At 42.9% G+C, this 72,089-nt stretch overlaps 2 protein-coding genes across 2 annotated transcripts in view; both read left to right on the top strand.

Annotated features, from left to right (window-relative positions):
- The first annotated feature begins 23,828 nt into the window (after window positions 1–23,828).
- On the top strand, window positions 23,829–50,968 carry CD96 (CD96 molecule). Its single transcript, XM_041410801.1, is given in 12 exon segments — window positions 23,829–23,886; window positions 26,807–26,883; window positions 26,886–26,958; window positions 26,961–27,236; window positions 37,436–37,474; window positions 39,356–39,433; window positions 39,794–39,970; window positions 41,145–41,198; window positions 43,010–43,054; window positions 43,931–44,005; window positions 49,722–49,845; window positions 50,857–50,968. Coding segments are annotated over 12 exon segments (1,188 nt in total).
- An 11,637-nt stretch (window positions 50,969–62,605) lies between these two features.
- The window catches only part of PLCXD2 (phosphatidylinositol specific phospholipase C X domain containing 2), a 13,922-nt gene continuing 4,438 nt past the window's right edge, over window positions 62,606–72,089 (top strand). The window contains exons 1-2 of the mRNA XM_041410951.1: window positions 62,606–62,762; window positions 72,070–72,089. The exon at window positions 72,070–72,089 is cut by the window's right edge and continues 441 nt beyond it. Of these exons, the coding sequence (XP_041266885.1) occupies window positions 62,681–62,762; window positions 72,070–72,089 (102 nt within the window). The 5' untranslated portion in view covers window positions 62,606–62,680. The remainder of the gene's footprint in view (window positions 62,763–72,069) is intronic.

Here is a 72,089-nt window from a genome sequence, read left to right as displayed (position 1 = left end):
ATCTTTTCCATTTTAATTTGTAAACAAATGGCCTACAAAAGTCAAATTCTTGTTTTGAGTAGAGTCTTATAAATCACAAGCAAACTTGAGAGAGACAAGCTTACCCATTGCATTTTAATAATTCTCATGTATAATTACTTACCTTTTCCTAGAGAAACATTTCTAGAAAGGGCATAAACTCTTCTATCATTAAACTTCACCAATCCCTCTCTGCAACTCGTCTTTTTTAAATTGAGAATTCTTTTTTATTTTGACACATTATTGAAAGCAGGATTTTAGTACATGCTAGAGTGTCTTGAGAACTGCATGCTAAACTACAGCAGTCTGCAAGGTACCTGAATTTTCGGAAGGGTTTCTCTGTTGTTCTCACTCAGTGTGAATGATTGGTTTTACTTTTTTGGATGTGGGGAGGAAGAACTCACCATTTCTCCCAGTTCTTTTATTTAGAATTTGGTAAGCTGTTTGAGGCTTGTTCCATGCTACAAGCAACAGAGTTTGGTAGTTAAGTAGGGGAAAGGAAGGTCAACACTAACAAATCCACATGCTGTAATTTTGAATGACAACTGTAAAAAATTATTTATATTCTCTAGTGGGGGGAAGGAAACCACATCCTAGAAAAAAAATTCCCAGTCCAAGGTATATCTTTTTAAACCCCAAACATTCAAATACATTCTTCAATTGATGTGCTAAAATTTTCTGTGCTCAGTTTCCCAGTGCCCTATATTGTGTGCTATTATTTTCCTTGCACCAAAAATCACAGATAGCTGCTCATGTACACATTGGTCAGTGAAGTTGGCAGGCACAAGATGTAAGGATTCAAATGAGAATATCAGACAAAGTATAGGAAAAGGAAGGAGATTTATGGCACTTGGGATGTAAAATAACATTTTTTTTTAAATGTCATTAAATGTTAGCAAAAGATTCATGAGGAGTTTCAAATAAATGTTTGAATGGACCAAGTAATTTAAAGATGACCAAAGTAATTGAGAAATCCAGCTTTTAGTTTAATCTGAGGAAGACAAATATTTGTACAACCGAATGTTACTTTTCAATATATTAAAAAAACCAAAAAACCATATACTAGTTCAAGCTCAAGCTTCTTTTAATATTTAAAACCATCCTAAATACAGAGTTTTCTTTACATGAAGGAAAATTAGTTCCTTTTTTACCACATATTTGTGGGTGAGATGGATGAACAGGGGAACCATTGTTTTCCAGACTTCACTAGCTAGCAAAAAAATGGTCTGACCCAGCCTCAGTTCTGATATCTCTTGGACCAAATCCAACTGAACACAACTCTAGTCATGGTGGAGCAAACCTATATGTGCTCACTGGTGCTCGTGTTCCTTTGTCACTGTGAAAGGAACCACCAGAACAGAGCTCTGCCCCTGAAAAACTGTTCTCTAGCATATTTTTGATTTCTTCATCTTGCCATCCCTGCAAGTTCCCTCTGTCATGAACACTGTAACCAAGGAGTGTGGGGTGACTCCTTGCTAGGGCTGCTTGTAAAAGCAGCTTATCCCTGATGGTCTCTTTTCTCTGGACTTTTCGTCTTGGCATCCAGCTCTCAAATGTCTGGGAACTTTCCCTGTCCTCAGAGCATCACTGCTGTCAGGGAGGGAGGCCGTGAGACCAGCTTTCTGAAGTCAAACACCACCATAGGAAACCCCATGTGAGAGCTCTGGTATCCAAAATCAGTGGTTTGGTACCCTGCTGTATCAACCAGACCCCCATGAACCTCCTAAATCTTTTGTTCAATGGCAAGAAATCAAAGATAAATAAGCAAATAGCACAGTCCATATACACTTTTGAGTGTAGCAGCTGAAACTGCCTAAATCTAATTGCCACCAACATTTAAAAGAGCAAAAGTAGTAACGACCATTTGAAATAACACTGCGTGCCAATACCAATGGCTCTGTGTGTGTCAGGAATGACATTTGAACACCATAAATCAATCCTCTAGATTGCTAGAAGGACAGGCAGTTTGGTCAGAAGATGTCAAGAGATACCAGGCTGTGTCTAGATTTAGGTTTTGGGTTTTGCTTGTTTGTTTCGGGGGCAATGCTCTATTGTGTTTTGTCTGCAAGGAGCAGTAAAGAGAGATGCTGCCTTAGTGCTGCAGCCTGCTGTAAAGGCAAATGTTGGTGTGCCCTGCTTCAGACAACGCTTTTGGATAGCAAGTTTAGTTGCCATGAAAAAGGAAGTCTCCTCTCCCTTTACTACCAGGTCCTTTTCCTGCAGGCAGTGTGGATAGACAGTAATCAACAACACTTTCTTTACCCTGCCCTGCAGCACATTTCAGCACTGGCTTTAGGCACCAAAGGTATCAGTTCCCATTAGTGTCATTTGTTAAGAAGCAGAGTACATTGAAAGGTGTGGACGCAGATTCCAATGTAAGGACACAGTGCAGGAGATTGCCAAGTCTAAATGCTGGCCTGAGACATCTCCAAAAGAGTTCCACTTGAAGCCAAGGAATAAAATGCAATAACGGTATTTTCTACCACAGAGTAAAACCTACTGAAACCTTCATGTGGTAAATCGAGGATCTGGTGCAGTAAAATGCCACATTTTCAAAAAACAGGACTTTGAAAGTACCCAGTATAATCCAGACCTAAAGTAAAGTGATGACCTTTCAGCGACTTAGATTTGGCTGTTATGAAATAAGTTTTTTTGGAGATGGGCACATCCCTCATAGAAAGGGACATGTTATTGAATTCTCATTGTACAGGAAATTCTATTGATCCTTTCAAGCACTCCCAGAGAGGTGTCATGAACTGGAGCAGGCCCTCGAGACTGTGTGTACTCTGAACAGTCTTCAGAAGCAGTTCATTCAGGGTTAGGATAAAGGCATGTTATTGCTTTTCTCCTGGTTTCTTGTAGGGTAAATGAAGGTTTCTTCACTTCAAATACTTCACACTTCAAAGCTGTCAGTCTAATGACCCCTGCCAGAATTAATAACTCTTTTATGGAAAATATTATTTTGTTTAATTGCACCATGAGGAAAAGGGGACAACAGAGGAAAGCAGAATGGTAAAATGATGCCTTCAGAGATATAAATATAGAGCATAGCGTTTCCAAAAGAAAATAGGTGGTGGGGGAAGCACGTGTAATTTTCCCTGACAGTAGGATTAAAACACCTGATTTCATTTGTGCAAGAGGCAGCTGAGGTTTCTCGAGTGACTTCGAATTTTTATTTAAACAAATGTTATTTTTAAAAAAAATTCTTACAGGAAATGTCTCAGAAAAATTATACTTTTGCCTTTTTTTTTTTTTTTTTTTAAGATTAATGGTGCTTTATAAGGACCTTTTGGCCTTTAAAGCAGAAGGTGGTGGGAATAAACAGGTTTTACATAGATCTACAAATTTCACACATGTAAATCATACATGGAACAAGAAAATGAAGATAGCATGTTTATTTTCCCCAAGAAATGCAAATAAAATGATTGTTTATCAACAAATACATAAAGCACTTTATGACTGCATTACAGACAGTGGGAGATGAATGAATTTCAATTATGCAGACCAAGGATATTGTGCCATTCATTATACAAATCAAACCTAGGCAGGGGCCTATAAGCTTTTGCTGCTTCACTGATTTTTATTGCCATACAAAATGATAACTGGAAACCATATAGAACAAGGCAAATTAAGAATCTGCTGGGGGGAAAATGCAATTGGAAATGAACATCTTCCTGGAAGCTACATTCACGAATCAAGTGCCTCATGAGATTTTATCTTCCATGCAAAATGTGATGATATTCCTAGGCATATATGGTTAAATTAATTTTCCATTATCAGCATTAAAATGTAGCTGGCTAAAATAGATTAGAACTGCATAATATGTTGGATCACATTTTATTTAGGTGGAGAAGAGGAAAATACTTAATTTCAGCCCGGAATAATATTGAGCAGAATGAATGATTGAGTTCAAACAAAGAGATCATGCTACTCAGGTGTTTTTTCTTTTGTTGCAGGAATGAAATGATCTGTAAATTCATTACAAGATTATGGTTTTCTCAGTTGCAGGACAGTGACAATAAAATTATTTCTGTGTGGTCAAACATAGAAACTTCTGAACCTGCTGCAATCCAGTCTCATCCTTTGGATGATTATTCAGTTAGTTCAGGAATTCTTATTCAGGAATTCAGGGTTTCAGCCAGTCAGCCTGTGCATTTTTTAGCTAAGGTGGGATAAGGTGATCTGTGTCCTGCAGGATTTTTCTGTAAATGAGCTCATCTTCTAAACAATTCACCTGTAACCAGTCTGGGCAAGTGTCATCAGGCCCACTGGCTCAGGGTGCCAGGTTTGTCCCTCTGCTAAACACATCTGGCAACCCCTGGGGGCCCGAGGCTGCCCTTGCACACAACCCCACATATTCCTGAAATGGAAGACTATGGTGTTGCACATTAGAAAAAAGAGTAGCAGGAGGGTGGTATTTTGGTGGGGTGGGGGGGGAGGGGGGGGTCCCTTTATTCTGCTGTTTTACTTCTCTTTGCCATCTAAGTGTTTGCTGAGGTTGGTCACGGGGGTTTTTGGGTGGGTTATTTTGTTGTTTTTTTTTTTTTCCCAGAGACAGTGCTGTGGAGAATTATTCAGCCTTCAACTATTTTTAATAGACTTTTGAAGAACACATCTAGTACAGGTCTTAGATTCCTGTTTCAATGACAAAAGCACCTTCAAACACAACAGGTAAATATCTGCCTGTATCTTCTGTTTTGATGGCTACTTCTTGTTTCAGCCATATAACTATTATTTAATCCAATATTCAAATGTTATTGAACTCGTAATTGTTTAACCCTAAGCTGAGATTTAATTGCTTTTTTAAAACTTTTTTAAATGTAATTTCTGGGTTTTGGTGTTAAGTATTTCACCTCACCACTTCAGTAGGCCAGATTTAATTTGTACCCATTTCTACTCAATTGCTGAGAAGACAATCCTCTGTCTGCTTTGGCCAATTTGCCCTTCTGTGGCCAGAACTGAGTTCTCTCATCCCAGCATCAGTCTGCATTAAGTCCCTCAGAGGCTGATGGCACAGCTCCCATGTGCCTGGCTTCCCCAGACCTGAATGAATATCTCAGCTGAGAGAACCTGGGAGCTAATTCCTGCTCACACCCCACCATGAGGACAGAAAATAGCCTCTTGAAAATGCACTTAATAAGACAGATTCAGCCTGAAAGTGCATTGAGTAATTCCTGTGTTACTGTTCATTGTGCAGGAGTTCAGGTAATGAGTACTTTGGGTGAGCCTCCTGAAGAAATGCACACCCTACTATAAACATGACAAAAAAGACAGGCATTTTCTCAAGATGATGCAATTCATCTCTGTGCAAGAGCAGCAAAGCAGTGGTAAGAAGGATTCTGAGCCATGAAAGGGCCAAGCCTCTTGATATGCAGGGAGATGGATGTTAAATGGCTTAAAAAAAGAAAAATGATTCCTTCAGATTGTGGGATTTTGCTGAAGCCATAGAGGGAATAGACACTGCTTTGTTAGACTAGACTGTGTTTATTAAACAACAGAGCAATTTGGCTGAATAAAATAAGCTAAGAATAATGAAACAGTGGTTTGTCCACTGTCATTTCATTCTTACATGTTTTGTATATCATAATTAAAACTGTTCATAGCTTTTTATACTCCATACCAGAAGTCTCAGTTGCTGAGCTGTGTGCCTTCTTCTTGTGGATTTTTTAATTATTTTGTCATCTGGTTTTGTGAAAGATCGTCCTTTTCCTGTCAGATCTCTTACATCTCTGGACCACTGTATTTCTAAGAAACAGTAGTGCCTCCCTAATTCAGATACATCCTATTTGGGCAACCAGATGCAACAAGACTCATGGGAAGAAACAGTAAACAATGGTAATTCACCTGATTTTACCAGTAGCATCAATGTCTTAGGGTAAGTTTAGTAAGTTAAATCTGGTCAAAATAATTTTTAATTTTTTTTTGTTTGAGTTCTTTGTGATACAAAGCAGATATTTAAACAGCCAACACTTATTTTAGCAGAATTCTAAATGTCAGTTTAAAATTCATTATTCCTATATTTGAGGGACAGGGAATAAAAAAACTCTTCAGGGCAGTAAGGATGTAGTATATAAAAGTAGAGTTAATTTAAAAATTAAATCATGGACAAAATCCCCACTGTTCTCCCTCCACCCCCCAGTGTATGCCCAAGTGGAAGTGGCAGCAATTGTGATAAAAGATTCCTTGGTCCATCTATGTTGGAGTAAATGAAAAACCATTAAATGGATAATAGAAAAACAGTGCAATGAGATGCTCTGAGAATCAATCAATAAAAGGATAGTAAGCAATTGCTAAAGACAGCCCTTTCTAAATGTAGCTTTATTGCCAGAGGATGGAAAATTGAGACAGAATGCGTGAACAATTGAATTTATGGTAATGGTAATCAGCGGATTGTGTCTCCAACGCAAAGCTCAGAGCAAACATAAGGACAATACACACCAATGTCTCATGGAAACCCTGTGTTTCACCCATTATCTCTTGGTACTGGAAACTGTAATATTCTGATATTAAAACCTAATTCATTGCAAAGTACTTTGGGAGGCAGTGAGGGTGATATTCTGCTCTGTGCCTGCTTTAAGGTGAATTGTTGGACTAAAAGCAATTGAAGACACGACCTACGAGCAGCTTGTTCCTGTGTACTCAAAATAGTTTTGTTCCTTTACCTTCAGTGATACTTGGACAGTCTGATGCTCTTACCTTGGCAGTTTATGGGTAAATTACCTTGAGACAATTTGAGTCAATTTGAATGTTAAGCTTGTTTGAAAATGTGCTGTCACTACTGAAGCAGCAGACGTGACTGCGAAATGCCAGGCAGGAAGAAAATAATTCACTGGTGGGCTCAGAGGGAGCCTCCCAATAGCCAGATAAATAGCAAAGGGGAAACCAACTTCTGCTGCAGGTCACAGATACTTTCTCTGGACAAAGCCCCAGACAAAGACTGAATGAGCTAACCTTGTGGCTGGAAAACCACAGGCACCAGCAAACTTTAGCTTTGAGACAGACTGCACTCAGCAGTCAGACCAGCCTTGAGGGAGAGACAGGGAAGGCTTTCCCGTAAGACTTATTTTGAAGAAATTGCTGGCACATTTCCAGAGGTAATTTATGTGTGAGTTATGTTTGGGTTTCTTTTGCTCCATGTCCCCACCTCGTGGTGCCAACAGACTGTTTCAGGAGCTATGTCTCCTCCGATGACCACGGGAGTTCCAGCTGTCCCTACTTCTGCTCTGCCCACGCTACTGCTCCCAGATAACCAGTTGTGCAAAATACTGCTCGCCGGACCAGGGAAATGCCCCAGCATTAAAGGAAGTCTGGGAATTTTTTTTTTTTAAATTTTTTTAGTGTGTAGAGAACAAGCACAATGTGTTTGCATGTACTCTGGATAGAGCAATGGATATGGATGGGGTTACCTGACAGAATTCCTAATCCTTGATGAGTTGGGATTCTAAAGATAATTCTCTACAAAGCACTGAGGGGATGCAGCATTTGCTAGATTTGTCTTCTGTAGATTTTGGGATGAGAATAGTGCTTGGATACAGAACAAACAGGAATAAAATATCCTAGGTCAGTACATGTCGTTCAGGAGCACCTGCTCTCCCTAAATGGGCACAAACACTGCTGAGCTCAAGTTCAGCTAAACTGTTTTTTGTATAAGTCCTCTGCAAAGACTGAACCTGCAGACAAGTTTTCCATACTAAAAAGTCCTATATTAGAAAAACAGAGCAAATCCATCTTTGTAAAATAATAAAAAATCTAATTTCTGTGGGTTACTCCCCAGAACTCAATAGCAAACATTAAGAATTGAAGATGGAGTTTTGAAAATGGTAGAAGGTTGCTATGAGGTAAGCAGCAGTGAGAAAGTTGAGGTTTCAAAGTAGTATGGGCCCAAGGAGAGCCCAAACAACTTAAATGGAGAAATTAAAGTAAGAAGCAGCAGCTGGTCTCAGCCCAGACTCATGGAGAGCTGAGCTTAGAGAATGGCACTAAGTATGAACAAAAATCCAAGAGTGTCCAGCTGATGGCCCTGCTGAGGTGGTGGGAGAAATTACCACCAGGCAAAATAGCTGTAAACCAAGTCTCTATTTTAAAGGTAAAGCCTTGAATGTTAGTGGCTTGGGCTGTGGCACTGCCTTGTGTCTCTTTCCAGGAAAACATTTACTAAACATGTCATTAGCACATATTACACTGTTGCTGCTATTAATGACTCTACTCTTCTTGAAGGAAAATACTTCTGATTCATTAATAAGTTAGGCTTTTGTTGTTGTTGTTTTACATGGTTTAGCCTGAATAGGCTAGGTTTTTGTTGTTGTTTTTGTTTTACATGGTTTTGCCTGAAGCATAACAATTATTTTATCTCTGAAAAGCCCATAAATGAGAGAGGCACAGCAATGTGAGTTCTCTTGAAAAATTTAAGCCTGTCATTCTAAGAACTGTAGTTGTCTTGGCAGCAAACAAGGATTTAAGTACCTTTGAGACATTTGCCTTTAATTGTAGAGGAACAGCATCGCCAGCTGCAAAAATGTTTAACCTTCAGAATTGCTTGTCTTACCCATTAGCATCTCGTTGAGGCACTGATTACAAATATGAGGGCTGGGAGAGAGACCTGTAGGATTGCTGGCTTGGCTGGGGCCAGGCAGAGCCATGCGGTTCAGCTGAGTCTGGCCTCAGGACATCTCAAAAAGAGTCTATTTCTTTGAGTAGCTAAAGGTCTGAGCATGGTTACAGGCATAATGTTACAGGCAGCATATACCTGTACCTTTAGCTGAGAGGGGGGAAAAGCCACAAGCATCATAAAGGCTGGGGAGCACCTGTGGGGATTTTGAGGTCTGGGATGGTGTCTGGTCACGTCCCTTTTTAGGGCACAATGACTGTATCAATGTTGTTTCCTCCACCTTCACCTTGGGCATGCAGGAGCTGGATGCATCTGGTGCCTCAGACAAGTACGTCAGAGCCCACGGGGAGTGGGCTGTCCCCACTTGGCTTCAGCCAGAGCAGCTCAAGACCTGTACCCTTTTTCTGTACCACCAGAGCTCTTATGATTAAAGGTATATTCCTGGAAATTATTATTTTAAATTCCATTTTCCTAGACAGTTTTCTAAACTAAGAAAAAAAAAGATTGGGTAGCCTGTTTACATTTTTTTTTAAATCACCAACAGAAATTAAAATGGATAAAAGCTTTATGACTGTGCAGCCTCTCTAATTATGAATGCTTCAAACCTTGCTTGTCGGGAAGCTGTGCTGGACTTAGCAAGTGCTGCTATGTAGCCTCGGCTGCTGCTTTCTCCCCAGGAGCTGCCTTCCCCCAGTCACTACCAGCACGGAGGTGATTTGATGAGCTGCCTGCGTGAAATCATAGGCTGGTCATAACGAGTGCTCAGCAGGCTGTCCTTGCCCCTTCTGCCCCTCCAGTTCCCCAGCCAGGATTCCTAATGTACTCAGCTGTCTTTTAGCACAGGTCTGATTCAGTATTGAATTTGTCATCCCCAGCTTTCTTGATTCACTGTCTGAAAAGCAGCAAACACAACACTGCACCTGGCGGGGTCCAACACTGGAGAAAGGCCTGTCTAAAGACTGGAGCTGGGCTTTCCTTCTTTGTAAACGGAGTAAGTTTACAGGGAATCTCTTCTTACAGGAATACACAGAGAATTCTGTTTCCTTGTCAATCGCTGACTTCTGCCAAATGCTGAACTTTCATTCCAGGTCTGTTCACCATCAGCCCTGTCTTCAATTTATTCTATATAAGTTGAGATGCTGTAATTGGACTTTTCCAAGTCTGCACAGCCTTGTCTTAAAGTACGCCAAATGTCTTATCCAGGCTTTGATTACTTCTCTGACGGACTACAGACATCCTGTTTGTTTGCATATTAGGCAGCTTCTTATCTCAGTTGCAGACTTAGGAAACTCCATCATTTCAGTTGCACAGCTCCAGCAATTAGGCTTCCTGCTTTTCTGGTCTGGCTGGCGCTACCTTACCCTGTGTAAAGACTAGAAAAAGGAGGTGTAAGAAAGCATCACCACTGGGAGCAGTCATCATTAGGTAAGAACCCTGCTCATACATATCCTACTCTGAATCCTATCAGCTGGGGTATTGAGCAGAACAAAAATGTGCTAACACAAGACCAGCAACCAGAATTATCAATAACGTTTTAATCACGTATTCCCATTGGTGAGCACACTTAGCAGCAGCAAATATTTATCCAGATGGAAGAATGCAAGAATCAGTTTTGGCTTCAAGCTGTCACTGCTCCTAGCCAGTCACACATGTCAGTGGTGGGTCTTGCTGACATGTCATCTGCCTTGCTGAGAGCATCTGGGTGTCTTCAGCTGCTTGCCAGCCCTTCCCTCCCCTCACTGGGCTGCTCCCAGTCACTCTTCAGGCTGTGCCAAGTACATCAGCCACTGGAGAAGGTCCATCTGCCAGCCTCTCACAGGGGAACTATTTGGGGCTCTATTACTGGAGGTCAGCAGTATTGCCAGGATCTGGTATGGTTTTCAGGAGGCTACAGGGCCCTGACCAAAAGGTTAAACCAGACACTTGCTGGGCACAGTTTTAATCACCCAACAGGACAGTCCAGAGTACTGCCTGCCAGTGCTGCTGCTCATGTAGCTGTCCTTAAATGTTGTTCAGGTAGTAAAGAGTTTTAATAAATTATTGCTGAGCAAGAAGCATGGATCTAGTGCTGTGTCATCAAACAGGACATTTTTTAACCAATTTCAGTCCTTCTGGGCCACAGTTCAGATTCTTCCCTTTGAACTCTTGAAGGGGAATCCAATCTACGCTCAGTGTTAAGTGCTTTGTTTTGGCGTCCTTCTGACAGAGTCATGAATGCTTTAATTTTTCATACCGAGAGCCTGACCCCACAAGGATCAAATGAAGAAGCTACCTCTTAGGCATGGCATGAATCAGCAGGGGAAACTGGCCTTTATGTGCAGGGTCTGAGACCCAAAAAGTGTGACTTCCATATATAGCTTCCATCCTCTTGACAAGGTTCTGTAGTAAGATTAACTGTAGGTGACATAATTTTAAGGTTAAATCCTGAAGAATTCTTGAACAAGGCAGGTGAAGTTCTATTGTTAAAAATGCAACGGGCTATTATAGAAGAGCATTTTGAGAATGACGATCCTAATGGCAGCAAAACTGCATCAGGACTACACAGCAATTTCAGGGCAAGTTTTGTTCTTGTTTTCCAGTAGAAAAAAAAATCCTATGTTCTGGCAAGCTCCTTCAGGCCCAGAAAACTGGGTGCTTAATATTCCCTGAGAGGTGTGTAGTTATGGATTAAACTACACAGGCACAACACGATTCCTTCAACTAATGCTCCATGCAGAGGGCAGGGATTGGGGAGCTCTCTCACGTGAGAGCTGTGGGAGGTGGTGAAGGGTGATGACAGAGGTGCCATAACCAGCCCTTCTCCCCAAACCACAGCAGGAACACAGCCTTGGCCTGCAAATCAGTGGCTTTAAAAAGCACCCCCAACACCAGCTGCATAACTCAGAGGTCTCTCTAATAATGACATCTCTTCAATGCACTCAGGAGAGATAGGTAGGGCACAGAGTCCAAAATGCCTGGAAACCAAGGAGACTGGGAAAAGCCCTGGCATTGCTGACCAGGGAAGGTGGCTGTTTACACACTGCAGGGGCCAAATGCACTCCACGAAGCTTGTTCCCATGGCCTGGCCGGCAGGGCAGTAGCCCTGCTTCTTAGCTTCTCTCTGGGTTTCTGCTTTGGGCCTGAAATTAATACAAGCTGTCATAAAAACTATGCATACTCGCCATCCATGTTAATCGTTAACTTAATGAGGATCTAACCACCTGTAGCCCATCCTAGAGAAGTTAATTGAGGTGATTGAGTTTATAATCTGCCTTGAGAGTCCTAATCTTCTCTTCCTGCAGGAACCCCTGGGCAGGTGCTGTCAGGGTGACCGCCTTCCTGAGAGCAATCCCCTCCCGGTCCAAAGGACCAGCTCCCCCAGCCCACCTTACACTCAGGCGCAGACGTAGCAAACACACATGCACCAGAAGGCAAAGGAGGGCTCTTGACACGGAGGATCCAACTGGGCTTTATTAAAGGAACAGCAAAGGGTCCAGGGAACGTAGGCTGCAGGTAAGGTGAAAGGTAGGGCAGGCAGGAAGGTTCACAGCCACAGCTGAAGGGTTTCAGGGTCAAGAAGCCAAAGAGAGAGAGGGTGCTGACCTCTCTCCAGAGCTACAGACCCAAGACCCAACACCCACACCCCCAGGCAGGCGAGGGGATTGGAATATAACTGGGGAAGGGTAGGAGGGGTTAGGGTACAAACAAGCCAATAGGTTGGGGGAGAAGGGAGGAGCTAGGATGGGATGAGACAACGGCAACCAGTGGGGAAAGGAGTGGTGGGGGGTTTGAGGCGTTGAGGCAGAGGCCAATGAGCAGACAAGGGGTAGTGAACTTTCTGGAACAGGGGAGTTACACATCATTTGAGTGGCAGGTTGTTTTACATAGTAGAAACAGAGGGCTCTGGGAAAATTTCAAGTCCCTCGCTCTAAACTACATGGGAGAGTCTTCCCAAAGCATCCCTGCTTCGGTGTCTGGCCCATACCTTTCCACATCTTCTGACTCCACCAAGTCCCAGATTGGTTGATTTTGGTCTCTTGGAGCAAAATAGCAACCTCCTGAGACATACTTTGGCAGTTTCCCAAAAAGAAAGTACACGGCATGGAGAACCAGGAAAAAACATACAGGCTTCTCTGTGGTGTTTAAATGTGGGTTGCTAAATCCTGCTTCCTCAAAACTGCAAAGCAGTAAATGTCAAGCTTTTGGGTGCGCTTCAGGTCCTATGGAAAAGTTGTTGCTGTTGGCAAGGAACTTGTGTTGTTTTGTACAGATGATGAATGGATGGTGAAGTTTTTTTCTGAGAATTGGTGTGAGGGATTAAATAAGACAAAACAGAAGGTTATCCCTGCCTGATGGGGGGTGGTGGGTGAGGTATTGCAGAGGTAACTCCAAAGTCTGGGAACCTCCTCTCCAGAGGTGGCTACTGGAGCTATTGCACACAGAGCAAGTCAGGGGCTGGCAAAACATGATTCTGGTGAGAGAAGGCAAAGTCAGTCATCAAGAAATACTGCTGAAAATGGCAACTGAAAATGGAACACTGCAGGAAAACATGCTGGAGAGCCTATCAAGAGATCTAATTCTTCATGTTTTGCCAAAGTCTGACTAACAGCACCTAAGCTATTTTTTTGAGGTAATAATTCTAATAATAAGATAATATACTTGCTCTGTTCAATATTTTGTCCTTTTTGAAGCAGCTGGTTACTTCCCTGAAAAAAAATCCTAGCTCTTTCCTGTGGCCAGCCAGTGTACCAATGCCATAATGCTAAGCATGTACTTTTTCTGTTCAGGGAAAAGTTAAGCAATCCTCCCTAGGATCCCAAGGCATACAGTTGTTGCACCCGGTGTTTTCAGATCTGGGCAGCATTGACACTGGTATAATAAAACTTACCTTCTGGGTGAATGGACCACATTCATAGACAGCTTCTTTCCCTTTTTGTTTCTTATATAGGTTGTTAAAGGCTTCTATTGTACAAGCCACTGAACCATATATGAATTTTCTTTGAACTTACATTTCTTTCATTATTCACTTCACTCTCTTCAGCTTCTTGGGAATGAGAGCCAGTACAAAGCAGGAAGTCTGTCAGGGAAGTCCAATATCTGAGGGTGTTATGAGATTACAGCCCCAATCTAATAAGGATAGATTAGTTTTATTTCCAATTTAGCCATGAGCATTTCTGTTTGAACCAGATATTAAATCAGACTTCTAAAATTGTACCTGTACTCAGAGCAGCTGGTCAGCTACATTGATCTCCAGGCTCAGTACTTGCTCTTGCATCTTGAAAGACCACAGCCAAGACGCAGCAGAAGCACTGCGAGCTAAACATGTCTCTGGTGTATTCAGGTACATCGCTGAAATGAGCCTGAAGCGACTTTGATCCAGCCTCCTGCAAACAGATCCGTGCCTTCTAAATTTGTGCTTTTCATGCAGTTCAGTGGTGGGCCGTTGCGTCCCGATCGTGGGAGGGGTGGCGGCGCCAGTCACCCGTGTGCCCCGATCCCCTTTGGCTTTCGGCACACGCGCCAGGAGTGGCCGTGTCCTGCAGGAGCCACCGGAAGGCAGGATCGTGGTTCGGCCACTCTGGGGTCCCGGATCACTGGGAGCAGCCGATAAATGTGGACCCATGTCTAAAGATCGAGGCAAAGGAAGGACTCTGTTTGCTTCTCCCAGCCATCTTTATTCTTTCCGCACAGGAGCGGCGATGGGACTATGACGCCACGTGGGATCGGCAGTGTGTTAGGGTTAGGATTAGGATGGGACTACGACGCCACGTGGGAGTGGCAGCGCGTTAGGGTTAGGATGGGACTACAATGCCATGTGGGAGCGGCAGCGCGTTAGGGTTAGGATTAGGATGGGACTACAACGCCACGTGGGAGCGGCAACGCATTAGGGTTAGGGTTAGGATTAGGATGGGACTACAATGCCATGTGGGAGCGGCAGCGCGTTAGGGTTAGGATTAGGATGGGACTACGACGCCACGTGGGAGTGGCAGCGCGTTAGGGTTAGGATGGGACTACGATGCCACGTGGGAGCGGCAGCACCACACGAGAGAGGCGTGGCTCGAAGGGGTGCTACGGCAAAAGAGCAGGAAAAAACAAAACTAGCAGCTTTTATGGGGGGGGCAGATTCCCGGGAGGAGACCATCTAATGAATCAAGGACTAGATAGGAGGGGTTTGAGGTTAGGGTTAGGATTAGGATGGGACTACGACGCCACGTGGGAGCAGCAGCGCCGCACAAGAGAGGCGTGACTCGAAGGGGTGCTGCGGCAAAAGAGCGGGAAACAAAGGAAAACAGCAGCTTTTATGGGGGGGGGGGTGGATTCCCGGGAGGAGACCAGCTAACGAATCAAGGACTAGATAGGAGGGGTCTGGGGGATACACATGTAAACATAATACCGATAGAAAAGGGGACGGGAAAGGTGCATACCAGTGAGAGAAGAGAAATATAACTGACACCGAAGCTGCTGGATAAATGGGTGTAGCAAATTGTGACAGGCTGCAGGGGCAGGATTTTGGAGGATAGACAGGGAAGAATCTGGAATTATCATAACTGCCACAGGGAAAAGGTGGGAACACAGGTAGTAAGCAAATTCAGGGAGAGACTAAACATATAATCTTCAAAACCCCACTGCCACAGTGGGCTTCTTTCATTCCTCCTTGACATGCTCTTTACTTTACCACGTGAGTCAGTGCAATTTTATAGGGAAAAGGGATGACCACTAATGGCCACAGCTGCCATAGTTTGCATGATGTTTGGTGCTGCAGCTGCCATCCAGCTGAGCAGAGGACAGGGGAGGAAAGAGTTCTCTGGAGAGTCTGATTCATAGAAGTCAACTTTGTTCAGTTCTGTAATGAGTGATATTGTTTTTCTTATTTGTAATTAAAATGTCAAATAGACTATTTGATTTGTGCTCAGTCACAGTGCAATTCTCTAGCTTACAGACTTTCATAAGTCTTGCAAGATGCTGCCCTTTTTTCAAATCCAATTACAGTAACAGACTGAAATTCATTTACTGAAATCATTGATTTTCCAAGGAGCAGAAGGTGGGTTCAGCCTTTTGGTAAAGAAGGCTTGGGTAACATGAGTGGCTTTCCTTGTCGTGCTCTTTTTGGGACACAGTCTGGAAGCACCCAGGAGCTACCCATCAACTTGGGCAGTTAAACCCACTGAGCCACTACATACTCATTTTGAAAATGGAGGCAATCATGCAAAATAGAAGTTAACTGCTCTGCTAGAGATCTCAAATGATTTCATTGCCATTAGCAGCATTGCTAAGGTTAATCAGCTGTGGAGAAGTTAAAGCATAATCTCATTTCAGGCAGATGAAGAGCAGTGTTCAGTCGAGTGGTGCCTGTGTGTCAGTGGGTCACAAGCAGGCTCCTGAGAATGGTTAGATAACACATCAGTGACTGGGATGGAAATAGTGTTGAGAACAAGGGGTCAGACTGGGAAGAGGGCTAGAGGTGATGACTACTAACCTACTCTTTGTTCACAACCAAAACTCCAGTTCAGGTGGCACTTAAGGATGGTTTTCATTACTTGGTCGTCCTTTCTCTGTTTTATGCAAAAAAATGTGTGAGCAGTGTCTTTTTAAATCCCCATTAGCTGAGATATGAAAGTTCACTGAAAGAAGCAGCAGCAGTGGCTAGTATTATTTTGGGAGGTGACAGATTCAGCTAGAAACTGAACGCATATTTTACATGGACAGTGACCCTTACAAATCAACCTAAAAGCATAAGTCTTTGTTAATTTTAGTGGTGGTTGAAACTTTAGTACGTCATATTGAATGCTGAAAGAAGGAGTTTATGTTAAACCCGTCTTAATTCTCCATCCTTTTTTTCAGCTACTTGGCCAGGAGTGCTCTGGAAGGACTCAGTGCGTGTTGCCGCTCTGAAAACTCCTTGTAGGCTCCTCAGGGCACGTTCACATTATGCCTTTGAGCACAGAGTGAACCAAAAGGATTCACATTTGCAGTAGCTACCTGTTACTTTGCTTATGGTGTGGAAAATAATATTATGCAGAAATAGCCAAGAAGTTTCCTACTCTCCATTTTGCCTTCTTGCGGCTGCTGGGTTGTGTTTATCCCATCTGACTGCAGGCTGCTAAGTCTATTGAGATGCCCTGATTCCGGAATGCTTCACTGACACTGTTGAAGAAGGGATGAAATAAATGACTCCAGTCATCAGAAGGCGAAATAGAACCTTTGTTAGGAAGAAGGTGCGACTTTTATAGTCTGACTTGCTAAGTTGAGACCTGATTGGTCTCAAAGTGAAAACCTCTCACACCATTGGTGAACTATGAATAGCACACTCTGGAGAACCATATCTATAAACAATGATTACAGAAAGAGAGATGATAATTGTTTGAATTCTTCTCTCTGAGTTTCCCACAGCTTCTTAGTTTCCCAGGAAAATGCTGGGAGAACTATGTCTCTCTCTCTCTTCAGAGACTATGTGATTACCACACTTCATATCCCCCGCTGTGCTCATATAAGGAACACTCAGCTCTGCAGAGCGTCCTGGAGATGACACTGCTCTTCCCAGGAAAGGGTGAGGCGTTCTGCTAGGTAAGGCTCTGGGCTAAAGCACCTCAAGAGTCCTAACATAGGTTCCACTGTGATACACTTTCTTCTCTGCAGTCAGGCTCAACATAAGAGACAACCTCTGCTTTGCTTTTTTGATTTGTAGTTCACCAACTTCTAAAGAGATAGGAAATTACAGTTTAGTGGACAATTTAATAGATAATGGATGTGCTGGAAGTGATACTTCATTTTCCTGTGGTTGCTTCTGACACGCTGATAATGTGAAAGGTATTTATAGGGTAAAAAGATATGGCATGCAAACAAATTCATTAACATCTGATGCTTCCAAAATATTTTGTCAAAAAAAAAAAAAATCTGAGTTATGGTTCTCAGTGTCACTGTAAACATGGCCTTTTATTGTAAATTATTTTACTTATTTTCTAATAAAGACAGCTCTGCTGCCCTCAAATTGTCGCTGCTACTGCATTTGAAGTTAACTTTCACACCTTCAATATTTCTATTTGTTCACGCCTTTAATCCTTTCTATTTTATGTGTTTCCTCAGTGGTGAATTCTAACCAGGGTGCCATGTTGTGCCCTCGCCAGGTGGCTGTGTGCCTTCAAGAAGGTATTTTCATACAGTAGTATGGATGAATTTAAATTAGTTGGGGAGCACAACCCATTGGAGATAGTCTGCGTAGCAAAATGAGCTGTGCAGACCATCTAGGTTTACATCACTTCAGAAGTGAACATAAACTTTCCAGTTCTGACCAGGTGGTCTGTTGCTTGTCTTATTAACTCCCTCTGTCATGCATCACTCAAAATAAAGCCCCACAAGCTGTGTCTGGGAAAAATTCTTTCACAAGCAGACTCCTCTTGCTGGAGTGATTCACAAAAGCTGCTCCAAGTTTCTCAAGCTGCTGCCAAAGTGACCAAGGGATGACAAGGCCCTTCTGGGAGGCTTCAGTGGAATCTTATCTGTGTAGTCTCACATGAGCAGGTGTATCCCAACACTGGCAGTGGGTTATCCTTTCCAAACAAATGTCTTTTTCAAGGCTATGGGTGCCATTACATTTTGTTACACAGTTCTTAATCTACTTTGAAACATTTTCTTACAAAACCTGGAAGATGAGATGTACAAGAAAAAAGCCCTTAGCTGATGCTGTTGGAAACAGTGGGGAATCACAGCTTGTGCTGTCTCTAGAAAAAAGAAAGTACCAAAGAAAGCAGGGCTGGTCTCATGTGTGTGCCTTCCTTTTCATTTTAGAAGTAATGGCTGTGTAGAGTCCTTAATTTTGATGGAAATATCCAGCTGGATTTCACACACTGGTATTTCATTAGTGGGTAATTGTTGGGTCAATGTGTCTGTTATTTGTTTTGTTTTGCTCATTGGTTGCGCTTTTTATACTCTGCTTTTTCAGCAACTTGCACTTTGCACAACAAAATGCTCAACAGCTTACCCCAACAGAACATCATTGGTCAGAAATTGCATTAAATGGGAGCAAAGTACCACAGGAACCTGTGGCTGGAATGAGAGAGTGAGGCAGAGAGAATGAGGGAGCTCATTGTCCTCTGTTTATCCCCAAACATATGCTCTCTTTCTCTGAAACATGACCTGTAAGTTAGGCCTTCTAATTACAAAAAGTGATTAGAAAGTTGAAGCAGAAAGGCACCTAGGCCTGAGCTGTTCTTGGTTTTCTCCCATACTCTGACCTGTCAGTGAACAAAAATTCACTCAGAGCATTAACATCTTTCAGATGGAGAAACTGCTGGTGAGAAGGAAGTGTGTATGCCTTGCCATGCTGCCTCCAGACCCTGGCTGGAGCTGGGGCTGGATTGTGTCATACACAGGAGGTAGGTGTGCACGTGCAGCTGTGAGGAAGGAGGAGCACAAGGAGGAAGCAGAGGAAGAAACCCTCTTCCCTCTTGTCCCCCACATGCAGAAGAGGCAGTGCTGTCAGCAGGAGAAAGGCACCAGAGCTAGGAGTGGGAAGGGGTGACAGAGGAAGCAGGGGGTCACTGAAAAAGCCTAGTGGGTGTCCCACTGCCAATTCAGTGCCCTGTCCCCTGCAAAGCGGCGCCCCCCCAGCCCATGCCACCCACTCATCCAACCCTGCATGAGGTGCTGTGGTCAAAGGGGCCTGCTGGCTGTGGAGTCATTAGTGCAGGTTTCAAAGTTCAAAACCAAAACACAGCGATGAAGTGGGAGTTTCTGTACCAAGTGCCAAGTGAACCTGAAAGGTTACTTTAGTCTTTAATGAAATTCCTGCTTCAAAATCTTTCTTTCTTTTCCACTGGAGACCTGTGCTTTCTTTAAGCAATGTTTAGAGGACACCAGTCTGCAAGGGTAATCATCCTCGCCTCTGGCAGAAACAGCTCGTGCACTAGCATTTCTAAAAAGTCTCTCTTTGTGAATAATTGAATTTGTCTCTCGAGTTCAAGATTTCTTTTTCTGTAGGACTGACTGTAGCTGTGCTTCCTCCTTAGGTACAGCTTACTGTGATTGAGGCAGAAGAAATGTATTGCACTGGAGGGTTTTGTGAGCATGATGCATAATAAGGTGATTGCAATGGAAAGAGTCATTTGTAGCATTTAAAATACTTCCTTCAGTTGTGAACAGATCTGCAGAAAATAAGTAACGGATCTCCCACTGCCATCCTCTACTCCCACCGGAATGGAAAAAAAACTAATGCTGCATGAGGTGTTCCTGTGCAGTGGGCACAGCCCCTCACTGCCATGCACTGCCAAGGACCCATCCTCGATGATATTCAGAGCCCATCTGTTCCTGACACCACCTGGGACACAGGGAACTATCAACCAGGTCAAATGCTTGTCCAGCCTAAAAGAAAACACTGTGGTTCACACATCCACTGACAAGGTGTGTCACTTGCTTGAGCACAGCTTCTTTTCCTCTGAAACCTTCCATCCTTGCAGCAATTTCTGGGTGTTTCTGGAATGGCAGGAAAAAACCTGCACATCCCAGATCTGAGACAATCATCCCTGTAGCTTCTTCACCAAGGAAAAGCCAAATACAGATGCATCCTCCTTCCAGCTGCCAACGAGGTCCACTGTTGAGGTGAACACCCCATGTGTGGAGACACGAGGTTTGATTCTATTTTTCTCAGAAGGTTGATTTATTATCTTATATATTATACTAAAATATCACATTAAAACTATACTAAAAGAACAGAGAGAAAAGAATGATCAGAAGGCTACAAAGAACAAGAATAGAATAGAATGCATAACAAAAATCTTGTGACTGCTCACAGCCTCGGCACAGGTGGCTGTGATTGGTCATCAATTGAAAACAATCCACATGTTCCAATGGAAGATGCACCTGTTGCATTCCACAGCAGAAGATAGTTATTGTTTACATTTCTTTCCTGAGACTCTCAGCTCTCAGGAGGGAAGAAATCCTAGGAAAGGATTTTTAATAAAATATCATAGCTACAGTCCACTATCCCTGGATATGTTTCAGTACCTCCTCGCATCCTCGGTGTCCATAACCTGGTGTGTAACATCCAAATGTGGCCTTTGCAAAGCTGTAAGTAACTTTACAGGAAAGGGTTAGAGGGGGAAGAAACTCTCATAATAATTTGCTGTGAGCAGGACCTCAAGTCTGGCTCCAGGGAAGAGATGTCTCCCTGCCAGTAGGTGAGATGAGTGGTGTGTCTCAGGATGGGGTTTGCCATCATTTGCAGAGGCAGGGCTATGCTGCTCACACACATGAATGTCAGCAGCAGGATGACTGTTTCAGGGCCTGGGCTTAAGGTAGAAATTGGGGCAAAACGCAGCTCTGAATGGAACAAAATTCCATCACGCTGGGAGGTTTCTTTCTTGTCTGTCTTTAATCACGAAGCACAGCAACAGAGCTGGGTGGCTGCATTCAGTCAACACAATGAAACATGGCAGCAGTGTATTTTTAGGATGCTATTTTAGTGGGGAAGAAACGGATTCTAAGGGCAAGATACAGGGATCTAGAAACTCAAACAAGCTGCTCCGGGATTTCTTTGTCTCTTGAATATGCCACACAGCGCTTAGGCTATCTTGTCAATTTGTGATGTGTGTTTCAGATCAATAAAAAAATCTCATTTAACACAAAATACATTCTTTCATGGTACAAAGCTTACATGACCTGATCAGCATGAGAAGCAAAGGTAACTGCAATTATAAATGAAAATCCAAATTTTAGACTGAAGTCAGGTTTTCTTGGATTCTAGTATCTGCAGGTAATCTCTGTGTTCTTTGTGGTCCTTGCTCTGAAGTGGAAACCAGAATATATTCCTTTAGTATTTTTACTCCCTTCTGCGGCTGTCAATAACGATGGCTTGAATATTCTGTTCGTCCTCAGCTTCAGGACTTCTTGATCATCTGGGACAGATCTTTCTCTGTCAGATTTCTGAATGACAAGCAGAGATTTCATCCCCAGGGAAAATTCCTTTAGCAGTAACCTGGGCATCCAGTGCATTTCCTACAAGTGCTCTTAGTACATTTCCTCAGGTAGAAGAGCAATGCAAACAAAAAGAAGACTGTGCAGCAGCATTTATTCTCCAAAAGATGTGGAGCCCTGATGTAGCCTGGCCAGCACTACCAGCTCCAGCTGGAGCCTATTTAAACGTGACATCAAAAGTTTGCATATGGACAAATTAGTGATGTGGTATAGATATTGTTAACACCTGGCAGGTCACCAAATAGGAAAATGACTAGAGTCCTTTTTCAGCTTTTACTTTTTAGCTTGCATTCCGGAGGTATGGGGAGCTCCACGGTTAGCAGAAGTTGACAGTCAGGAAAAGACATGTCAGGACTCAGCTCAGTCAAGGACTCCCTCCTGAGGGAGGGCACTGCTGGTAGAGACAGGTGCCTGTTTAAGGGACTGTGACACTTGTTTTCTCTTCCCTGAGGAATGGGTTGTAATAGGCTCTGTCACAAAGTCCAAATGGTGGGTTGTCCTTGGGCTCCCGAGGATGGAGCTATCAGGGGCAACAAGCATCCTGCTGTCCATACTGCCAAACATCCACACTGTGAAGAGCCAGCACATAACATATATCCACGCTGTGTATGTGAGGTGTCCTGCCCTGCTCTTTGGCTCGGTAGAAAGAAGCCTGATAAGCAAGAACTCAAACCTGTTTCTTTCTGTCAAGCTGCCAACAGCAGCAAATTTTCATGATTTGCCTGCAATGAGATGCTTTGTTGACAGGTCTGTGCCTAGCTCATGGAAATGCAGTGTGCTTCCAGGACAGCTCAGAAGGATGTACAAGTGACTTGCAATAAAGACAGGTGACAGGACTGCCAGGAATCACACCCCTCCACCTGAGGGTGCTGCCATTACCAAAACTGACTGCTGAAGGACTTTAACCACACCAAGGGACATTGTCACACAGGATATTGGAATTCATCAAAATGCGGAAAATAATTGGTGTTCTTCTCAGGAAGAAAATGGAGAAATCCTTATTTCAATCCATATTAGTTTCTGGAGATTGTTTATGATGTTTTGCTGTGTTTTTAAAAGATAGTGTAGAGAGTATAGAAATAGCATATGTGAGACTAGTGCATGAAGGAAATGAAGGAAGAAAGAAAATCAGCTTTTTTGTATGCTATCTACTGTTGCGGTGTGTTGTCATGGGGTGCCTCAGTTTCCCTAGTCCCTCCCCTGAAGTTTCCTTCCCCAGGTGGGTTGTCAATCACCTCTCCTTTCCGCACCCTTGACCCCTGCTGGGCGCTATCCATCAAACCAGAAATCCCAAGGGGAGCGTCAAGTGATTGGCAGGTTCAAAGGATGCTCTCCAAAGGTTCAGAGGATGCTCTCCACCCCCTGGGGGGACATTGGCCTACCCAGGTGTCCCTCTCACCTGAGACCCTCTCCCCCCGTACCTGGTTGGTGCTCCCTGTGTTCCCTCCCCTTGCCCTCTCCCCAGGTAAAAGGACAAGCACACCATGAGGTGGGAGTTCTGTTGGAGTTGTTGCAGGATTCAGAGGCCATGCGGCCCAGAATAAAAAATCTGGATTAAGAACTCTCCATCAGGACCCACGCTTTTCTTCACCATCCCCTTAAAGGTTTCTCCAGCTCAGGAAGGCCTGAGGAGTGACCCTCATCAACAGCAAGCCTCAGTCCGTAAGCACTGGAGCTCGGGACGTGCCTGGACTTGTCCCCATGGGGTGCAAAACAATGCAGGTGCCGCGATTGGCTCAGCAGCTGAGGCCAGACAGACCAAGGCAGTCCCCTTCGGTAATATTGGTAAAATCCAATAATCTACCTTATAGTACACAGAGCATACGGAATCATCAGTGTTGGAAGAGACCTTCAAGAACAATTCCAACAACTAACCTGGCATCACCATAATCACCCCTAAACCATATCCCCAGAAATTAAATATTCAAACTTAGGTACCTGGCATATTTTTGAGAGTGTAAACTGGTAAACTACTTACTCTGAGTTAATCTGAAAAGACAAAGGAAAAAATAATTGTTTTCAACATGGGCTAAAATGTAGGTAATGTTTTTGTCTTAAAGGTTTCACAAGATTTACCTATTTTTTCAGTCTGGCAGGAAACAGAGGCTTTTGGTTTAATGAAGCATTTCTTTGAAGTCATGCTGAGTGACTGTGCTGCACGTCTGCCTGTCTGCATGCGGCAGGTCACTTCAACTTGCTTTTCTGAGAGAGCACCAAGACAGCTACATATTCACCAGAACTTCATCAAGTGAAGATGAAAGCAAGGTGGCTTTTCTCTCTCTTTTGTTTGCTCTCAGTGCCCAGTGTCACAGGTAAGAGTGTCAGGGTACACTTTGACTCAGTTTATGATGGTGGGTGGTGAGGGGCAGGCTGGGATTAGTGGGTCTCACTAGGGTGAGCTGTAGCTACTGGTGATGATTTTCTATTTCCTGACAACTTTCTGATAACCCTAGTTATAATGTGCAGCTAGTAAGGAATAAATGCCTTGTGCTGAGCAGATTACTTAATTCAATATGCCTAACCTGCTGGAATAATCACTGGGATGAGCTCCTTACAACACTGTGTGCTCCTCTCAAATGGGCCAAAAGGAAAACAGCTTTCAAGGGAAAAATAAAAAAGCACCTCTCTGTCTCTGTCTTACATACCCATGTATGCAGAGAGGAAGAATTGAAACACTTCAAGGCAGGAGTAAATGGTACAGGTATAACCCCTTAAACAGATTCTTCCCTTCCTCTTCTCCACCTAGCCCCATGTGCTAACATCTAGAGAAACAAGTTTGTCATTCAAGCAAAACACTCACAAAAGCTGACTAAGGAGGGCTGCACTTTTTTTCCCTTAAATTTAAGGGCATTTAAACCAAAAGCAATCTGAGGAAAACCAAGAAAAAATATGTTCACAAATCCCCACTCCCGCTCCCTAAAATTCTGACCATGATAAATGCAGGAATACTTGTTGCCAGCTAGGAACAACAATTTTGTAGGATACACAATTTTCCAGTTAAGAAGGGAAAAACTGGATGTATTTCACTAGCATGGAAGGATGCATCTCACAACCTGGCATAGGCTAGTTTTTTTTGCTACATCACTGAGGCAAACTTTCTTAAAATAAAAATAATTCATACATATATTCATAGAAAATAGAAAATCTCAAGTGCAAAGAAAGGAATAGAAACCTCACAGCATGCACATGTAAGAAAGAAATAGCAAATACAGAAAGATAGGAATTGGAGGGTTTTTTTCCTCTGAGATTAAATCCTCACTGAAGTCACTCAAAGGTGAAAGTCGAGGCCTCTATGCCCTTTGTGGAGATCAGACACTTAAATGTCTGGGAGCTACTCTAAGAAATTTCAGCTGGAGCACAGGTATGCATTAATGGACACTATTTGATTTTGAAAAATAAAGTTGACATAAAATGAGATTACTTATATTGAGATGCTAGCAAAAAGTTAAGAACAATTTTGCACAAAATGTTTTCAGTTAAAATAATCTACTGTGCTAGGCTACTAAGAAATAATGCAAATCAAAATGTTGTTTCTACATATATAACTTTTTCAACTTAATATAAGTTACTCAAGTGGTTCTTCATAGGCATTCTTTATATGATCCTTAGACCTAAGGCAGCATGAATTTGAGAGAAAAAATGCTGTGTATCTTTTGCTTGATAGTCTGATTGCAAGATTCCTAATTGCTTTTCCCTTAACTTTTACTGATGCAAAACTTGTGGTGAAATCAGAGAACATTTCCTATAATAAGCTCCTTGGACTGACAAAAATAGTTTTAGTAATTTTTCTCACAGAAAAAGGCTGTGAGACTTGTCATTCAGGCTTATTTTTATTTGCCCTCTTACATCATCACATCTTTTAGAATAAAAGATGAGCAGAAGACGTGCAGCAATAAAACAGCAGAGATTAATGTTGGCCGTGGCAATTGAGTAGCTTTGTTCTCCACACATCTAGTCTCCAAGTGTCCAGGTCACCCTTCAGTGCACAGATACCAAATCAGAGCCAGCTCTGTGAGGATGTGTCACACTGCCTTTGTGCCTTCTCTCCATCAAGCCAGAGCTGAGGGTACACAGAGTCCCTGCCTGGCTCCTTCCTGGCTGAGCTGGGGGAGTGTGGGGCACACTGCAGCCCCACTGAGGATGCTTGAGCCCTGGCAGGGGCACCCTGGTTCAGGTGCCCCAGAGCCGTGTACCACACAGCAGAGCCAGTGTCAAAGCAAGGGAATTGGTACCTGGCTTTTTCAAGGAAAGAAAGTGAGCAGTGGGCACTTGCAGCTGGCAGGACTGCAGGGCAAATTCCCAAAGCAAATATATGGGGATGTTATAATACACAGGAAGGATGATAAAATGGAATGTAAAAGGGGGGCAACAAGTCTGTACCTAAGGACAACTGCACGACTGATTGTTTTTGTGGACCTGGACGTTCTTTTGGAAAAGGGACTTTTTATGTATGGCTCTATGAAAATGATTGATTATTCATCTCACTGCAACAACCCCCTCCATAAATTCTTCATCTCCTTGAGTTTGTCAGTGCCCTGCATTCAGGGGTTTGGGGACTGCCGGACTCTTACTTAGAGGAGGGAGAAAGGGATATAAATCAATTCTACTACAACATCAGCTAAACCAAGTGATACAGGCTCCTGCTGAATGCCCCTTCATTTCATCGACCCATTACTCCTTTATATGGCACACTAAGGACTGCCACCTGCTTTATGAAATTAATAGAGGAAGAAAACACACACACCAGAGCAGCGCACTTTGACACTGAGACAGACACTGGTTTAGGACATGCAGGAGCTCTTTAATAACACGGAGAACAGCTTTCTCTGCTGAACCCACAAAGGCAGTGGGCAGGAGGGTGGTGCAGGGAATTAGCCAGCAGGGATAGCACGTTTGTTCTTGCAAAAAGAACTGGGGAATAACTGTGTCCAGCTTCTGCATTATTTATATTACTTGAAAGATTTTCATTTTCACAGAGGCCCTCAGAGCTCTCATTTCTCTCCAAGAAGTGTGACAGGATCTCCCTTGCCTCTTCCAGACACACATGCATTTGCTCTCCCATTTTTCTCTCTGCAGTCTGCACTGGTAGAGATTTGCTGGGAAGCCTGTGGTTAGAGTTGTAGGGCCTTTGCAGTTGTCTGTGGCTAAGGCACCAAATCACGTCAAAGATGGATTAGGAAAAGCTTTGTTTAAACATTACTTGCACTGAAGATGATCCTGTTTGTTTTTAAGGCCAGACTGCAGATGTCATTACCCAGATAGAAGTGGTCCATGGTCTGCCAGGTACTGACATGACCCTGGTGTTATGTTCTTGTTCCCAAAACCGCACAGCACCCACATCATACAGACACAGTGGTCCGAGACTGACAGCAGCCCCTCTACCAAAAAGCTGTATATCACCCCATCTATGGCACCCATTACTTTGGGTTTTCTGAGGCTCCTTACAACTTTTCAGTGTCCTTCAGCACAAGGATGTGCTGCAGTGGGGACAACACAGGGTCCTTGTGTTCCACCAATCCAAATGTCACATCTGAATGCAATTGGTGGATGCTGCATCTGGAAAATATTACTGTGTCACTTACTGGGCAATACAAATGCACTTTTGCTACTTATCCATATGGGACAAAGGCCACAAAAATTCAACTTGCTGTCAAGGCAGAAGGTAAGTGATTGCAAGGTAAGAGATTTTGCTGTTTCCTAATGAGGTGGGGGAAGATGTCAGGATAAATGGTAGTGATGGTGACTTTTTTGGGATTCACAGTAGTGGCACTGAATGTTGCTTTTACAGTTTCCTATTTACCAGGCACCCTTTAGCTCTTTTATCCAACTCATGATTAGGAAACCTTAATTGTTTGGTGGAATAAAAAGTTCAATAGTAAAGTAAAAAAAGGTGGTGAGGTGGGCAGTTTCTGCATTTTCATTTTGGATAAACATTGTGGAGGAGACTGGATGAGCAGCTTAGGATATGGTGGGACTAAGGATGTTGGATCTTCAAATCATGGGCTGCTGCTGCTGTGGGCGTGCAGCACTGGGCACCAGGAAGAGAAAACACCCTTGGCTGATTGAGACTGAGGGCTGGCATCTGCAGAGCCTGCTCGGTGTTAGCTCCATGGAAGGATGAGTGTCCCCACTGATACCTTGTGAAGGCTGACCTAGGACAGAGGCTAGACAGAGTTAAAGAATAAAGTAGGTATTTATTAAAAGGCCTCAACAAGGTGCCAAGAAACACTTTGGGAAGTACAAGAGCCCAGACAGGGCTACAGCAAAGATGAGCCCAAAATGGTCACAAAGTGGACGACCAGTCACGAGGTCTCACATTTTTGTAAGTTTTGGTCCATTTGCATATTCAAGTTAATTGTCCAATTATAACTTTAGGTTATGAAGTCCCATCCTTCTTGTTTTTCTCTCTTCAGTCCATATTGTTTATGCTTTTGGGCCTGAAACTAGTATTGGTTGTCCTTAGTCCCAAGCTAGAAAAGGAATTATTTTGTCTACCTACTCTGTGAAGAGAGTTTACCAAGCCTTAATATGAAGTTCAGAACTATACAATAAAGCAGCACAGAATCTGTAAAATCTAAAAGTTAAAACTTAAGGCATCACCACCACCCCCAAAAATACACTGGAGCAAAGTGGGGAATTGTGTAGGAGAATCATAGGAATGGAGATTTGGCTGCTTCTGTCAGGCAAAAGGAAGCTGGAAAGCAGCATGACTGCTCTCGGTAAGTAAGCCTCAGGGGAGAGTGTAAACTCCAGGGAGGATATTTAAATTATTCTGTTAAAGGAACAAATTTATTTAAATCAGATGAGAATGGATTTGACAACAAATTAAAAAACAGTGGCAGCTGTCAGTGTAGCAACTTTGGGAACAGCTATTTAGTGTCAGCAGTGAGGGCAAAAGCCCAAACTGCTGTGAAGATGGAACTTGGCATGGATGTTGAGCAAGCCTGTTGTTGTGCACATGGGGAACTGGATTTGATGACCTCATAAACCTCTTTCTGACCCAGGTTTCTGCTAACAACTCAAGAAGGATTAAAATAAACAGCAAACCTGGCACTGTTTCAGTTCAGAACAGCAAGGCCAATGTGCTCACTCTGCTTGTAGACACCGCGGACATTCAAGAGTTAGGAGTAGGGTGGGTGCAGGTTATTTTAGGGGTATTTTGATGTGCTCCCACTGCCCTTTTCCCTACATCACAAGGCCAGACTGGTAGCCCTCATGCTGGACCATGTTGCTCCTGTAGCAAGAGGAGGTCCTACGCAAGACTCATACTCAGGGATGTTTAACACTGATGGCCCCTGCATGGCAGTGACTCCAATAATTTTGGTGCTCTTATCCTGGAGACATATCTGGGGCAACCCTGCGGTAGCTGCCTGCCCTGATGAACTTGCAGAGGCAAAGTGAGAGCCAGCACCTCTGCCCAGCTCACAGAGGAGGGGTGTGTTTAAACAGTACACGCCGAATAATTGTGCCAAAGCTGATGCTGCCACTCTGCCCGCTGTATGAGTGTGTGTTGTCGTAGGCTGCCCTTTTGGAACTTCCTTGTGCTCCACAGGGCAGAGGGATCAAAGGGAGCGCCGTGAGGTACAAACCATGCTGGTAGCCCTGTGAAACCCTCCCATGCTTCTGTTCTTCATGCAAAGTTTCTCTGTCTCTTTCTTAGTACAGTAACTGAGCTAATCAGCCATTGCTTCTCTTCTTTTGCTCTTCAATGATACAGACATGTTCAATGCTGTTATTGCTGTCTGCAGCTTGGGCAGCCCTTGTTCATATCGGCATCATTCTGCCTTTTTTCAGTAACTACAAGAGGTAGCAAGCTGTGCTACTGATGACTGCTTGCTAGAGAGAACTAAAAAATTGAGTTTGCCTCCTTTTGCAGGTTTGTGTTTTAAGGTAACCAGATCTTTTGCAATGAGCCACTCTGACTCAAAAGAAGCCAAAAAACCTTAATCCAGCCTATGAGTGAGTGGGATGGATAAAGGTGACAGTCTATGATGAAGTACAGTTTTTATTTACATCAAAGGGAAGTGAATCCAGATGCAGTCAACCTGTAAAAAGTTCACAGAGCAGCAGGTCTTCATAGGACAGACAGACAGTCACAGAGGACTCTAGCCAACAGGCTCTTGATGGATATTGGAGTCAGAGATGGGAGGGGGAAGCCAGCAGCTGGGATATGTGACTGTGAGAGTAGGCAGAAGCTGTTCCCAGACTGAACTCTGGGATGACTGCTCATCTGTTGTACTGTGCACAGCACTTTTGCATGGTGGTTTGTCACAGCAAAATCTTCTGTACAGTTTTGTTCCTGGAGAAACTATAGATTTACTTGCTTTGTCCTTTCATTATCCTCTCCGCACTACCCAGCTCTGTTAGGGCTTCTGTGCTCTCTGTCCTGCTGCTAGAGCTGGCTCCCCAGGTCCCTCACTCTCGGGGACAGTGGAGGGAAGCTGCTTCTGCTGCTGGCTCTCCCGGGCACAGCTCAGGGCACTGCCTTTCTTCACATCTTTGTGGCACAGGCTGATGCTGGCACCATTGCTCTGTGCTTGGGTGCCAGGTACAAAGGAAGTTTCAGTCACCAGAAAGTCCCCTCTGACAAGTAACATGGCAGTCTGGGACAGCTGGATATTTTCACTCCCCTCAAGATAAGAAATAAATTGAATACATACCTGTTCTATCTCAACATGCAAGCCCGAGCTACCAGGGGAGAAGAGCTGAGGAGATTCCTTGTGCTGAGTGCTGATGCCTTGCCTCCAAGGAAGGCAGGTCTGAGGGCAAAGAAGGATGGCAGGATGTGCCACATCCCTGCTGCCCTGTGGCCAAGGGCCAGAGAGGTCTGTGCTGACCATGGCACTCAGAGCATCTCCCACCCATCACCACTGCTCTTCCTGCATAAATACACACATGCACAGTCACAGACCCAACATCTGGATCACAGCAGTGCACTCTTCACTGCACCACTCTGGCCAGCCTCCACAGCTGGATGGAGCCCTGGATTGAGAATGGGTAGGGTAGGAGGTGGTGAAATGGCTTTTGAAATGGATAAGAAAGGCAAGAGTGACAGGTTTTGTGGTAGTGGGCAGGCTGGAGAATAACAAAAGGAGCACTTACACTGAAAAACAGGGTTAGTCTTAACCTAACTGACATGCTGAATAGCTTGCTTAGTGAAAAGAAGGTCTCTGAAGATATCTTCAGAGAAAAGGAAATAGAGGTGCACAAAATTGATGTGAAGGTTTATTGCCACAGAAAAAAAGAATTGTAGATAAAAATTGTAGCTTCCAATTATTCTCAGCTCCTAAAGGAGACATCGTGATCCTGGAGTTAAAAAAAGCTTTTTTAAGAATTGCCAAAAAGTTCTGGTAATGCTGTGAATTGAGTCATGAAACTGTAACTAGAATCAGATGCAGGGCTTTCACTTTAAAAATGTGTCTAGGTGTAATGGTTGAAAATTACAGTTCCCTTCTAAACCAAAAAGTGCCTGTTCCTTGAATAGAAGACTAGTCAGCATTGGTTGTCAAAGCACAATGAACATCATGTTTCTAATTTTCCTTCTTCTGTTTTGTTGTTGTTGTTCCAATGATAAAAGAGGAAAGGCACTACCTGAAGAAAGTGTGGTTAAAGCAGAGTTTACAAATTCCATGCCTTGAGGACAAGACCTCAGAAAATTTGTCCACTTATCCTTTGAAATGGTTAGTGGTAAGTATTTTTCATCTCAGATATAAAGTTCAGAAAGAACTACAGGGTATTTTTGTAGATTGAAATGAAAATGTTCTACTTCAATGTGTCCTGCCTGCAGAATCTGCTAAAAAACTTATCAGTCATATTGGACTATGATAATAAAGGGGGAAAGTATAACCATAGATACATTGCAAATAATAGCTGTTAAAGAAGCAAAGAGGAAAATTTCCATCTTAATTGCTTTGAATTTTTCAGGAGCACATACTGAGCAGGTCTAGGGAAAATGGCTAATATGACAAAACTAAAATATTTCTTGTATTGGATTTCCAGCGAGTTTTTCTGTAGTGAAGCTTTAGTATCTGAAAAATACCTGGTTACTGTGTAGGACAGTGAGATATCAGGCTGCTTTGACACAGAAAAGAAAGGTACTGGCAAATGTATTTGGTTTTGTGAACCGCTGTGTCACAGACACTGCTGAAGACATGCAAACCCAGTTATCAAGCTAACCACATGAAAAACTGTTTTTAAGCAATTTTCTGTCAGATACGAAGCTTGCTGTATTTTTGTACTTTGTCTCACTTTCTGGATAAATATTTATATGCATGTTTTAATGCAACCTTTTAGTATTCATTTCAGTGTGTAGAGACAAGTATCAGTGAGCAGTGTCCTTGAGTTTTCCCTGTACATTTATATATGTCGTCACTGAGAAGCTGTAACTGTTGAGGATTTCCTTAAAGGTGATTTTCAAATAGTTTAGGTTTTTAAACTTTCTGTCGTGGTTCATTGTCTATTCAGATCTCCCTTCTACAGGTCATTCTTAATATTAAAATTTTAAATCTTTTTGTAGGGAACACCCTTACCTTTACTACATCAGTTTTGCTGGTTCACTCTACAAGGTAGCAGAGGAAAGGGTTAAAAAAAACCCCAAAGATCAGCACACTTATGTATGTGGGTTGCCACGCATCGTACAGAGTAAAACTTGCAAATATGTACTGAGGAACAGATGTCCAGGACACTCTGGCTGTACTTGTAACCAAGGGTGGCTGCCACACAGACAATAGGAGAGATAAATTTTAGTTATTATTATCAGGGTTTTCTACTTAAAATTCTAAAAGAGCAAAGTTTTCCTTGAAATTTCAGTTACATTTAATATGTATGGGATGTTCAGCATAATTTAAAGACTGGTGCAGTGAGAAAGCAACTCTGTTGCTCTCTCTGCAGGATACAGAGATCAGAACTCACAAGACACAGCTATTTATTCCATATTTTATTGTCAAGATGACAACTGCTCTTGGTGTTGAATTTCTGAGAGAATATATTTGGAAAAAAAACCCCAGATGTTTCAAATGTCCACTTACTGCTACACAATATGCAAGGGAAGCTTTTCATAGTGGGAATAGAGCTGGTTTACAAAAATATTTCTCTGTGTGTGTGTCTGAACTTCACAATTTTGTTGGTTTTTCTGTACACAGGATGAAAATGGGAGGAAAGAGGAAATTGTGACCAAGGAGCCCTCTTGTCCTGCTGTGTACAGGAACAGCAGGATGCTGTATGGGCAGGCAGTCCTCCTGGGTTTGAGCAATGACCTAAAGGTTTTCCCCACCAAAATCACTGATGATGGCAGAGTCTTTTCCTGCTACGTGCTGTACCACCCAGAGAGAGTCCAGAAAAGCAGCATCACTGTGAGAGTATTTGGTAAGGGGTTTATGCCAACCGCCTTTCCCTTGGAAAGGTGACACTCCTGCCTAGTTCTGAAGTCAATAACTTTTCACAGATACTGAGTTTTCTTTAAATGTAAACATATTCACCTTGTCATTTTTTTCAGCTGCAATGACATAAAATGTCATTGTAAATGGTAGTAAACCCTGGAGTTCTTAGAAGAATTTGAGTCCCTTCCTTCAGTTTCTGGCAAGAAAAAATAGTAGATTCATATATGCACGCTGTGATGCACATGGCAATAATCTACCCTGATGTGTAGGCTTATATTGGGATTCTGTGGGCTACAGGGAAGCACAGTGGTCATCAAGATCTTCATGTCCCAATGACCATGCTGTCTGTGGTCAGGAAATCATGGCCATAATTTAGTAAACAGTTTGGGACTACAGTTGTAGCAAAATCACATCCTCAAAGGCGTGTGACATTCAACTGCTGACAAAATGAGGAAATGAGGGTCCTGGTGGGGGTCTCAAATTGGCCAAGAGTGGCAGAGCCTGTGTACTGCAAACATGTGGGCTGGCATTTCATTTTGTAAGCCTTCCCCATCTTTAGTTGCTTGCCTTGCTCCATTTCAAGTGGCTTATCACTAAAAATCAGAAAATTGCTATCCACTTGAAAACCAGGCTTTCTTTTCTCTTTAGAGATCAGTTGGTCAGGAAAACATATTTCCAAAGCTTTGAAAGTAAATGAGTGTTATACACTGGGCCTGTGTTTAGGCCCTTGACTGTAGCTGATTGTCCAAGGAAGCCCACAGCTTGTGGATGGCATGGCCATTCAAGGCTGATGCTCTGAATTCAAAGACAAGTTCAACAGGGAGCAGCTGAAAAAAAGCAAAATGTGTCTGAGGCTGTTGGTCACTGAGGTAAAAGAAATAAAAATAGACGTTAATGATCTGAAACCTCCTCTTGTGTTCGCATGATTCAGACACTTTTTGAAATCAACACGTCTCAAATACCAACAGTGTCACCTGGGTAATCGTTAAAGGACACTAATATACTTGAACTCTCTCTTCCATCACTGCTGATGCTCTTGCCTGGATTTGTGTATCTCTTACTAAGAGGTTGTTTTATTTAGCTTTTTCTCTGAATTACTGAGAGATACGTGCTTAGCTATGCATGAACCTACATCAAAGTATCAGTACAGGAGGGTAGAGAGGCAAACTAGAGAAAGCAGCTGTGGCCCTTGGTGGTGAACAGTCTGCATTTCCCAGTAAGTGCTGGCTGGCTTTGGACCAGGGTGCTGTGCCACCAGCCTCTCTCGCAGGGGTCCCAAGGGCAGAGCTGGCTCCACTCCCTGACAGCCTTGAGATTTGCAGTGGGTACTGAGGAAAGTCTCTTAGACCTCAGCTAAGTAAAGTCCACCACTCAGAGGAAATGTGCTCCTAGCCCTTTCATGTCTGAATTTTGCAGGTGAAATAACTATTTTGCATCTTGTCTCACACTTTCCTGTTACCATTTGCTGAAGTCATGCCACTTTTGATTGCACCATCCCAGCCTTTCTCCATGTACTCCCTTGTGCCCCGAGCCAGCCACATCCCTGCACAGCACTGGCAGAGACACTGCCCAGGATAATCCAGCATTCTCTAGTTGACATGTGGGGACAAAGATCTCTTTCAGATGGCAGCCCCTCTCTTGTTCCTTGTGCTGACCAGAGAATAAAGAAATGAATATTTGTGTTCTGGCAGTTAGATGCAGCCTCACATGGGTGGGACAGAACCTGAAGACAGTATATGCATACAAAGTCAACAGCACCTTATGTTGGTTGTATCTGTCTTTCTGGCCATTAGCAAGGGCACAGCTAGGGAAGAAGCCCAGTGGAAACCTGGGGAGGTTTTCCCATCTTGGCAAGCCAGCATCACCCCTGTCACCCAAACACTCATGCAATTGAACCCCTCAGGCTGGGTGGCTTAAAAGTAGGGCAGGGAGGGCAGGCAGCTATCGCAGCACAGAGCTGGAAGGGACAGGAGGAGGAGGAGAAGGCGCCTGTGGGAAACTCCTCATGCAGGATCCCTCTGGAAAATACTTCAGGCAGGGCTAAACACAGCAGAGGCAGGCCAAGTCTGAGGAGTGCCAAATAGTTTTCCCTCACAGCTGCTTGAGGTGGCCCAATGGGGCTGAGAATTGGACTGGAGAGGATGGAGAAGGCATGAAAAGATCGCTCAAGGAAATTGAGAGTCTTGGCATGTTGGGTAAAAACAGACATTCAATCAAGATAGCTTTTTTTAAGAGGGTGCTTTTGGATTTAAATACTTTAAAATATTTCTCTTCTAGAATAGAGTTCTTTTAGATACAAGTTGCTGTGAAAAGGTATGGCCTTTTCACATCCAACTTTGCCAAATATTGATTTCTCCTTTTTGGTGTAGGAGTGTGCCCCCTGTTGACAGAGTGACAAAATTATGCTTTGTCCCCCTAAAAAGGAAAGAAGCCCAGAAGTTTCTCTCATCGATTAGGTAAAAAGCCACCTCATTGGACCCCAGGGACTTCACCTCAAACTGAAGGGCAGCTAACTGGATAGAAGCCAAAAAGTCCCGCCTGACCAATTGGGTAGAAAAATAAGAGAACAAAGGAACCAGGGGCTTTTGTGAAGTGTTTTTACCAGGAGCAGATCTCTTGCATCTGTCTCAGTTTTTTCTGGTTGTTATTTTGCCTTTTATTAAACCTTTTTGTTTCCAACACTGCAACAGAAGACATCCTGCTTATTTTATGCCTCCAACGGTAGCTGAGCTATCTTGGGTGCATTATATTCCTCCGAGAGCTTATAAGACCCGGCTTGAGGAAGAAAATGTAATATTTTGTAAGAGTAAAAGCTCAACAGCAGAAACTGCTGAACTAAATATTGAATTTCTGCTAGATCCAAACATTGGTAAATATCCTAGCAAGACAAATTAATGTCAAAGTGTTAACAGGGGCTGAGATGTTAATTGGAAAAGATCTATTAGACCTTTCAGAGCTATGCATGAAAGCTGCCTGCCAGAACAGCTACCCAGCAAACACATCTGAGAAAGCAGAGGACGGCCCTCAATACAGGTGTGGCAAAGCATACCCATTCTCATGAAAAAGACAAAAGGAAGAGCATGCACTAGACCAGACATCATTTAGCCTCCCAGCCAACTTCTGCAGCAATTAGAGGATCCAGTTTACCAGACTTTTCCCTGCATCCGAAAAAGTCTGTCTGTCTTCTGCCAGCTCCACTACCACCTGTACAGTTTTGGCAAAGAAGAAAGAATGAAATCTTAGGACACTCATTTCCTGATAGGAAGAACTATAACCCCTGCCCCACCCCACCCTCCAAAAAAGCAGAAAAATTCAAAACCCAGAAGAGATTAAAAAAACAGGAAATTCCACTAAAAAAAAAGTACCATAAGTCCAGAAAACCAGAAGGCCGTGATAACTCAATGTAAGTCATGCCCAGGCAGAATCCATCAGTAACATCAGGCAGAAAAACGGAAATTTAAAATTAAGTCAGGAGAGTCCTTGGTGGATTGGCTGTTTAAAAGAGGGAAACTTAGATAGTTCACCTCAGGGGGGATTGTAATTAACTGAGGTAGTCCTATACCAATTAACAGGGAAAGAAAAATAGAAAATTATTTTAATGGTGGAGATTAAAGTGGGGTTTAGATTGGAAAGATAAAGAATTTTGGACCTCCTAAGTAATTCAGGGAGAGAACTTGTTTCCAATCCAGTTTCAGGGCTCAGAAAGGGCCAGAAGCCAAATTTATCTGAGGCTCTTGAGGTTTGTTATACATTAACACAGTTTCAATAGTCCTTACTTAACAAGTCAGCCAATGTTGCTCCAAACCAGGCATCCCAATGGCTAATTTGGAAATGTAGTTTAGAGAGGCTTAGGGTACCTGATAGCTTTACTTTATACAATCAGCTGTGCTCAGAACCAAAATGCTGCAAAAACCAGAAGAAAACAGTTTTTTGTTTCATGTGGGTGTGGTCATCAGTGCCCTGCTGCTCTGCTGTGAGGGCGAGCTCTGGGCTTCCTGGCAAGGCAAGAGGCATCTGTGGGGACACTGTCACACGTCTGTCCAGGCAACAGCATCTGGGTAGCTGACATCCAAAATCAATCAGCATTTGGGGGCTGACTAAAGCCTTTGGAGATACCTTTGTCAAGCACACAGAGGAACCAGGAACTGGGATTTCATGGGGCTTGGGAAAGGTGGCTCTGCTGCTGGAGCTGTGAGTGCAGGATGGTTTCAGTTTGTTTCCCCAGCAAAGCCACCCAAGCCTAGTTGAGGTAGGCGGTGAAATGCATCCTGGATCCTGTGGCAATAGCTGGTGATACAGTCTTGTAAACCACTTCCTTGACCTCAAATTGCAGCTGTAAACACTTTTATCTTGCTTGATGTGTGGCTGGAGGTAGGATTTAATTTCCACTCTTCTTACAATAGAAGGGTGTTAAGTATTATTAGAAGCTGTTACTGTGATCTGCAGTGTCCATTTCACTAATGCATTTATGTTTGCTTTCCAGCTTACCCTGAGATCTTCATCAGCCATCACCTCACAGAAGGTGTGCAATTTTGGAGCAAAGAGCGTTGCCTGTGACTGCCACCATGCCACCCCAGCAAGGCCAGGCAAGCTGAGCTGAATCAGGCACAGGAGGCATCCTCCAAACTGACAGAGCTCACAGGGCAGCAGGCAAGGCATTGAGTTACCACGAGGTGCTCGCGCCCTTTCCTCTGAGCCACTGCCACCTCCACAGCAGTGAGCACAAACCAGGGACTTCTAAGGACTCCTCTGCTGTGTGGGCCTCTGTTTCAGTTTTGGTAATAGCAAAACCTAAAAGCCTGCTGAATTGCACTGGCTTTGTATAAAACATATTTATGGCCCATATGACTGATTAGTAAGCCTCTCTGGCTATTAGGTATGGTGCTTTGCTTCCTGTTCCATCTCTCCAAGTTAAACCTTTTGAGCTGCAAGTAAATTTCAAATCAAGAAGGTTTTCCTTGGAAACAGAGCTTGTGGGCAGGCAGAACCTTGTACTATCCATAACCACCCACTTCACACAATCCATGAGTCAGTTGGTTCTGAAAACTGGTATAATTTTCCTGGTGACCTATTTCTGGGTGTGGTGTTGGACATTGCAGGCTTTTGTCTGCACTGTCCTGTTGAACAGAGCAAGGGGTTCCTGCTCTCACAGGACTGTGAAATGGAAACTCCCCCGAGAGCCTCTGTCTGTTCTTCACTTCCAAACAAATGCCGACTTCTTTACTTCTCTTTTTTGCCTTTTTTGCAGGGCTTAAATCTAGTGAGGATATCAGATTTCTGTTTCTTCATAGGAAGGATTGATAAAGTATTATGATATAAAAGTGCCTGAAAAATAAGGGAATAATGAAGAGGAAAATAGGAGAAAGCAATTACACTACAAGCTCAGGTGCTGTTTACCATGGCAGGGAAAGAGTTTCAGCTGGATAGTTTCAGTCTTCGTACTGAATGATTGACTTCTGCTGGCTTCAATACATCAAGCTTGCTTCCAACTTAATGTGGGAACCACTTTCTTTGAATGAGGGAGCAAGAGAGGTTTGTGCTGCATGAGTAGCACATGCTTTTTTCTTCTCTTGAAATGAACAAGGCCATTTCTCTCATAAAAGTGTTTAGTACTTAATAGCGTCATAACCTGCTAAATAAACATACTTGGGAATGTCCGGGCAGCATGAGGATGAGACCTCTCACCCTTCTAGAGCCCAACCCTTCACCTAGCCTTGACTTTGAGGTCCTGCCCATCTATTGTTTGCTGAGAAATTAAACAGAGCACAAACACAGATCTTTGGAACAATTGGCATAGAACCAGGACTACTGCATCTAAAGCATCTACTTTGATTTCTGGAAATGGCATACATATTCTGTCTGCTACAAAGGTATCATATTCAACATATCATTGGGCTAGGCAGTCTTTTTCATAGGAATTGTCTCTTTATCTGCCTAATGAAGAAAGGATTTACATGACAATCAGAAAGTGTCTTATTCTCATCACACACACTGTGCCCATTACCAGTTCCAGTGTTTTTCCATGTAAGTGTTTGTCACTGGGAGCAGGAGAGTGGGCACAGGAGAGTGGGGGTCACTCTACATCTCTCCAGCCACAGCACAGGACTGGAGGGAGTTGGAGTCCTGACACCCAGGGCAACAGGGCTGACCCTGGGCTCTCATTCAACAGTGTCTGCAATCAGAAAAATGAGAGGAGGGGGCAAGAAACACAATAAGGAGAAAGCAAGTGCTTCCTTCCAGAGCAGGACTGGGAGTAAGCAAGCACTGTTTGTGCAGGAGTTTGGAAGCTGGCAGCCAGAAGGGAAATGTCAGAGGCTCACCTAACATACATACATATATATCTCTGTGTGTGTGTGTATGTAACCTAACAACTGCCTTGTGCTGCCCCACAGCCTCATGTGAGCTGTCGTGAGGAAGGCATCTCCTAAGCCAAGCCCCCTGTGGTACATGGACAGAGTGAGCCTGACAGAGCAGCCTGCAGGTAAAGCAACCTGTCCACAGAGAAACAGCACAGCTGCAGGAGTGCTGCCCAGGGAAAGCCATGACTCTTATCCACTTCTGCCCCAGGGAAACTGTAGGTGTCTATGTGGCTGAAGGGGAGAGCACAGGCCTCCTCAAAGGAAACAGCTGGCAAAACGCTGTGACCAGAGTCCCATGCCAGGGATGGGAACTATGGTTTGGCATGACCACACCATTCTTGCCAAATCTTTGACAGTGTCTCAGCAAAGAAACCTGTGGCTATATCAGCCTGCTTTCCAGTACTAATATTTTGCACAGCTCTGACTTAGAGTTTGGAGTGTAACAAGAGGGTCTTTTCTTTTTTTTTTTTTCTGTCCCAAAGAAATTTCTGTGGTACAAGAAGACTTGCAAGACAGTGAAGGTTTCTATGCATTGAGATTAACACTGATGCTGCAAGGGACCCATAAGACACATAAAAAATTCTTATGTGTGTGTCTGTTTCCCTTCCCGGAAAATGAAACACAGAATATTTCATCTGAAGAAATATTTGTTTCCTTCGGTAGGTTTTTCTTAGATAAGACACTTCTAAAATGTTAAGAACACCAAACACATGTATTCTCTTGTTATTTAAAATACTGAAGAAATGCCAATAGTATAAAAGCTTTATTGTACAAGTTCATCAAGCAGTTTGAACTCTCTGGCAGGTTTTTTGGCTGAAATCTTTGCTCAAACCTCTGAATGAGCTAAGAAACTTCTGCACAAGCAGAAGACACTTATTTTTTTAACCAGAATCTTGCTGTACTTCCCATACCCAAAGATACTCTTAACACAGCCACATGGCACCATTGAGCTGTTATAATTATGTGTTTCTCATGGAGCACTCGTGGCTGAGAAATCAAATCCTCAGACTCAGGGCTATGTTATACACCTTCAGTAAAACATGCAAAAGGCTGCACCTCTAAGGATAGTGAAGAAACTCCTTTATAATCTCTATTGTAAGATTTAGCTACATGATTAGGGAAGTGGGGAGAAATATTGTCCTGCTTTTTTGGTAAAAGCAGGAGACTCGGCAGTACAGTTTTCAGCACTTCTGATGATGCAGGGTGACTGGTGAGAAGGGCAGACAGATTTCCTTTAGCACCCCCTTGTGCATGTCTCCTCTTAGGTGCAAATGCATATTTATACCTTTTCTTTTTTTTTTAAATTATGCGTGCTCCCTAGTGCACACAGAAAACAACTGAGCTGCTGACCCCTTAGCAGCATCTAGGGATACATCACCTACCATGGCAACTATTTGCAGCTCGGCTGAGTTCTCTTGTGGCTGTGTATACTCCTATTGATATGTTTTTCCACAAAGTAAGACTGCAGCAAAAGGCACAGCTTACTCCTCTGGAAACATAGCTTCAGAAGGGAGGGAGATAAATTGTAACTTTTTCTCAAAAATTACTTATTTCCCCCAATTTGCTGTTTTCTAGAAAATTTATTCATATCAAAGAGCTGTCAGTCAAAGCAGTCTGTGTTCTTGCCTGCAGGCTATGCTAATGCTAAGATAGATCCACTGTGTATAAAAATGTTAAAGTATTTAGATGTGACAGAAAGGAAAGAATTACATTAATTCTCAGCCATCCCTTCTGCAAAGGTGCACAATATGACACAAGCCCAAACTAAATTTTCAGCCTTTATAACTACTTTTAAGAACTGCATTAATCTTTCTCTTTTTTCTCCCATGACAGACAATAAGTCTAATGAAGCCTCAGCTGAAGTTTTTACTACCACGGTTTCAGATGGTAGGATAAATTAGAGAATAAAATAACTTCGGTTGTGTTTGAGGTGTGTTTATAAAGTCCTAAAGCTGTTGTAGCATTTACTACTCTAAATGGGTAGTAAGGAACCCCTTTCTGCAGCTTTGACTTCACAGAAAATACTATAAACCAATATTTTGGTGATGTAATCTATTATAATTAAGACCAAGCATAATTAAACTCCATCCTTGAGAGGCATTTAATGTTATTTCTGATGCTTCAGCTGGCATCTGAATATAGCTCTTTCAGTACTGAACTAGTAAGTAAAAATAACAGCCCTGCTAATGGCTCTACCTTCTGTTTAAGCACAGAGCCAAGATCCTCAACATTTTTGCCATGTTAAAGAACTGATATAATGTTTCTTAATTTGTGTAAATTTGGTAAATCCCTGCTCTTCCCCTGCAAGTTTGTCTTATTATCAGCTTATTGCAGACAGATAAATGTTCCCTCCGCACCTCAGCTGAATCCCTTTGGAAACATCTCTCCTGGAGCAGTTTGCTTTCCTCTGCTCTGCATGGGAGGCAGCATGTAGCAGGGGGTTACATGAGTTTGTCAGAGAAATGCTGTAAGTAGATGGCATGGAAAAAAGTACGGGTTTTGTGAGAAACTTCAGCACGTGCAGGTTGCAGCAGGCCCTGGGGACTCAGCCAATACCCCACTGGGTATCAGCCAATACCCCACAGAAAACCATCCCAGATATTGGGGGGCCCTGAGAGAGGGATTATTTTTCCTCTGCTGGCCTCTGCAGGATGAAGTCAAAGGAAGCCTAGCAGCTCACATCAGGCCACCACCCTGCTCTCTCTTGCAGGCTCTGCAGAACCCTCTGGGAGCCAGGCACATCTCAAAGAGCCTCACTGCTCTGGTTTTTAGACCTGTTGCATTTTTGGTAAGGAGTCCTTTATGTCAGCCAGCTACTGTGAAATCCCTGTTAGTGCAGGCAGGCCTAAGCTGAAATGCAAATGAAAGAGCAGCAGTCACAGGAGGTACAAGTGTTAGCACAGAAGAGCAGCTGCAGGGTGGATGGTCACCTGCCTGTGCTAAGATCCAGTCTGCAGTGCCACTCAGTGCCCTCCACACGTGCCTGACGAGACAGAGGTACTTTCTGGCTGCCTTCTCAGATATAGTTTTCTAATGAAATGTGTGAGCTTTAATAGATCAGTTCCTTCATGGACCTCTTTGAGGGGGACATTATCCATCCTCCTGGCCCACTCAGGAAGTACTTTGCCTCTCCTGCTGGGAAAAAATAGGAAAGAAAACAGACATCTAGGTCTGCTTGGGCAGGATGCTGTTTCTGCTGAGCTTGCCTGTGTGGTTAACAGTTTTTAATTAGAAGGAATAATGCATCCTCCTCTTCTCTGAGGACTCAGTGAGCATGTTTCAGTGCAGAGTGTCTCTGAAATTTCTCCTCAGAGTTGCAGCGTCTGAAGTGCCTCATGTACATGAAACTGTGTAGGTGCCACCACCAAGTCATAAATGTTGTTTCAGCATCTGTGCTAATATGGTGCACCTCTTTGTATGGAATAAACCCATGTGATTCATTTCTGGTTTTGAAGTTGAGGTACCAAGGGCTCCAAAGTTTTTTCCCCAAAACCTTTGTTTCTCTAGGGATTTCTCAGCACATTTACGTCAGATATTTCATGTTTCCTTCTGGACTACTTGTCTGAGTTGCACATGGAAAGATTATTTGGAATTTAGGTGCAATACACTTTCTTGCTCCTGAACCTTTCAATCATCCACTTTCCTAAAGCAGAATAAACACCTTTCTCATGCTGAATGTTTACTTTGATTTGTTATAGACTTCGGTAATTCAACACTTACATCAGCTGTCATGACAGCCTCAGGTAAGGGGGCAAATATTACTTATTCAATATATGTAGGATCTCTACTTTACCACTGCCTAAATGTCATGCACCAGAGTCAGAGGTGTGAGAGGCAAAGGTCAATATGCGCTGGTGCTGACAGCACCAATGTGCTGCTGCTTGGGAACTTGTGAGCTGTGAGGTTACCCAAGCAGACATCTGACAGAAATCTTGCTAAAACTGCCATGTTAGGACAGCATGTTAAATGGCATGCTGAATATTATATATCATTCTTACGTATTTTTGTAAAATTGAATTATTTGCCAATAAAACGGTAAATAAATTTGTCCTATTGTGACAGAGAGGTGCATATGATAGAAAAGTTAAAGCCATCACTTTTCCTTGACCCAACAGCAGGGCATCATTCCCATTCATTAATTATATAATTAACTCTGTATTACCAGAACATGGATATGGATAATTATGTAGAATTACCTTCAGCAATTGAGAGGAAAACTCACAAGAGCAGGTGATCTCCTGGGCTGATGTGGCTGTGGCCTGTTGTCACGGATGATTTCTGGCAAGGCCCTGGCTTAGCTGGGGAGCACCACATTCAAGCCCACGATCCACCCCAGAGCAGTCAAACCAAACCTTGTGTACAGAAGCACAAATAAGCAATGCCTGCAGCCAGCCAGCAGGAAAGGGTCAGCATCGATAACATCAGCTGCCTTGCAAGTGCCCACTGGAGTTGTGCTTTGAGCATTTAGCCTTAGCTCCCACAGCAGGATTTCTGCTGCTCAGTCTGCATTTACCCAGCAGCTACTGCAAGCTCTTTGATCTAGGTTGTTTTGTGATTTATTAACATTATTTTCTGAAGAACCTATTGACTAAGTGTGATACCATGTTAATTGTCTTTAGAGCACCAGTCGACATCTGTGGCCTCTCTGGATTTCACAAGTTCAGAAAATTTGACTCCTGCTTCCACAACACAAGGTAATCAATTGAATCAAACTGTTTTCTCTATTGCTTCAACATTGTAATAGAAAAACATATAAACACAATAACTATCTTTTTTTTTTTTTGAAGCAAGAAATTTAATGTCATTGAAGTTCTTTTCCTAGTGCTTTACACACTAACCACTGTCAGTGTAACCACCGTTCAGGAATAAATATATGAGAAAATACTGTCTTGGTTTTATCTTTTTTAATGCTCTGTTTAGGATACATTCATTAATTTTGGCAACTGAACAGACATTGAGTATTATTAACGTTTACAAAAAGTTAATTATTAGTTAAATTATTTAGTTAAATATCATGCCTAAATAGAACACTGGAGGAAGACACTAAACACAAGGCTTTGGCCTTCCCTAAAGAGTGCTCTTTGGGAGCTGAATCACTCAACGTAAAGCCCAGGAGCTTGCAAAGGCTTGACTGAGATATGCCAAGGCAGGAACACAGATTGCAGCAGTGCTGAAATGAAAGGTTGCTTCTTCTCAAACTGCCTTCCCCATCCCCAAAACAGAGACACTTGCCTGGCTGAAAGCAGAACAGCAAAGTTGCTTGCCAAGTGGACTGAAAGCTCTGGCATCTCAACAAAAAAAACTCACAACAAAGGCTATAAATAAACAATGTGAAGAGAGAGGGTTTATCCTCACTGAATTATACATTTTCCTTGGTTGAGGTGGTACGAGGTCACACTTGTAATGTAAGGTGGATCTGAGCCATTTTTCTTCTGCAAGTAGCCCGGGAAGCAATTGCCTTTTAACCAGTGGTCCCAAGAAGTGCCTGTTATGGTATGACAGCCCTGGGTTAGCACTTCTCTCTGGCTCACTGCTGGTCCTCACACTGGTACCACCAGTGTGCTCAAGATCAGCTTCTTGAGCAAATCCTCTGGGTTGCAGTCAGGACAAGACACCAAGCCCAAGCCTTCTGCTTTAGTCTACAGAAGTCCAGGTTTGGTTCAGTTCCTGTTATTTTGCAAGTGAAAATCTAAGAGACAGCTGAGAATGGATATGAGAGAAGAGCGCGCATATATAGGCAAGAGGAGGAAGAGGGGAAGCAAAACCAAGGCTGCTAAAACTGTAGCCTGGTTGTGCTTAGTTTCTACAACTGCTCCATCACTGAGCCAGAGATGCTTTGAGTGATCAGTTACAGCTGCAGCTCACCTCCGCAGGTTTGTTCACATGGCTTGATATTTTTCCAAAATGAGACAGTTGTTAAGAAATATGGTTTCTTTTTAGTAAATGTGAAATAGTTCTCTTGGGAAAATGAAGGCCTACATGCTAGCCACCATCTGTCTGTGTTTGAATATCAGATAAATACTTAGCTGAGCCCTAGAAATCTTTGCACTTAAAAAAATGCTTAAAGGAAGATGTCAAATAAGTTGGTATTTGGCATCAGACATTACAGGTGTGACTCTTGTACTCTAACTTTTTCAAAACTTCCTTTTGGTAGTTGGGAAAACAGTTCTATTTCACTGGAGTGCTGACATCCTGTCTAAATTCTGATTTATGTATGTTTGTTCATTGCTCTACTGGTTTCAGGTCAAAACCAGCCAGTGCACTCAAGCTCCTGAGGTTTGCCTGAAACTAAGCTGAAATATAAAAATGCTTCAAATGTTTTGTCTAAGTTTATTTTCCTATCTCAGTAAAACTCCTCTTCAGTTTCTAGCTTTCAAAGCAGACACAGCATTGGGTAATGCCTGTCTGAGGGAAGCCAGCATCTTGAGTGGTGGGCTACACCTGTTTGACCTCATTAGTCAGAAAACAGGGAAGAAAGAGGGGGGAAATGAAAAACAAATTATATGGTTCTCTACAGCAATTTTTACAAGCCTTTGTGCTTTTCAGCAGGAGTGCTAATTTCTACTGCAGAGGCAAAAGGCTACACCAGTGCCACAGCATCCAGCGAGACTTTGACAGCAGCACGTGAGTACACAACTCATCTTCTTTGCTTCACAGGAGTTATGTAGCCAAACTGCAAATGTGGCACCAGTCTAGTGAATGTTGGGTTGCAAACCTACATTAATCTGGAGCATCTTGCAAAACCCACAGCAGCAGGTCCTCAATTTGTGATGCCTTCTCTCAGAGCATTAGTTCTGTGGTGCTTATTTTCAGCTGCTAGTTGAGAGTCACCACATTACCTTGCAAAAATTATTACTAAGCATGGAAAAGTTGTCTCTGAGCAGAGGCCAAAGTCATGTGGAGTAACGTGTACCAGATTTTCAATACTTCACAGAAGCAATTTCCCTGTTGAGTTCCACCGAGTTAGAAGATAAAGACTTGGGTTTCCAAGCTGCCAAGGACTTGCAGCAGCAAAAGAGGAATGAAAAAACATTTCAGTATCCCCGTTTCGTTAGACATATTTCTTTTCATAATATTACAATTGAGATAGTTGCTAGGCAAATGTAGTGAATGCTGAAGGTAGTTTATGGATGAAATAAATTGCCAGAGAAGCTAAATAAAATTGCAGAGCAGCAGTGAAATAATGAGATAATGTGGAGTAATAATGGCTGGCAAATAGAACATTGAAAGACAGCCTCATTAAAGATCAATAAATCAATAAAAAACCCCTAGGGTGAACATTTTTTCACTAGTCTTTCCCTTTAGAAAATCTCTGCTCAGCAGTATAAAGCCCAAAGTGACTTGCTTTTTTAACATCTTGGTTTGCCTTTGTGATTTTGGAACAGCCAGAACCTGTCCTTTTGTATTTCCATGGGAGTTGTCTTTTGGCTGAAGCACAAATGTAGCAGCTGCTTTCCATTTTGTGAACGTATTTTTGGTAGCACCCACAACGATGCATTTATACCAGAACCTTCTGACAGCTTCTAATGCTTCATTATTCTGCTCTTGCACAGCTTGCTGGTTGCATTTTTTTCTAAAAGCATGCTGAATTACTCTACTATTTGCAGGGGATAGTCTGTGTTGCTCCACACATCCCCATATCCCTGCCACTGCTTCCCTACACCTGTGCCTGCCTGAACACCAGCTAAGATATAACAGCCTTGAAGGGTCCTTGGTCCAGCAGCTGTAGTTGAGGGCAGTTTCGGAGCACACAGGCACCAGTGAGTCTGCTGAGGCACACACATGTATCCCTGTGCCCTCCCAGGGCCACTGGGCTCCTACAACAGTGATTACCATTATCATTGTGGTCTTGGGATGCTCTAACATAAGGCATTATGTAAATAAGAATAAATAGTGCTCATCAATGTGCTGTATAAAGCAACTGCTATAGGATCTCTAAGTGTATATCCTTTTTTTTTTTTTTGCATATAACTTTGTAAAATGCCATGCATTTTACAAATGTGAGATGTGTCATACCTATTCACATAAAATCAAACACCTAATAAGCAAGTAGGAAAAAACCGAATTAATATCCAAAAATCTCAGTGAATTTTTAGAGTGCCCTAAAACTGGACTGATTTTCATACATCTTTTTTTTTTTGACATATATATACACACACATACACACACACACACACACACACACAGATACACATGCACACATACTCTTGAACTCTCATTTTCAGTCAAAGCCAGCAAGCATCTCACACTAAAGAGATTTTCTTGGTTCTTGGTCTGGTTAGTTATGTACTTCATTTAAATCTGGGTTTTTCTCTTGGATTTATAAATCAGCAGTTATATCAGGTTCTTCTGTTGTTTAATTTGTTGTGTGCATCAGAGAAAGTCAAAGAGTCCAAAACAACCACAGTAGAGCCTAATGAAGTAGTCATGTACAGGCTTGCAAGATAACTGAAGGTCATTATTTCTTTTTGTATAAATTTGAATGATTCCACCACTGAATCCCCACATCAGAAGTGCCATGGGAGCTCTGGAAATGCTGTGCCATTGTCTAGTTGTGTATTTGACTATTATTTCAGAAGCTGCAAATGCAGAGATGGCTAGAAAAAACAGAAATGTGTCCTTATGGATCACTGATCTTAAGCATCAGTGGGAAAAAACTGTCTATAAACAGATGAGAGATGATTTTTGTGGTTCAAACAGTACTTGACAGAGGAGACTGAGGTTTTGCTCAGTCATGACAAAGGCAGACTCTTTTAAGTTGCTGCTAAGCCACTTAATGTCTTTATGTTTCTTATTACCATCAAAGAAATAAAAAGCTTATAATTCTCCCAGACAGCTCTACTGCTCAAAGGTGCCAAGCTGCCTCAATGCTGGCTTGCTGGAACATCTTAACTAACTCTCTCTTTCTTTCTCCTTTCTTTCTTTCTTTCTTTCTTTCTTTCTTTCTTTCTTTCTTTCTTTCTTTCTTTCTTTCTTTTCTTTTCTTTCTTTCTTTTTCTTCTCCCTCTTTCCCCTCCCCTTCCCTTCCCTTCTTATAATATTTCATTTGATAAAAGCACTTTTTTTTTTTTTAATCCAACACCAGGTCATAGGCCAAAAATGTAGGCATCTTGCCCAGAAAATTTTTACACCCTGATCCTGGAAATTTCTGGCTTTGGAATTTTCAGCTGGGTGAATAACAGAAGGTTCAAAACAAACTTTCATTTTTAAAAAATGAAGTTAAGTTACTAAAAATGTTCTGTGCCCATATCTTTATAGGTAACCTATCCTACAACATCACAGACCAGACAATTTCAGTTACCAGAGGAAAAGTTTTCTTTCCTACCAGCAGCCTGCTGAACAGTACTGGTAAGACACTATCCTACAAATCCTCTTCTTTCAGCATGCCACTACAGAAGCACGAAACCTGGAGGATCATGTACATTTGATCAGGGGATTCCAAAATAAGGGAAAACAGATGAAAAGAGGAGTCACAGCTGCTGTATCCTCATATTACAGGTTGTCACAGGCATTTGGCATTCCAGCCTTCTCCCCCTATCTGCAAGCAAAATTCTAGTGCACGCTTTCTTCCAGCAACAGAATTTGGCCAGTGATACTCTTGTGCCCCAAGGCAAGCTCCTGGCTCATGCAGCATGGTGGACTGGCCACAGCACTGGTTGCCATGGTGGGTAAGACCCAGCCTGGGCAACACACCAGTGTGGCCAGCCTTGCACAGGGTGGTGACACTGAGGTGTAGCACCCATGGATCTCTCTGGCACCCAGGCCACTGCTGCACCCTCTGGCAGCTGGAGGAGGACTGTGCTCCTTCTCTCCTTCTTCTCCATACCCAGGACCTGAGGTCACCTCTGTCAGCATCCCCAAGGGTGGCTGTGCAGAAGGGGGAAGGGGAGGGATATCCTAGCACTGCAGTGGGGAAAGGCAGCTTGAGTGGGACTGGGATGCTGTGCTGCTGACAAGAGCTCACCTCAAAAGGCAGCTGAGCCCTTGGCCAGACGCTTTGGCCGGGTCTGGTGTCTGGTGTCAGTGAAAAATAAACCACTGGGAGGAGGGCTGGGGTGGGCAGGTGTGCCTGTCTGCACTGTGACATGCAGCTTCTTGCAGAGCAGCTCACAGGGGAACAGAGAAAGCCAATGGGTTTTGGATGAAATGCTCTCTGGCCTGTGCCTAAATAATCTTGTCCAGTGAGCCAGTGGGTGGCTGAAATCAGCTCACACACCCAGTCAGAACAAAAGTGAGCTAAGTCCATACATCAAAGCTGCGATTCTCGGAGTTTGGGATCCTCAGCCTGGTGATGAGGGGCTGCACTGACAGCAGTGCTGTGCAGGGCAGGGAGCAGCGAGCCCCAGGCATCAAGCCCCGATTTCCCTCCTCTGTGAGGACCTTCAGATGAGCTCTATGTGTCCTTTACAGGTGACAGGAGGAACACCAAAGCCAGTCACTTCCTCTGGCCAACAGTCGTGGCTGTCCTGCTCCTCTTCTGCAGCGCTCTGGTACCTTTAGGCGTCAGGAAATGGTGTCAGTACCAGGCAGAGATGTGAGTACCAGTGATGGAGCCACAGGGGTGGCACAGAGAGCCGCACCAACTCTAACCCAGCTGTTTGGATTTACACCTTTTCATTTGAGACGACGCATTGCACACAAAGCCTTTAAGTACACAGATCACTAATGCCATTTTTCTCTTACAGCAGTATGTAAAGTAGAATGTTCTCAGTCCTTTCATGTGTTCTGTGGGTTATCTTTAAAATAAACTTTTAAGAAAAGAGCTGCAGTGCAGCTTCAGGGTGTAAGGGAAAAATAACAGTCAGTTTTTGTCCCCAGAGTCCCCCATTTCTATTAGCCTCCCTGCCAGCTGCTTTTGCTCTCTCATTTTCTATGGTTACTTGAGGACATGTTTTAATGAAATTGTACTTCTAGGGCAGCTCTATTTGAGTTTTGAATAATATATGTGAAAGTAGGCTACCTGAAACTCAATCCCAGTCAAAGAAGCATTGAGTATGCAATTATTACCAAAGTTTGATTCCCTACTAAAACACTCCAAGATCTACTGGTAAAAGCAATATCTAAGAGACAATTATTTTAAATCTTACTAATTATTAAAATACTCAAAAAATCATAGTTATAATTAATCACCTATGATTCTAGAAAAACCTCTTAAAACTCAACTGCAAATCCTGTATATCAAAGATAAAACCAGGAAATTTTTTAAACTAATTTGAGGTGGGATCTTTATTTATAAATTGATCCCAAAAAAAGTTACGAGTCTTTAAATATACTTTCAGAGAGCAGTGAGAGCAAAAAGCCCATGTTTGGCTCTTTTAAAACATGAATGAAATAAAACTGTGAGGTGGGAGCTAAGAAAGCCAAATGAATAGCAGGAGGTGTGCTGGGGTTATAAAACAGACTCAGGGAAGTTGCAGTATGTAAGAGCTAATGTCAGGTGCCTCTTATAATGACTTAGTGCCAATCCACCTCCTCCTGTGAACCTTTTACAACTGCCTTTTATGCTACTTTTGTGTGATAGTGCATTTTTGCTCTTCTGTTTCAGTATGATGAACAGACCTCCATCTTTCAAGCCACTGCCACCTCCAATAAAGTACACCTCCATGGCAGAGTGTGATGGGACTCCCCTATCCTGCCACAAACTGGAAAGCCTGTAACACCACCTGCAGCCCTTGTGTAGCACACAGAAGACTGGCACAGTTAAAAGCCTCTGCCTTTGGAACAGTAACCACAGGAGCTTGGTGGTAATGACCCATGTTAAAATTCAGAGCTCCTACATGACATTAATTTTTGGAAGTTGAGCACTCCTCGGGACACTCCTTTCATCCTGTGTATCTCTATGTATGCACTGCGTTTGTAGTGAGTGTCACTGTGAGATTACACATGCTTAATTTGAATTGGTTGATGAACTGGGAATTTGCTGTCTCATCTGTGGTAGCAGATTAACATATGAGTCTGCCAGCCTGACTGAACAGTGTTGAAGCTTGTCCATCTATTCAATGTATAGAGATGACAACTCTGCCATATGGACGTCACAGTTACACAGCAAACAGTGGCTGAACACAAGATTTTGAGACCTACACGAGCTGTTCCTGCAGTTATTTATTTTTACTGTGGACTAACGTAACCCAACATATAATTTTCTATCACTGTGAAACCAAAAGAAAGAATCAGCACCATACACAGACAGAAAATAACCTGCAACTCTTGGCACAGGATTGCAGCACTTGATCATGGAGGGTGCTCAGTGAGATGAAAGATCACCAGCCCTGGTGCAAGTGTATGCAAAGAAGTCCCAGCTGTCATCGGTGAAGTCACACGAAAGTCAGTTTTGGTCCAGAGACTTAAGGACTGAAGCAAACCTAAAGACAATGGAAAATTCTAGTCCTTTTGGAAGTGCTATGCCTTTGAAATAATACTTTTAAGTCTGCTTTTCACTAATTATATTTACAGTATATGTGAAGGAAAAAAAAATAATGTAATAATTTTATTTTTCTTTGGTCTTAATGAGCTTCCATCACTTGCTATCTTCACATTTTCCAAGACCTCAGCGGTAGTTTCCCAGATGGCTTAAGCCTGTGAAAGAGATGATCCAGTCTTCCCCCTGTCCTGCCCAAGCTACAGATTTCCTCATATTGACACTGAGGAATAAATGATGGTGCAGAGGGTGGGCTGGGCTTGGCCCTCTGCACAGCTCTCAGCCAGGTCAGCAGCTGTGTGATCACCAGTGCAAGGCACCAGAGCTGCAGGAGGAGCCCTGCTTTTGGCAGCAATTGTGGTACCTTCAGGCAGCCAAGAAACCATCCCTCTAAGCTTGTTTGGAAATGTATTGTTACCACAGTGGTATTTCTGTAATTAATGAAAATGAGCTCATTTCAATCATGTCAGGCTTAAAACTGATATTCTGATTTAGGAATGGGATTTGCTTTATTTACTGCTAAACACTGGTCAATGAGTGTCAGGTTTCAGAACACTGTATTTCCTATAACTTTATATTAAATGAATGGCTTACTGGAAAGAATGATCTAACAGACCTTTTTTAGAGTAGTTCATTGTATTATTTATGTTGTAGTACAAGCAGTTCTAAATCCATCATCTGTGCTGAATAGAAAACACTTTGTTTCCTACAAAACCATACAGAACTTATATGCCTGGAAGGGTCAATGTTAATTTGAGCATTTCTTGTCTGTGTTGTAGAAGCACAGTGATTTAACTTTTGTCACATGATCCATCACTGCAAAAGAAGGCCGGTTGTTTGCCTTAAAAAAAACAAATTGGAAAAAACCCACAAACAAACAAAAAACCAGTAACAAAAAAAAAAAAACCACAAAAAAAAAAAAACACCAACAACAACAAAAAAAACCACAAAAAACCCACAAAAAACAAAATAAAACCCAAAAACAAAACAAACAAAAAAAAACCAAAAAACAAACAAAAAACACACCAAAAAAAAGAAAAACAAAAAAAACAACAAAAAAACCCACAAAAACCCACAAAAAAACAAACAAAAAAAAAAACAAAAAAAAACCAAAACAAAAAAAAAAAAAAAAAAAAAGAAAAACCCACAAAAGGAAACTGAAAAAAACAGCCAAAAAAACACCCAAAAAACCCCAAAAAAACCACAAAAAAAAAAAAAATTTAAAAACCCAAAAAAACAAAAAAAACCACCAAAAAAAAAAAAAAAAAAAACAAAAAAAACCAAAAAAAAAACCCAAAAAAAACAAAAAAAAACCAAAACAAAAAAAAAAAAAAAAAAAACCCAAAAAACCCCCCCCACCCAAACAGATGGATAACAATATTCGAAGGGATGTGGAGAGTGAGGACGTTCCTCCTTATCATTAGACGACGATGACTGTCCATAGCATGCACACCAAAGGGGGCTATTTTATTATCTCGGGTATTCTGATCCCCACGTCTGGAGAGGTTCCCTTTGACCCCGAGCAGCACTCACGGATGTCGCCGCTCCCCGAGCGCCCATCCCCGCAGGGTACCCGGGAGAGCCGCTCTGCCTGCGGCGCTTCCAGCCTCTCCCGGGACGCCCGGGCGGGCACGGCGGCCGTGCTCCCGCCTCTCCCCAGCAGGTGGTGCCGCAGCCCGGCCAGCGGGCCCGCTCCGCCTCTCGTCCCGCCCGGTCCCTGCCCGCTCCTGCCCGGCCCGCCCCGCTCGTCCCTCCCCGTTCCCGTCCCGCCGGCAGCGGCCCGGCAGTGTCCCTCCCCACCGCGGCGCGGAGGGACGGGCGCGGCGAGGGTGCCTGCGCTCCTCTGCCTGCTTCAGAGAAGGAACAGGGAACGGGGCAGCCAACGGATTGGGACCCGAGGGAGGAAATTCCCCCCGTGCCAGCCCCGTTGTCCTGGTTTTCTGCAGGTAAATTTGGTGTAGGATGGTTTATGTTTCTGTTTGCCTGTGTCTGCTCCTCGCCACGGTAAGAATGGAACATATAGTTTACTCGAGAATTGTAAATTACTTCTAAGTTGACACCTCCCTTAACAAAAAAAAAAAAACCCACAACAACAAAACAAAGAACAAACAAACAAAAAACAACCCAAACCAAAAAAACCTACTCAACTGCAGCAATTTCAGCTGTCCCATCCCTGGAAGTGTTCAAGGCCAGGCTGGATGGGGCATTGAGCAACCTTGTCTAGTGGAAAATGTTCCTGCCTATGGCAGAGGGGTTGGAACTTGATGATAACTTTGGGATTTCTTTAAACCCAGACCATTCTACGATTCAGTGATTATTTTTGGCAGCTGCTGCCCCGCTGTGAAAGCTGGAATCATTGGCTTGGACTTGGGTTCTGTCAACTCTGGAATTATTTGGCCAGATCAGGTTACCAGATGCTTGAAGGTGGCTATGGGAGTATTAGATAAAAACTTTTCTCTAAGTGGAAAACATTCAAAGCTTGCTGTGTGCATAAAGATTTTTTAAGAGAGTCTTAATCGTTTGTTATGGTTTAACCTCAGCTGGCAGATCACTTCCACCAGGAGCATGCAGAGAAAACTGGAAGAATAAAGTGAGAAAAATCATGGGCTGAGATAAAGACAGTTTAATAGGGAAAGCAAAAGCTGCACACTATCAAAGAGAAACAAGGAAAATATTCACTGCTTCATATGGGCAGGCATGTGTTCAGTCAATTACAGGAAAGCCAGACTCCATCAAGTGTAACGATGAATTGGAAGGCAAAACACAATCACTCTCAATGTCTCCCTCTTCCTTCTTCTTCCCTAGCTTTATATTCCAAACATGACACCGTATGGTGTGGGACATCAATTGGGGCCAGCTGTCCCAGTGTCACCTCACAACTCCTTGAGCAGCCCCAGCCCACTCAGTGGTCACCTGAGCTGGTTCTTTTTAATAAAGGCATCAAAAAGGAGAAAGATCTCCTCCCCATTTATTTCAGGGTGGGAGGCAGAAAAGCTTTGACATTGTGTAAGCACTGCTCAGCAGTAATGGAAATATCTCTGCATTATCCACACTGTTTTTACCATAAATCCAAAACACTAGCTTATAAATCTCCATACCAGATGCTACGCAAAGAATAAACTCTACCTCAACCAAAACCACATTGCTAAATGCAAATCCATGACATAATAAAACCTGTAAAGCAGACCCAAGTCAGAATCAGAGGTCACGTAATAACATGTAATGAAACTAGCTGGGCCTGCTGTGTATGGTCTCTAATACCTGCGTTATACAGCCATAAAAGCAACGCACTGGAAAGCTAAGCAGCTAGCTGGTTTTATGCACAAGTGGTTTTCTTCTGCTACTGAGGTAGCAGAAGATAGTGAATGCTACAGGGTGAGGGGGAAAAGTCACGAAAGGAAGGAATTTGTTCTCAGTATTTGTTAGCAGTTGCTAATGCGCTTTGTGAAGTCAGTGGAGTGAGTGACCCTTCCCAGCACTCTGTGGTGTGTATTCCTGCCTGTTGTGCCCAGGTGGTGCTGGGTCCTGCTGATGGAGGTCCAGGAAAGGCTGCCACCCCTAAGCCCATAGGATGTGTGGAGCAGACAGGTGTCCTCAGCCTGGCTTCCACCTCTCTGACAAGAGAGAGGACAGCTCTGAGCTTAGAGGATACCCTGCTCCTGGCACACCTGACAGCCATCCCAAGCCTTAATCCCCCTGAATTACCTTTTGCCTCACTCTGAATCACACATCCTTTTTAAACAGTAGTGCAGCAGCTTCACTTACAAAGCACCTTTTGGTCCTGTAAATTAATTAAGCTTGGCTTGTTTATTTAAGAAGCACTCCTATAAACTAGTTTGCACGGTGTGCTCCAGTAATTGGAATGCAGGCAGAGGTGTGGCAGTGCCAGGGAGCAGGCTGTGGGAGAGCACGGACTTCCCAGCCATCCCAGTGCCAGATTCTTTAGATAACAGTGGCTGATAATAGGCTTTGTCACTTGGGATTTCCTGGGATAGGCTGTTTCGCCCATCTTAATACAGACGCATGGCGTTTTCTCTTTTCAGGAATGTTCTCCTTGCAGCTGTGTTGAAAGCCTTGAGAATTGCTCCAGCTTTGTTTCTGTGTCTGTGTTTTCTTGATAAAGCTGTGCACAGAAATTATACCTGCTAACCAGCACAGGGTATTGTTTGCATGGTCTTTGCTGGATTTAGAGCCACCACGTGTTAGAAGTGGCAAACATTAGAAGGATCTGTGTATGCTTTGACTCCAGAAGAAGCAGGATACAAAGGAGAAATTTGGTTTTATTTATTATGTTAGTAAGCAATTCTTCCTGACTCTGCAATTTACTTTTGACCAATAAACCAAAGGAAAGCTCCTGAAAAGCTGTGTAGGAGGATAATGATGGCTTAATCCTGTCTAAGGAGATTTTAATAGAAATAATATGAAATCATATTATATTTGAAATTATTCTTTAAGGACAAGACAAAGCTCAGGGAAGGATAGGGAAGTCCACAGTAAAGGGTATTTGATTTCAGGGAACATCTGATTACATCTTTAAAATTCCTCTTCGATCTGTTTTCTAGTTTATGATGCTTCATCTTTTTCCTTTCCTTTCTCCTGTACCAGTTTGCCCTGATAAAACTTTTAATCAGTGGAAAAGTAATGTATCTGTTTGCCCCTTGGTTCCTTTCCAAACGGGGTGACTTCCAGATTGATTCTGGCATGCTGCACAGCCTGAAACATCCTCGTGTGGTGTAAACAAAGAATTGAATAACTCACTATTGTCAAACATAAGGCTTGCAGATGCCAGGGCTTGGCTCACAGCAAACAAAGGGAGAGAGAGAAGCAGGCAATATATTGATAGAACTGACAGTGAGGCTATGAGTGGTGGGCAGAAAAAGAAGGGGAAGTCAATATTAGATAGGGTATATTTTGTATTATAAAAATCTAAGTATTTGCAGTGGGCTTAGGAAGTGCAAAAACTGTGACAGTAACAGTGGTTTTCTGACTTGATGTAAAATGGCAAATGTACACCACTGCTTGTGGTGCACTTGAAAGAAGTGATGTTTTAAATGCAGTGATGTCTGCAGAGCTTTGTGATTGAGTGTGTCTGATGGTTTGAGATGTTAAATTATTCCATTGCAATGACAGTAAAAATGGTAATGAACAGCTTGGAAGAGTCTGAGTATATTTACATGAAATGTTTAGCAATTAGCTTCTCTCTCTCTGCAAATGAATCCTGCGGTTTTCTTCTCATCAGCAGCAAAGTGACCTTTCAAACACACAGAAGACACAGAAGCTGTTCCAATAACATACTGATCTCTTGCCTGCTGATAAATTGCATTGTAAGGATTTGGAATTTACATGGCACTGTAGACTTTGGGCTGAAAAGGATGATTTTTAAAACATTAACAGAAAGTTTTCTAACAGCGTAAATGTGGCCTGTTTAAGAATGGGACGTGTTATCAGGGTACTCAGTGTGGTAAGGAGAAAGAGGCTAAGCTCCCTGTAGCACCTGACATTATCAGCTTATTTTCAGTTCCTTTAAAGCTCTTTTAAAAGTTCATTGTTCTGGATTTATGCTCTGTATATGACAGAGCAAATGTTAAAATTGAAATAAACCACATTTGTGTGTTTGGAATTGGCTAACAGTGAAAAACATATAAATAGCATCAGCCTGATCTGCACAACTAATCTTTTTACTGTGCATTTGAAACAGGAGGGTTAGGAGGATGGGAGTGGAATTTGAGTGCTAGGTTGTTTGGGCTGCCTGTGACATTGGCTTGTGCTCTGCACCCAGGCAAAAGGGAATAGCTGAGTTCTCTGTAAATCCACATAAGGCACAAATGTGACTGTATAATCTGTGGGGAAAAATTGATAGTAAAGTTTTAGTCAGGCTATCCTCATTGCTGAATGTGATTCGTATGGAAATGCTCCAGCAACATGGAAAAATACAACAACCTACTAGTCTTGATACAGAACAAAAAAAATGTCAATAATGTGGTGTTTTCCCTCTCTGCTTAGGCATTTTTATTTGCAGCCACTTAAACACTTGCTTGAAGTGGAGAATTTGAATGGTATCAAGTGACAAGACCCTACATAATTTGTGAGTTTAGTCTCTGGAAAATAAAATTGTATTATTAATGCCATTTGTTCCCTCTGGCTGTCTCATTTAATGGTCATGATTGCAATGTTTGGTACTGATTACAGAAGAAAATTACAAAGTTTTGTGTAGATGGAAAGAGATTGAGGTTTTGTGGAAGCAACAGGTAATTTAATACTCTTCTTCCTTAGAAAAGGAAGGGTTTTTTGGACCACAAGAAAGTTTTGCTAGTGGTTACTGTTATAGGTAAAAATTGATAAAGCCAAATTAATAATCAATAAAGACAGATTTTATTTTGCGACCGATATAAGTCTCAATAGCAATAACCACAATCAAGCCCAGGATCAGCACTAGGTGAACACTGATCCGACCTCTACCGCACCGGATCCCCTCTGTTCACAAAGGCTGTCCTTGTCTGGGTAGTTTTTATACAGTTTATTCCGCCTGAGGCAGAGCCTCTTCTTATCATGGCTTCACATATTCATGTAGTTTATTTTCTCTGTGTTGAGCTGAACAAAACCGTGTCTGGGAAGCAAAGTATGCCAATCATCGAGTACCTAACCTGCATTGAGATGTGTGCTCCTGATGGCTCTGGCTCTCTTGATCGGAGATGCTTATCGATGATGGCTCTGGCTCTCTTGATCAGAGATGCTTATCGAATATTCATCGCTTGGGTGTTTCCTGGACCGTCCTGGAGAAGGGCCCATCTTCGAGGAGCTACTTCCGTTCATTTGCTAATTAGATCCTTCTCCCTGCTGCTAGCTGCGGTTTTGCAGCTGGTTTTTGTGAAGCAATCTCCTCAGCCTGTGTGTTTGAAACCTTTAAGAATATTTCTTACAAACATAACATATTCCCCGTATATTTCACATAAGCATGAATTGTTCTAAGTCACATATAACATTACTGCTGGCAAGTGTCTGTGCACCACATCTGATGCTCACAGCTGAGGTCTCACCCCACAATGCTGAATGGATGTATGTCCTTCTTCCCTTACCACTCTGGTTGCGAGCTGGTGGTGTCCCACACAGTCTAAATGTCCTTTGCACGTTGGAGATCTAGACACTGTCTTAACCACAAGAGCCAGGGCGTGCTCATCCTGCACATCATAGCCTGGGGATGCTAAAACTACCTGTGCACAAGGGAGAAAGTCACTGCACTGTGGTAGCATGGAAGTACCCCGATGCTGTCACATTCTTCAGTACCATAAAGAGTGATGGCAAATGCTCAGAGGTTTTGAGGAGGCTGTGAGGAGAGAAGGTTTGAGATTCTTCCTGCTTCAGCTGTAGACCCCTCTTTTCTAGCTGATCTGATGGCAAAGGACTGCTAAGACCTGCTCTTGTGGCAGATGTGATTAGATTCTTTCTCCCATATCAGAACACATCCTCCTGTTCCTCTTCAGACTCTGTTGCCTGTCAAACACACCCCATCTTTACGTCCTTTGAGAGATGAGAAATTGTCAGAAATGCAGGATAGGGCCTGGCAAGGACACCCAGCAGTACTGTGTCAGTAGTCAGCTTTAACAGTTTTGGTTCTAGACTTAAGTGTTTACAGTTTCCCTGCCCAAAGGCACAAAGATGTCCCTGGGTACATACCAACCTCTGTGAAGTGGTTACCTCTGACCTGCAAGGCTGTCTCATCCTGGAAAGCTACACTTGGCACAGCTGTGGTTGCCATCTGCGCGCAAGGTATTCACAAGTGCTCTTTCCCTGGACAGCCACAAGCTGCAAAAGTGGAAGCATGAGAGAGTGTTATAGATGGATAATGAAACGATTGGCTTTCTCAAATAAGGGATAACAATTGTGTGAATATTAAGAAAAGCTTTAGTGATGTATAGTTATGTTACTGTAGTTTAGATGTCCTCTGTTCTCCCCATAGTTCCCTTTCCCCCCTCTCTGTATTGTTGCCATCAGACAGCCTGGGTTGTCTAGGACAGGTACAGAGAAGGCATGCACATGTGTCCCTTACCTGGGGCAGCTGGGAATGGAAAAGTTTGTTGCTTGGGGGGTGAGACATGGGAACATCTGATCTGCAATCGAGTTACAAGAAAGCAGTCTCCACTGATAAATGGCAAAGAAGAGCTGACTAACAGACTTTGGGAGGGGCCAGGGCTGGCTGATGCAACCCCAGGGGTATAAAAGACTGAGCATCCATCTTGAACTGGCCACGTGGTATCCACAAGAGCGAATTTTTCCTTATGTAGTCCTTTTGTTGTATTTTGTTAAGGTTTAATAAACTTTTTTAAGTTTTTAAAGTGAGCAGTTGTTTCTCACAAGAGTGAATAACGTAGAGAAGAGATATTTAAAGGAGATACACTTGCAGGGGTAGGGACTGTTTGGAGCTCCTGCATAACATAACCACTCTCTTAGTTGAAGGTAAAAATTTATTTAGAAGAGAAAATGTTCATGGTCTCATACACATGGCTTTGAAGAGCGTACCCTGCTGTCTCCTTCATCGGGGCAAGTGTGGTCTTAATGGGAAGGGGGAGCAGGGCTGCAGGACAATGGAATGCATGCAGAACGTACCTTCCATGTTCTTCCTCGAGTGTGAGGGTCAGGAGTGCCTTGTGAAAATTTTGTAATACAAATTACACTGAGTTTAAGCCTCTTCAGTATCAAAGATCTAAAAGCAAAATGTCTTCGTTGGCTTCCTTGAGAAGAAAAATACTGACTCATGGAAGGAGATCGAAATCTTGTTGTACTCTGTAATATAATAAATGTATTAAATTCGTGCTCACATAAATATGATAAATATATTCGTACTTAGGGAAATATATATCGAATCACGCTTTAGAATATGTTACAGAAAGCACCCAGGTTTTTAGAAATCTTACACGAGGGTTGGGAAATTGGTTACCTCACTAGATTGCAGCACACACAGCTGTTCACTGAATAAGAGTCCAAATTAGCAAGTGAAGGGAGTATCTCCTATGGAAATTCTGAGCGAGTCTCAGAGCGCTCAAGCCATCATCTGCCAGTAAGGAGGAGGACAGCTCTGGACTAGCATGTGAATGCTCGTTTCCCATAACTCAAACTTTATATGTATTGGTTCCCAGACGCGGCATTGTTTGTCCCAAGGCAGCTTTGTCCGAGCAGGAGACATTCCTCCAACACCTGACGGAGGACAGAGGACTACATGAATAATCTAATCCCTCCCCGGACACTGTTCTGTCTACTCAAAGATAGAATTTTTCTAACAGGGGATGGGGACCGCATGAATATTCAGGGAAAGAGAAAGGAACAAAGGAAACTTTGCTCCAGGCAAGAAAAACAGTATATAACCGCGGCTCACCAGACGGACTTTGTGAACTCCACAGGTCTGATGTGAGGGGGGGGTCAGAACTGTGTTCACCCAGTGCCGAGTCCCGGCTCAACGCTGTCCCTTTGACTGTGGCTCGCAGAGATTGTATTTTGATTCGCAAAATAAAATCTATTTCCTTTTTATTTTAAGCTGGCTTTCTCAAATTATTGATTTGGCCTGATCTGGTTGTTGCCTGTAACAATTCTATGAAAATATATAGTTAATGTGTATGTACAAATACATTAAGTTTATGTATACTTTAAATACACAGTTCAATCAGCAGTTTCACTGTATATCAATTAAAGTATTCTGTGAATAATTTGCAAACTGTAATATATCAAATGAAAAATATCTGCTTAAATAAAAAATACTTCCTTACAGAAAAAACAGAGGACTTCCAAAATACTTATCTTTGGTGTTTTGTATTCAGCCTTTAGTAACTTGACAGTGAAAAATTATCTTTCGGAATTACATTTGTGGTTTTGTGGTTTTTGTTTTGTTTTGGTTTATTTTTTTCACTAATGTGATAGAGTAGGTCTCAGTGTTCTATACCTGGTCATCTCTATATCCTATGGGAAGAGTAGGGAAATAGTATGTTTATACATATTTTTAAGGAGCAGTTAAGAAAACTTGCTCACAAAGCATTATCCTTCAAAGTCACGTAAGAATGCAAGGGAGGAGAAGTGTATTTTAGAAGATCGATTTTGTGTATCATGGCAAATCCAGAAATTATTTTGGAGAAAATTCTTTCTCCAACAACCAAATGCAGTGAAGGTCAAGTGTGAGACTGTCAGGGAAAGGGAATTGTGGAAGAGCAGGTGGTGGGGGATTGATCCTGTGCTATCTTGCTCCTTAAATCTTCTGCTGCTGTGTTGGCTCTTGCCAGACAGTGTGTAAATCTCTCCAGATAACACACTTAACTCACCTGCCAGCATCATAAAACCAAGGCGCTGGCCCTCTGTGTCAGGGGTAGTTTTCAGGTGCTATGGTAGAGGGAATGGATGAATTTTAGGGGACTCTGATGTGCATCAGCTGAGGGAGCTGGGCGTGCTTGGTCTGGAGCAGCCTGAGAGGGGACCTGTCAATGTCCATCAGTATCTGAAGGGAGGGAGGCAACAGGATGGAGCCAGGCGCTGCTCGGAGGAGCCCAGCAACAGGACCAGAGGCCATGGGCAGAAACTGATTCCCAGGAAGCTCCATCTGAACACGAGAAAGAGCTTTCTTCCCGTGCAGTAACAGGGCACTAGAGCAGACTGCACACACGGGGTGGCATACAGGCGGCATACCAGCCCCGTCAGGACGCCATTCTGTGCCGTGTGCCCCGAGCTGTCCCTGCTGGAGCAGGGCGGTGGGAGCAGAGCCCCGCCGAGATTCCATGGACGCCGCAATCCCTGCCCACCAACCCCGCCGGGGGCGGGGCGCGGGGCAGCGGCCAATGGTGAGCCGCCGTGCCCCGTGAGGTCACCCCGGTTACATAAGGGCGGCCGTGCCGGCGCTGCCCCGGCCCTGCGGGCCTGGCCCCGCCGCCTGCCAGCCGGGAAGGAGCGCCGGCGGGGCGGCGCCGTGGGGGCCATGGCCGATGGCAACGCCGACTGGATGGGCTCGCTGCCGCCCTCACTGCGCTCCCTGCCGCTCTCCAACCTCGCCATCCCGGGTAGGGCGGGACGGGGTGTGCGGGGCCGGGGCTGCCCGGGCGGTGGTGGGGGAGTCGCCTCGGCCGCGGCGTCGCGTCCCCCGTAATAAGGTGCTGAGGCAGGGGCTGGGGCTGAAAGGAGCCCTGCCCATCGCAGCAGAGAATGGCGGGCTTATCTCCCGTAAATACTGCTGTGAGACACTGACCACTGACCCGCTGCTTTCACTGCCTGTAGAAAAGGCAGCTGTGGCCTGAGCGTTGGCAGATGCTTTAAGTAGGACTGAAGTTGGATGGGGAGAACGGCTTGGCTGCGTTCACCCAGCATCTGGAGGTTCGTCAAATCAAATCTGGAGGTTTGTGTGCTGAGGTGGGGCTCTGAGCAACCTGCTCTCGTGAGGAGTGTTCCTGCTTGTGTCAGAGGGCTTGGAACTATGTCATCTTCAGGCTCCCTCCCAACCCAGACTATTATATGGCATCTTTAAGGGTGTAAGATTTCTTTTTCAAAATTTTTGAAGTAAATATGCTTGTATTGTAGGTCAAACTTGATGTATCTAAGGCTGATTTGAAAGGTAAGGTAGCTTTTGCCACCAGAAGGCAGTTTTTCAACCACTGATACACCTAGAGCCAAATGTCACACTCAGCAGAGCGTTCTGCTGCTCGCAATGTGCAGGCTGCCTTTCCATGGAGAGGTGGGACAGCTCTCCACCTGTGGCTTCTGGTGGTGTACAGGGCCTCTTGTGTCATCTTCTAATGATCCCAGCTGGTGTGTTCTTGCTTCCTCAGAAAGCATGTGGATGGCTTATTTCTAAGTCGTGCAGAGCATTTGGAATGTGGAGCCATTTCTGTCAGCATCAGGTTGGACAATGGCTGAGGAGTTTCCTGTGGGATGCTGGGTTGTAGGTAGCAAGAGCTGACATATAAAAAATGGGGTTTACAGTTCCAGAAACATTTTTTTAATGGAGAAAATCATATTGACCTGAATATGGCCAGAACAAGAGCATATTGGAGACTCAAAACAGTTGGTTAAGTGTCTTCAACTTGACTCTTCACTGATCCCCAAGGAGAGATGTATCCTTGCTCTTCTGAAATAGTAAATCTTTGCTGCTCCAAACTATAGCATAGTCAAGCTGCCTAATTCCCCCTATGACACACACACTCTCTTGTAATATAATAACTTTCCATAGTTTGTTCATGGCAGTGTCAGTATGACTAGCCCAAAACTTGCCACATCACAGTGTGCCACTGTTTCTGCCCTTCTCTGAGAAGTTCATCCCAAGAGTCTCAGTAAGAAGCTTCCTGATTTTGATTAAATGATCAAAGTACTATGAAATCATCATCCCTGGAAAACAAAGCTTTAGAAATAAGCTGGTAGGCAGTCTTAACAAGGAGCAGCCCTGCTGGCCAAGCCCATGGTTCAGCTTAAAGGGGAGACAGAAGGCATGGAGAGTTTTTCCTGTGTTGATAACCTGCTGTAAGTGACTGAGTTGGTGCAGTAGTGTGACTGTCCTCATGTGCCAGGTTCCAGCACTTGGAGGTGATGAGGCCCTGAGCATCTTCTGTATAGGATGCCATCTTCCCATCCACCAACTGGCCAGCTCTGCTCTCCTGACAGCGTAGCTGCTCCGTAAGAGCCCTTGACTTGGAGTTGGCTAAGCAGAGCCAAAATGGTTCTGAAAAGAAGAGCCAGCAAGTGCTGTCCAGTTGAGAGCTGGCCACTAGGCTCTGACTGGATTGGGTGTTTTTTCTTTGTCTGCCTGACCCTGAGGTGAGCTGCTGAACTTGCTAATGCTATGATTTTCTTGTTTATTTGTTTATGGGCTGGTGTGGGCTGTGGACGTGCATGCTGAGGAGTGGTGGAGACCTTGAGGCTGCATCCTCCTCCCAAATGGTATTCCTTTGGAGTTCTCATTAAAAGGATCATTGAAACATCTGAACTGGCCATGTGTTGGGCTGAAGCTCAAAGGAAAAAATATAACATGTATGTTCTGTTTCACCAAGCTTTATTTTCCCTCTCAATTTAGTTCACATCTACCAATGAATCAGGTGGTAATCACTAGAAGAAAGTATCTGCATAAGTATAATGATGTTGAGTATGATTTGTAAATACTGAATTTTCTGAAAAGACAAGTTATTTTATTACCTTGTTAGGCTATTTGATCGTAACAGCAACTCTCAAATATTTTTAGAGAGGCTGTTAAACTATCTGGACTGTTAGACTGGTGAGAACATTTGATGGAAGTTGTTCCACTATTCTTAAGTAACCAACTATTTTTGTATGTCCCTCTGTGAGGAACTGGTCTGTCAGACACTGGGTCTGTACAGGAGTTCCCCTGAAAAGCCAGTGTTAAGGGTTCTCTTTTTAAAGAACTTCTGTCATCTGTTTAGCCAAAACCAAATTACTCTTGAAATAATACAAAATTTTCTTCAGACAGTATGTGAAGGTCTTAATTAATTTGGGGTTTTTTTTTCTGGAAAAAATTTCTTCCTGTGACTTATTAAAATCTGTACCCTTGAGAGGGACTTAAGTGTGTCTGGTAAAATGTCTTCAACTTGACTTTTCACTGATCTCCAAGGAGAGATGTGAATGATAAATGAGTGCAGAACATGCCAAAGTTTTACTTCCAATGGAGAAAACTAGTCATAATGTTGATATAAATGGCTGTTGCTCTCTTTCCATGTTGTGAAAGTTTGTTTGCCTGCTTTTCCAGCAAAGATGCTAAAAGAGGGAAAAGTACTAGAATGTAATAAAGAATGTAATAAAAATTTCTCTATAGCTTTCTCAGAAGAGAATGAACCCTTGGTCCACTCAGTTCTGAGTGGTCAAAAAAGAGGAGTTTAGGACTCTAAGCTGAAGGGTTTTTTCCTTTTTGAGCATGTGGATCCAGTCAGGCTCTGAGATGGTAGAGACATGCTGTGTCTTTCTTGCATTCCCATTCCAGACAGCTGAGAATGTTGATAAATGAGAAATCATTGCTAAGTGACCTTAACCTTCAATGGCAATAAGTCCAGCCAGTGCCCAAAGGATTTCTTCTGTCTGGAAAGAAATGCAAACTACTCTATGACATTGTGTCTGACATTTTTAGGTTGTCTGTAAGCTCTTGCATCCCATTGCACTGCCTGAAAGGGGCAGTGGGGGAAATCAGGGTAGCTCTTGTACAGAGAGAGGGAGTTTTCCTAAGAGGATTTGGTCTGTACTAGGATTTGTCTTTCTTAATGGGACTGCATTAAGAATATCTAAAGGATTCTTGTAGGCTTCTTAAAATATACTCATCTCTATAGTTGTAGATAATTGATTATCAATAGGATGTTTCTTATTTCTGCCTCATCTCCTTTTGCTGGACAAGTTAGTATGAACTATGTGCTTTTCATTAGTGATGAACTTTTAAGATGTTAATCTTCTAATAAGAAAATCTGGATTGTTAATGACCTGAATTCTGAGGACTTCTAGACTTTGAGAGGCACTTTTGCTTGTCCTGTTTTTCCCTCAGTTTTGGCACACACAGGACATCTGGTTTAAAAGAACATCAGTGGGATAGCCTTGAGTCTCTAGCACTTACATCTTGTGTTTTTGGAACTTGGTTGCTGTTCTTCTGCCCATCTTGGCTGTGTAATGCCTGCTGTGCTGTGTCATGTGCAGTGGTTTGTAATGTGTGGGGAATGTACTTTGTCTAGTTAGCAAAGCTTGTGCTAAGAAGTTAAGCGTCACTACAGCTCAGGTGATTCTTTGGTCATAAGTGACCCTGTAATGCTTTTAAAGAAATGGGTTTGTTCTTTTGACCTTGCTTCTTAACTTCATGCTATGTTAAACATTTGTGTCTTGCAATTTTCAACCTGTTAGTATTCTATTAATGTAAAGATCAATCCAGCTTATTCAGATCTATTTAAGCTTATTCACAGCACCCTTGTCTGCCCTTGTGCTTTCATTTATTGCTTCTTGGTTGGCCAGATGTTTGCAGAAAGTGTCTTGAGCTGCTGCTTCTGACTAGTCCACAGCCTTGGAACCAGGGAGGCTTGCAGTATCCTGAGATGTTTGTATCCAAAATACCCCATGAGTTTTGTCTTGTTTTTGAGTGATAGACAATGAACAGTTAATCTTCTATGTTGGAAGATCTCTGCACTTTACATGCTGTATAATCATATTTATAATATTCCATGAAGGTAAATTTACAAGGGGTTGGTGACATGATGCTAATCCCTATGCCTCTGCAGTATTTGCAGGAAGTATTACGTGGATTCAAAAGATGTTACCAAATGGTACAGAATCATAGAATATGCTGGGCTGGAAGGGACCCACCGGATCATCAAGTCCAACTGCTGGCCCTGCACAGGACAGCCCCAAGAGTCACACCCTGTGACTGAGAGCATTGTCCGAACACTGCTTGAACTTGGACAGGCTTGGTGCTGTGACCGCTTCTCTGTTCCACTGTTCAGCCACCATGTGGGTGAAGAACCTTTTCCCAAGATCCAGTGTAAGCCTCCCGACTCAGCTTTGTGCTGTTTCCTGAGTTCTGTCACTGGTCTTGAGAGTGAACAGCTATAGCTGGTATTTGTTGACATTGGAGGCTTGATAACATTCTGTTGATCAGTGTCATTTGTTTCAGCTCCACCATGGGTTACTTTGACTATCTGTGAGTAAGTAGCATGACAATAAACATACTGGGAAGTTAGATTTTACTGCAAACGGGATGATAAAAGTCTGCTGTCTAACAGTCAGCACAAGGGCTTCAACAAGAAGTCATCCTGAACAGTGAAATACAATCTATTTAACATATAAATTGAACTGAAAAGTGAGCTGTTTAACATAAAATTAACTTGAGGAATTAGTATAAGCAGAAAAAAAAAGAAGTTTAAAGATATGAATGAAATTTAATCCACAGTTGCAATTACTGGGATAAAATTAAGAGGTCTGTCCATAATTTTAAGTCTGGCATCTGGAAGATACCTATATAATATTATTCTAACTATAACACAGCTTTTGCTAGTTAAATATCTGAGCATTTGATGGCGTGTGACTTCTTTCCTTGAAGCTGCCAGTCTTTGTCAGATGAAATCAATGAAACAGAAATAAAGCTGACAGCTGATTAGCAGTCCCATAATTTGTCTTTGAATGTGCAATCTCTTTCATGGTTAAATTTAATGCTTGCTGCTTGGTGCTGCACATCTTCACCCAGTTAGAAGGAGTTGGCAAATCGTGAGCTCTTCATTGTATTGCCTCTGCCTGACTCGGTTTTGGGATGGGCTGAGCATCCATGTCACTGGAGCAGCTCAGTAAGGTTTGCTGTCTGAATGCTAATCCGGTCTTGTGTACAGCGATTCCATGTCCTGAACATGTAGGAATATGCTTTTGAGGCAGTTCAGGCTGGATTTCTGGCCTCTCATTACCTAAAGGACAATTAAGATAAATTTTCTTGGCTTATCTCTGCCTTTTGACTTCTTAGTGGGTGAGGTGGAGGTTATAAATACCTAGTTTTGTTAGTTGCTTTGCCCATAATCAATAGGTTTAAGGAATAGCTTTACTGAAGAGTGTGCTATTTACATTTCAGTTGTTAATCATCGTGTGAAATGTCTTGCTTCAATAATTCTTGAGGATGCTTTTTTCCCCAAGAAAAGTACTCAGCATAATTTGCGGCAATGCACATCATTTGTGTGGTGGGGAACAACAGATGGTGAGGGATTTTTTACACATGGAAAAGACTTTACAGTGTGTGTTGCTGTGAGAGTTTTGTGGTTCTTGCTCTGTCCAGGAACTGCCAGCCTTGCTGCTGTCGCTGGGCAGTGTCCCAGCACCTTCACACATCCTTGTGTCAGACATGAATTGAGAATCTGCTTAGGCAGCTCTTACACTGAGCTCCTGACAAAATGGGGCTGGTCTGCTCCATTCTTGCCATGCAGGGCTCTGCCTTTTGCCTTTGCAGTTTTACAGATTTGGGTTGGTTTAGGTTATGCTTTTTTGAAAAGAAGCCATGCTGTATCACATGTATCAGCAAGCAGCTTTGCTCCTGCCATAGCAACAGAATGGCAAGACTCTTTATGAGTTTAGGGATAGAGCAAAGGAGACCAGGGATTATTCTGACATCTTGATGCAATCAGCTTAGCACGTACTTAACATCACAGCTAAGCTATGTTAAAAGGCAGTGCCTGAGCTGGTAGTATATCACAGTGATCTTAAATTAAAGAATGGTCTGGTGGATGGTGTGGTCTTCGCCGTGCTTTTTCTCCACAGCCCCACAAGTATCCAGTGCTGTTGCTGCAGGGTTTCAGTTTTTTGACAGCGTCAAAACATTGTGGGTCCAGGTTTGGCCTAGATATTGGTGACTGGTCTTTTTAAATGACCACTGAAGACCCAGCTGAACTTGGGCTGTCTTTCCAGCCTCAGTATTGATCATAGAATGATTGACAAAATTGGTGATGCTCCTCTGTCCTCCTTAGAAGGTGATGTGATACCAACAGTGAAAAGGAGGATATATTTTGCAAATGCAACTAGTGTTCCTCTTGGTTATATCTAGGTATACGGTTTGACTTCAGTGTAGGAGGAAAGCTCCATTTCCTAGGCTGTTAGCAGAGCAATGGGGCAGGAGTTCATAGGATCTTCTCTAACTATAGAAGCATGTCACACATAGTTCAGTTTCCTGTTAAGGAGTGCGGTTTTTAAAGTATGTGTTGAAAAAGTTGCAATGTGGTGACTTGTTTGGGTTTTTTGTGGATTTTTTTTCTTTTTTGATACTGCTTTCTGGTGCTAGGCTATAAATAGAATTTGGTTTGTGATAGTGCAGGGAGAAAATCTGCTCTTTGTATCCTTAAAAGTGCCTTGTAATTGTCAAACTATAAAGACTTTCGTAGCTGCAAAGTGAATGATTAGAATTAGGAAAATTAGTTGTTTTTTGGTTCAGATTTACTTAGACAACTCTGAGGTGACAACAGTATATTAGTGGCAAGATAAAATTCTTATTCCTTTGTAAGTCAGATTTATCAGTGTGAGGGAGCACAATGGTTCGAGTGACTCCCGTAGGTCTCAAGGATGCTGCACTGTCGTAGTTAATATGAAAATATTTCTTACGTCATTATGCTACAATGTTAAACCGTCTTCTACAGTGACCTAAACAGAAGAAAACAATAAAAATTTATAGAATTAAGAACTAGGGAAAAAAACTAACAAAAACCACAACCAAGCGAAAGGTTTCTTTGTGCAGAGCTACTAATTGCGAGGCGGAAGGCAAGCCCCTTGTGATTAAAGTCTACTTTCCAAATATTGTAGAAGCTTGAATGACTCATTCTGCTGTACAGGGAGGTAGATAAAACTCAAATATCTGTATATGTTTGTAGCATCATTTGGCTTCTGAAATGTCTTCACTAGATGTTTGCTCCTGGATTTTGTTTGGGGTTGCATATTTGGAGATGGGGGGAAAAAAATCTAGGTGTTTCTCCACAACTGACAGCCACTTTGTGATGTAGTTTACTGGGACAGGTACTAAAAAGTTGCTTAAGATGGCATCTTTGGCACTTCTCGCTTCTGTCTGGAAGACTGAATGGCATGCCCTAACAGAGACCCACTTATACAAATGCTGTGAACAATTCATGGAGAATTGATCAGATTTAGTTTTAGTGTTCATTTGTAAAGCTTGAAAACTAACCTTCACACTACCTGTTCACTGGTTTTGAACTAGTTGAAATCCATGGAAACAGAGTGCATTCAAGGTTATTGAGAAGAGATGTTTAGTTTATGCACAGGCTGTTCTTTCATCTGGATTAAAAATGCCAACAAGATAATCCAATTAAGATCATAATCTTGTTGTAGCTCTGATTTTGTATCACAAAAATTGCATCAGTGTTCAAGTGAGCACTGGTACAGGAATAAAAGCTTTGGATAAAGGAGTCTGTGAATGCCTCAAATGTTATTTTGAGATTGGACATGACAGATTGGGATTTCAAAGAGTTGCAGACTGAGGTAGAGGAGGAAACCTGAGAAAAGCATAGTCCTAGAAGCAGGGACAAGCATGCAGGAATGTAAAACACAGGTGCTGGGTCACTGTACCCTGGGGCAGCTGGAAAATGCGCTCCTTGGGTGAAGACGCTTTCTCTGTATTTCAGCACAGATAGCAGGTGGGGTTTGGCTTAATGGACAAACTCTCTCTCCTGTCCTGAAGACAAAGGGTAGCAGGGGCTGTTAGAGCTCCTAATAGTGTTTTTCACAAGGAAGGTGAGCCTGGAGCAGCTACAGCTTCTTGGCTAGATTGCTGGTACCTGGTGCAAATGATGACAAATCCTTGGTAAACCCCGGTCTGTGGTGGATCAGCTTCTGCCAGTCTTTGCTGTTTGTTGTTCTGGTATGGTGCAGACCAAAATACACTGCCTTTTTACTCTTTGTTCTGTTGCTGACTTGGCTATGGTAGGGGTATTTCATTCACTCTGAAACTTTTATTTTGGAGCTTTGTTACTTCTCAGTTTTTTTTTTCCTATTTACTACTGACTTTTCAATGGGAAATTTTTCTAATAAGCAAAAATTTTATATTGGAGATACAATTTCTCTGCCAAGGTTGTGTTACAGGAGCTTTTTTGGATGTGCATTATTTTCGTTGGGACTGGTGGTTTTGATTGTTGGTTATACTTTTTTGATTAATTTTCTGTTCACCATGCCTTTGGTCACTCAGAAGCATGCCAGGTAAAAGACATGTTCATGAATTTGTTTGACATGAGCTTGGTATCCATCCACACTGTAACTGATGGTGTGTTCAATTGTTCCACCTCTAAGTCCAGCCAGTCATTGCCCACTGTTCAAACTACTACTCATTTATCTGCCATCTCGGGGCTGAAGTGAGATGTGCTGGTAAGGCATGTGCAGGTGCAGATGCCTCAGTCCATTATGTGACTGAAGACACCTGTTCCAAGATGTTTGGTGTGTAAGGTTACGGTTGGATATACCAGGTGGAAATAAAGACTCCGATTTTTAAAATTATTCTGGAGTCTCATCCTAGATCAGTCATGTACCAGGCTCTGGGAAAGCTTTGGGGGTTGATTTGTAGTTTGTGAAGGAAGGTTAGTAGGAGGTTTCCCTTTACCACAAATGTTTGTTTTCTGGTGTTCAGAGAGCATTGAAATTGGGAGTGTATGAAAGAAAGCAGTTCAAATTGAAGACCTCATGCTTAAGTCTTGTTATACTGTCCGGGAAAAGTAAGGTGTAAAGGATAGTCTGAAAGACTCAGACATGAGCATAATGCTTCTGCACCCCTGTCACACATGTAGGACTTTGTTCAGTTTTTGGGGCACATAGGTACATGTGTTACAGGATAGTCACTTTTTCTGAAATCAATTTTTCTTGGCTTTTTTCTAGGATCACATGATTCTTTCAGC

The sequence above is a fragment of the Onychostruthus taczanowskii genome, unplaced genomic scaffold (assembly GCF_017590055.1).
Source record: "Onychostruthus taczanowskii isolate IOZ18803 unplaced genomic scaffold, ASM1759005v1 scaffold34, whole genome shotgun sequence".
Lineage (NCBI taxonomy): Eukaryota > Metazoa > Chordata > Aves > Passeriformes > Passeridae > Onychostruthus > Onychostruthus taczanowskii.
This window is presented reverse-complemented; position numbering and strand designations above follow the sequence as displayed.